Here is a 56925-nt window from a genome sequence, read left to right as displayed (position 1 = left end):
CACAAAACAAACTCCCTCTTGTCCAGGAGCCTTCAGGATTATAGAGAAATTCATTTTTATTGTATCTTAGGAAAACTAACCACTAGAGAAATGCTGTTAATGAAATTTTATTTCCAAAAAGCAACTTAGTTATTTTTAAATTTTTCTCAAAGAACCAAACGCCCACATGTGTTTGTTGCTGTTGAGTGAGGGGCATAACAAGGATTTACTAATGTTTCTCAACCTTGTGTCTCTTCTAACATTCCAATGCTAAAATAACAAGACTAGTAATTCAGGCTCCTGGGTGCAAGATTACTGATGCCTGGGGACACTGATAGAAAACAAAGAAGAAAATTTTAAAATATTTTCCCCCTCACTTTCTTGATGACATATATGCTTACAGAAATCACTGATGTTCCTTCTTTTTCCATGATTTTAGAAAATTAGAGTACTTTATATGCCTAGGACTTTTAAGTTCTTCACTTATGAATGTCCTTGTGAAAGAGGAGAAATATGAAAAAGGATAATAAAAAAGTTAATTTTCTAAGTTGTTTCAAGTGTTGAAATGAGGGAGGAGAAAGTGGAGAGACCTTGGACTCCTGAATAAGCATCCTCTAAAGTAAAGAGGAGTAGTCCAGGAAAGAATGACTGTTGAGATGTCAAGAGTAATATTAGACAATCTCACATTTGGTAAGGAGCTCAGAAACCATCCACAATTGTACTCAATTCAGAACCTCCTTTAAATATGCCCAAACAACTGTTCTTCTAGACTTTGCTTGAAGACCTCCAATGAAGAAAATCCTACCACCTCCTGGGGCCACTTTTTCTGTTGGATAGCTATTTTGGGGGAATTCTTTTCTTAAATTAATCTTAAGTTTGCGTATTGATATTCAATTCACTGCTTCTGGATGAACCTTCTAAGTAGAACAAATTAATCCCTCTTTCATAAGACAGTCTTTCAAATATTTGATAGCAACTATCATGAGCCCTCTGAGTCTCCTTTTCTTCAGGCAAACAATACCCAGTTCCTTCATATCCCATGCACTCAAGGCGCTTCACCAGAATAATTGCCCTCTTTTAGACAATCGCCAATGTCTACTAAGATATAGGGCTAGGGACTGGTGTATGACCCCGGACTTAACCCTGTTTGGCTCAGGTCCTTCTCTGTAAAAGAGCTGAAGAAGGAAGTAACAAACCACTCTAGGATCTTTTCCAAGAAAACCCCTAAAAGGGAGACACAGAGAGTCAGACATGACAGAAACAACGGAACAAAAATAGTTTACAATTCTTCTTTTGAAAATTGTATGTTCTTATTTTTTAACCACTTATCTACTGACAAATAATTTTTGGTTATTGGTGTTTCATATATAAGTATATATGTATATACATATGCATGATGTATATACATATGTATACATATATATTTTATTCCCTAATATTTCTGCAGAAGCCTTTCAACTTCATGTTGAAAATAAAAATTATCTATTTTTAATTGCTTCAATGTCTTGTTTATATATATGTATATATTCATACTATATATATACACACATGCAGATATGTATGTATATCTATATATAGCTATATATATCTCCTACTCATAATTATGTAAAGTATGTGATCTGTTTTTTTCTGCTTTTATTGTAATATCATTAAGTGATGTGTCAATTTCGAATTTATTATGGACTATGGTATAAAATGATAGTCTAAATCTACTTTCTGCCAGCCTGCTTTCCAGTTGCCCCAGCAGTTTTTTTTCAAATTGAAAATTCTTTTGTAAGTAATTTGTGTTTTCAAGCTTATCAAACATTGAGTTGTTGAAGCCCCTTATTTCTGGTTTTCTCTCCTCTAATTTGTTCTATTTATCTATCTCTATTTTTTGAAATCAACACCAAATGATTTTTAATGACTGCTGCTTTATAATATTGTTTGAGGTATGGAAGTGATATTCCCCCTTCATCTCTACCTCTTTTCATTACTTAGCTTAATAATATAGATCTTTTATTTCTCCAAAAGAATGTTGTTATCATTTTATCAAGTCCTAAAAAGTATCTAAAGAGGTAATTTGATTTGCATAACACTAATTAACTTTGATCATATTGTCATTTTTATCATACTGTCATGGCCAAATAACTGGGAATCAAACCCAGCATAGAAATGTAAATTAAAAGAACTTTACTCACTTATACTTTTGACCACCCAGACACATTCATTGAGAAGTACAGTTGTATAAGTGTTCTTATAACTAACTCCACACTTTCTGATTTCTCATGTAGAAAATTCGAGAACCATTTTTCAAGATTTTGCCCTTGTTTTGCAAAGCTATTGCCAGAAATAAGGGGCTTTGTGAGAAAAATGAGGTACATTGGTTTTGTTATCTGAAAAATGGAGGTTGAAATATATGAGCTAGGCAGATGGGGGGTGGGGGTGGGAAGGAAACAAGCCTTTATTGAGTCCCAACTGTATTGCAGTGAACAAGTGCTAAGCACTTTACAAATATTTTTTTCATCTAATTCTCTTAACACCCCTGGGAGGCAGGTATTATTATCCCCACTTTATAATTGAGGAAACTGAGGCAGATGGGGATTGAGTAACTTTCTTATGGTCACACAGCTAATGAGTGGTTTGATTTGAATGTGAGTCTTCCAAATTTCAGACCTAGAATTCTATTCACTTGCACCACCCAGCATGGTGCAGTACATAAAACCTGTGTTTGAAACTGAGATCTTTCATATCCTGCCTGTGAAACCTTGGGAAGACTCTAAGCTCTGCTTTTCTCATCTATAAAATGAGGGGATTGGATAGGATGACGTCTAATATTCCTTCCAGCTGTAACATTCCAGTGTAGTACCCTTTCTGAGGCAGGCTGCATTTCCAAAGGTTGATTACATATTACTCCCTTAGGGTTTCTATTAATACTGCTCACAGCCCAGCTGGTGTGCTCCCCATTATCAACCAGGTGAACTCCATTAATGTTTAGAAAAGGAATTTACTGAAAAGATGGTGCAAGAACAGTTGGTATAAAACATTCCCACCAAGATGAGTGTGTACTGTCCTCATGAACACTGTATAGTTATAATTAGGGACATGTGTAGAGACAATATATGACAAAGAGGTACCTCCCAACTCCAGGCCCTCGAAGCTCCTCTGTCCTTTTGTAGAGTTCCATTAAGTTCTACGCAAACACACACACACACACACACACACACACACACACTCTTGTATGTATATATATACACACACATATATATACATATATGTATCTGTGTATGTGTATATATCCATATCTATGTATATATCTGTATCTATCTCTACCTTTATGTCTATCTATCTGTGTGTATATGTATGCACACACACACACACACACACACACACACACACACACACACACACACACACACACACACATATATATATATATAACTGCTGGGCTGAATATCTGTGCCTTTCTTGATTTCCTGGAGGGCATTTCTAGTTGTCACAAGCAATCACAATCCCTGAAGCTGCCACCATTCTTGGGGATCTGTCTTTTAGTGTCCGTCCATAAGCTCTTCCTGCCATCAGCTCTTGCTAGCCAGCAGCCATTGTCATTGCCTCTGATGGATGATGGGTGCCCATGGGACCACTAATTAGACATCTTAATTTCCTGAACTTCAGGAACTAGGAGACAGAGGTGCCCATGGGCTCTTGACAATATCAGGTAGGATATAAGGCAGCTGTCTATCCCTTTAACCCTAGCAGTTCAAGAGTCTTCCTCAATTGAAGCGGCCAAGGAAAAGAGGGTGAAAGCTGAGCAGGTCATAGCTCTTGTAAGCAGTCGCCAATCAGTGATTCCTGAGTCATCAGGCCTTTGAGTTCCACAGTTAAAAGAGTCAGACAGTACTGACTGCTGAATCCTCAATGACAATATTGGCTACCTAAAGTTTCCATATGCTTGCCTGAAATGAAACCGGGCAGGAAATTATTCATTTGAAACCTAAATACTAAATGAGGGGGGAAAAGAATATTTCCATGTATACAGCAAGACATAAAGAGAGGATTGAATATGAAACCAGAAGTTTTTATTTCAGATTGTTTACCTTTTTAAAAACTAAGGAGTAAATACTACTCATTGTTTCCAAAGCTTCCCAGCTTTTCTGTGCTTTCTTCTAAGTTTTCTTTTGTTCTCTACTGTGCAGGTTTTTTTTTTTTACTTTTTCCTCTTCTCCCCACTTGGAATATTATTTTGCTGTAAAAAATGATGAACGATAACTTCAGAGAATACTGGATTGAGTGAACTATACAGAGTGATTTGACCAAACCAGGGGAATCATTTGCACAAGGACAGAGACATTATAAAGAAAAACTACTTTGAAAATATTAGCCCACATCAAAGCAATAGTCTACCATGGCTCCAGAACACGTAGGATGAAACATGTAATCTCTTTCCTGAGAGAGAGGTTATGGGTAAAAGGTGCAGAGACATACATTTTGGACATGGCCACAGAATGGATGTATTTTTCTTAAATATGTTTTTTTTAACATTGTCTCCTCTTTCTCTCAGTTAATGGGGGAAGGAAGTTGGAACAAAGGGAGTTAGAAATAGTGGTGGCCTTCAAAAGGTAACCATTGTAACATTTTTAAAAAATGCATACAAGTACAACAAACCTAAGAGAAACCACATGATTATCTCAATAGATGCAGAAAAAGCTTTTGACAAAATACAACACCCATTCCTATTGAAAACATTGGATAGCATAGGAAAAATGGAACTTTCCATAAAATAATAAGCAGTATCTACCCAAAACCATCAGCAAGCATTATATTCAATGGAGATAAGCTAGATGCATTTCCAATAAGATCAGGGGTGAAACAAGGATGTCCATTATCACCACTGTTATTCAATATGGTATTAGAAATGTTAACTGTAGCAATGAGAAGAAAAAGAAATTGAAGGAATTAGAATAGGCAAAGAAGAAACTAAATTATCACTCTTTGCAGATGATATGATGATATACTTAGAGAATCCCAGAGATTCAAGTGAAAAAACTACTTGAAATAATAAACAACTTTGGCAAAGTTGCAAGTTACAAAATAAATCCACACAAATCTGCATTTCTATATATTAGTAACAAAGCCCAACAGCAAGAGATAGAAAGGGAAAAGCCATTTAAAGCTAGGGTAGAAACTATAAAATATTTGGGAGTCTACCTGTCAAAACAAATCCAAGGACTATATGAACACAATTACAAGACACTTCACACAAATAAAGTCAGATCTAAGTAAGTGGAAAAACATCAGTTGCTCATTGGTAGGCCGAGACAATATAACAAAAATGACAATTCTACCTAAATTAGTTTAATTATTTAGTGCCATACCAATCAAACTAACTGATGATGATTTTCTAGAGCTGGAAAAAATAATATCAAAATTCATGTGGAAGAACAAAAGGTCCAGAATAGCAAGGGAAGTAATGAAAAGAAATGATAGGGAAGGTGGCCTAGCTCTACCAGATCTCAAATTGTATTATAAAGCAGCAGTTATCAAAGCCACTTGGTACTGGCTAAGAAACAGAAGGGTAGACAAGTAGAATATGTTAGGTACTCAAGACACAGTACTCAATGAATATAGCAATCTATTGTTTGGTAAACCCAAGGACCCCAGCTTCTGGGATAAGAACTCACTGTTTGACAAAAATTGCTGGGAAAACTAGATGAAAGTGTGATGGAAACTAGGCATAGACCAATGCCTGACACCATACACAAGAATAAAGTCCAAATGAGTACATGATCTAGGTATAAAGATTGATACTATAAACAAATTAGTGGAGCAAGGATTAGTATATTTACAAGATTTATGGAGAAGGGAAGAATTTTTGACTAAAGAAGAGATAGAAAGCATTATGAAGTGAAAAATGGATAATTTTGATTACATTAAACTAAAAACTTTTTGCACAACCAAATCCAATGCAACCAAGATTAGGAGGGAAGCAGAAAACTGGGAAAGAATTTTTGCAACCAGTGTCTGTGATAAAGGTCTCATTTCTAAAATATATAGAGAACTGAGTCAAATGTACAAGAATACAAGTCATTCCCCAATTGATAAATGGTCAAAAGGATATAAACAGGCAGTTTTCAGAAGAAGAAATTAAAGATATATATATATATATATATATATATATATATATATATATATATATATATATATATATATATATATATAATCATATGAGAGAATGCTCTAAATCACTCTTGATTAGAGAGATACAAATCAAAACAACTTTGAGATACTACAACACACCTATTAGATTGGCTAACATGACAGAACAGTTACATGATAAATGTTGGAGAAAATATGGGAGAGTTGGAACACTAATACATCATTGGTGGAGCTGTGAGCTGATCCCACCATTCTGGAGAGCAATTTGGAACTACGCCCAAAGGGCTACAAAAATGTGCATACCCTTTGACCCAGCAATACTGCTTCTCAGACTGTATCCCCAAGAGATCATAAAAATGGGAAAGGGTCCCACATGTACAAAAATATTTATAGCAGCCCTCTTTGTGATGGCCCAAAACTGGAAATCAAGGGGATGCCCATCAATTGGGAAATGGCTGAATAAATTATGGTATATGATTATAATGGAATACTATTGCATTATAAGAAATGATGAACAGAAAGACTTTGGAGAGGCCTGAGAAGACTTATATGATCTGAGGCTGAGCAAAAGGAGCAGAACCAGGAGAACTTTGTGCACAGCAATGACCACAGTGTGTGAGAGTTTTTTCTGGTAGACTTGGAACTTCATTGAAATGCAAGGACTTAAAAAAATTCCCAGTGGTCTTTGAAGGCAAAATGTCTTCCATACGCAGAGAAAGAACTTTAGAATTCAATCACAGAATGTAGCAGATCATTTTCTTTTGTTTTACGTTTTGGTTTGTTATATGATTTCTCCCATTCATTTTAATTCTTCTACACAACATGACTATAGTGAAAATGTATTTAACAGGAATATATGTATAGAACCTATATAAAACTGTATGCTGCCTTGGGGAGGGAGGGGAGAGGGAGGAGAAAAAACAATCTGTTATATGGGAGTGATTGTAGAACACTAAAAAAAATAAAATTAATATAAAAAAATCACTACAAAAATGCATAGAAGCAAACAGAGGGTAGTTTGGAAGGAATCATAGACAAGCAGAACAATTTTGAAAGTATAATGAAATTTATCATATACTTAAAAAAAACTTGTTGTTCAGTTGTGTCCAACTCTTTGTGACCCCATTTGGGATTTTATTGGCACAGATACTGGAGTGGCTTTTCACTTTTTTCTCCAGCTCACTTTACAGATGAGGAAGCTGAGGCACAGTTAAGAGACTTGCCCAGGGCCACACAGCTAGTAAGTGTCTAAGACCAGACTTGAACTAAGGAAGATGAGTTTCCTGACCCCAGAACCATCACTCTATCTACTGTATCACCTAGATGCCTAGTTAAGGGTATGAAATGGAGATTCATGTTTTCAAATAGAATCTTTTTTTTTTTATTTTGAGTCATGCTGTATGTATGCAAATGCTTTTTTTTAGTTTTTAAATTCAGAATAGAAAATGAAACTAAAAAGAAACAAATAGATGCAAAAGCAAACACAATACTCATAATTTTAAATGTGGATGGACTAAACAATCACTTAAAATAAAAGAGAATTTTCATATTATTTTTCAAAACTCTGCCATGTATTTGTGTAAAAGAAATACATCTAAAAATGAAGACATACCCAAAATTATAATAAGAGGCTGGAACAAAATTCACTACGGAATAAATGAAAAAAAACAAACAAACAGGTGTTGAAATCATGTCATCTGGCAAGGCAAAAAAATAAAAATTCATATTCTCCATAGAGATAAATGAGTATTATATGAAAAGTATCATAGAAAATGCATCAACAATGATGCCAAACATTTTTATACCTAACAGCATATCATCTAAATTCATACAGGAAAAGTTAACTGAACTGCAAAAAAACACAAATGGTAAAACCACCACTAAACAAAATAATAAACATTCTTTTGGTGAAATGAAACTCAGGATATTAAGGGAAATAAAGAAAAGAATAGAAATGGGGGGAATGAAATGAGGAGAAATAACATTTGAAGATATCAAACTATATAAGCTATAATCATCAAAACTCTATCTGTGGTTTAAAAAAACAGAAAGATATAGGGGAGCAGAGCCAAGATGGCAGAGTAGAAGGACAGACCTGCTTGTAGTGTCCCCTTAAAGTCCATAAAATACCTATAAAAATGACTCTAAACAGATTCTAGAGCAGCAGAAGCCACAAAATGACAGAGTGAAAGAGATTTCCAGCCCAAGGCAGCCTAGAAAGCTGACAGGAAAGGTCTATCACACTGGCTCAGACTGGAGCGCAGCCCACAGAGCACAGTCCAGCCTTGGCCTTGCCACATGACAGGGACTAGATTAGAGCAGTCTTCAGGGCCTGCATGGGCAACAGCTGGGGTTCCCAGATTCCTCAACCAACAAACTCCAGAGATAGCTTCAAAGGTCAGTAAGAAAGCTCTTTCACCTAGGTGAGAAGAGAATGTGGTCTGACCCTAGCCTCAGGGTAGCAGTGCTGGCTGAGGGAGCAACATACATTTTAGTAGCCCTCATTCTAAAGCCCCTAGGGGAATCAAGATGATCTGAATTTCAACCCGACTGGGGGCCCTGAGGAGGAGCACCGGCATGGTGGAGCTGGAGGTGATTGTGGAGAGGGAACCCTACTTGCAGATCTTGGGCAGAAAAGCTGGTAGTTGCTCCCAGACCAGAGTACAGACCAGGAGAGGAGTAAACTTCTCTTCCTTGATTGTGCCACCTTGGAGGAACTAAGAACTTACAGGTCCCTAGGGTATACTCTCCATTTGACAAAGGACTCAAAAGTCAAGTAACTGACTGGGAAAATGCCCCCAAAAAGGAAAAAAATAAAACTATAGAAGGTTACTTTCTTGGTGAACATCTATTTTTCTCCATCCTTTCAGATGAGGAAGAACAAAGTACACCATTAGAGGAAGACATCAAAGTCAAGTTTTCTTCATCCCAAACTTCTAAAATAAATTTGCAATGCTCTCAGGCCATGGAAGAGCTCAAAATTTTGAAAATCAAGTAAAAGAGGTGGAAATTGGGAAGAGAAATGAGAGTGATGCAAGAAAATCATGAAAAGTGAGTCAATGGCTTGCTAAAGGAGACCCAAAAAAATACTGAAGAAAATAACATAGACTAACTTAAATGGCAAAAGAGGTCCAAAAAGCCAATGAGGAGAAGAATGCTTTAAAAAGCAGAATTAGTCAAATGGAAAAGGAAGTTCAAAAGGTCACTGAAGAAAATAGTTCTTTAAAAATTAAAATGGAGCAGATGGAAGCTAATGACTTTGTGAGAAATGAAGAAATTACAAAACAAAACCAAAATATTGAAAAAATTGAAGACAATGTGAAATATCTCATTAGAAAAACAACTGACCTGGAAAATGGATCCAGGGGAAACAATTTAAAAATTATGGGACTATCTGAAAGCTATGATCAAAAAAAGAGTCTAGACATCATTTTTCACGAAATTATCAAGGAAAACTGTCCTGATTTTCTAGAACCAGAGAGTAAAATAAATATTGAAAGAATCAGCCAATCACCTCCTGAAAGACATCCAAAAAGAAAAACTCCTAGGAATATTGTAGTCAAATTCCAGAGTTCCCAGGTCAAGGAGAAAATATTGCAAGCAGCAGAAAGAAACAATTCAAGTATTGTAGAAATACAATCAGGATAACAAAAAATCTAGCAGCTTTTGCATTAAGGGTTCAAAGGGCTTAGAATATGATATTCCAGAAGTCAAAGGAACTAGGATTAAAACCAAGAATCATCTACCCAGCAAAACTGAGTAAAATACTTCAGGGGAAAAGTGGTCATTCAATGAAATAGAGGACTTTCCAGCATTCTTGATGAAAAGACCAGAGCTGAATAGAAAACTTGACTTTCAAACACAAGAATCAAGAGAAGCATGAAAAGGTAAACAGGAAAGAGAAATCATAGGGGACTTACTAAAGTTGAACTGTTCACATTCCTTCATGGAAAGATAATATTTGTAACTCTTGAGACTTTTCTCAGTATTTGGGTAGTTGGAGGGATTATATACATATAGACAGAGAGCACAGGATGAGTTGAATAGGAAGGGATAATATCTAAAAAAATAAAATTAGGAGGTGAGAGGAATATATTGGAAGGAGAAAGGGAGAAATGGAATGGGGCAAATTATCTCTCATAAAAGAGACAAGAAAAAGTTTTTTCAATGGAGTGGAAAAGTGGGGAAGTAAGAGGGAAAAAGTGAAACTTGCTCTCATCACATTTGACTTAAGGAGGGAATAACATGCACACTCAATTTAGTATGAAAATCTATCTTACACTACAGGGAAGTCGGGGAGAAGAAGATAAGTAGGGTGTAGGGGGATGATAGAAGGGAGGACAAATGGGAGGAGGGAGTAATTAGAGGTAAACACTTTTGGTAAGTGACAAGGATAAAAGAGAGAATAGAAAAAATGGGGGACAGGATAGGATGGATAGAAATATAGTTAATCTTTCACAACATGACTGTTATGGAAGTCTTTTGGATAACTACACATGTATAGCCTATGTTGAATTGCTTGCCTTTACAGTAGGGATGTGTGGGGAGTGAGGAAGGGAGAGAATTCAAAGATTTAGGAATGAATTTTGAGAATTGTTTTTGCCTGCAACTGGGAAATAAAAAATACAGGTATATAAAAAAAATACAGGGTATAGAAATCTATCTTGCCTACAAGAAAAGAGAGAAGATGGGGATAAGGGAAGGGAGGGCTGTGATAGAAGAGAACGCATTGGGGAGAGGGGAAATCAAAATGCGTAGTGTCTTGGGGTGAGGGGAGGGGAGAGATGGGGAGAAAATTTGAAACTCAAAATCTTGTGGAAATGAATGCTAAAAACTAAAAATAGATAAATAAAATTTTAAAAACCAGAAAAAGAGATCAGAGAAACCATTTAAACAAAAAGGAATACTGCATAGTATTAATTGATGCAGATGTTCAACAAACTAAAATTAGCATGGCAAGACTTGATAGAAAAAGTGGAAATTCTGGCAGAAATTGGGTTTAGGACTACAATTTATACTGTATGTGACAATAATCTCAAAACTGACTTGTAACCCAAATATTAGAAGTGACACCATTTTAAAGAATAGAAAAAAATAAAATCAATTATCTTATAACTAGGACCAACAGGTAAGTACTTTGCCAAATAAGGGAAAGAGACAATCAAGGAGATTTTAAAATTTCAATTATGTGAAATTGAAAAAATTCTGAACAAACAATATTAATGCAATTAGGATAAGAAATGAATCAGATGACCAGGAAAAATCTTAATAAAAGTATCTCTGAGAAGGGTGTGATATCCCAGATAATCATCTAACAGAAAATATATATGACTAAAATACTGTATAGATTGATAAGTGGCCACTTCCATTAAATCAGTTGCCAAAAGATATGGACAGTTTTTAGAAGGAGAATTGCAAACTATTAACAATTATATGAAAGACTGTTCCAAATCACAAATAAGGAAAGTCCAAATCAAAACTACTTTGAGGCTTTACCTCACACCCAATAAACTGTCAAAGAGGGCAAAAGATAGGAATAGTTAATGTGATTTTTTAAATATTATTTTGTTATATTGTTAATGTGATTATGGAAAAGCAGTCGCACTAATGCATTGTTGGTGAATTGTGAATTGGTCCAAACTTGGAAAGCAATTTGAAATTATGCTAAGATGATTTAAAATGTCCATATCCATTTACCCAAAGAGTCACTACTAAGCACATAACCAAGAAAATGCCAATGATTAAAAATAAAATGCCCAGATATGGCAAAATATTCATAGCATCACTTTTTACGGAAGCAAAAAAGTGGAAAATAGATGTGCATCAAATGGAGAATGTTGAAACGTTGTGGTACATGAATGTAATGAACTATTACTGTACTTAAGAAATAATATTAAGAATACAGACATCTATGTGTATATATGCATATTTATATATGTGCACATGTATTTATATGAAGTGAAATAAGCATGACCAAGAAAATGATAATGTAAATGGAAAAAAGACAACAAAATGATTGAAACAATGTTACAAAGTTATAATAACCAAGTTTAGCCTAAGTTTAATAAACCAAGTTTAATCCCAATAATATATAAGAAGACACCTCCCCTACTCATTTTTTTGAAGAGGTGAGGTACTATGAATATGAAACATTGCATACAATGTCAGATTCCTTTAATGCACTGGTTAGTTTGAACATTTCTCCTGTTTAAATTTTTTTTTGTTACAAAGAATGGCTTGGTGAGAGGGAGAGATTCATTTGGTAAATGTAGGTGAGGAAACCCCCAAAATACCATCTTTTTAAAAAAGAGAGCATTCTATGGGCAAGACAGATATTGGGTATAGAAAGATGAGAGGGAAAACAAGAAAAGAAAAGAAAAAAGTAGATAGTCTAACTTCAAAGCTCACAAGTGTCACAAGTGTTATATATTTGACCCTTTGTCCTGGGTTGTGTATTGGCTTTCTGACTTTTATGTTTTCATTTCAAGATGAATAATCTTGTCTTAACTGAGAATGCAGAGGGAAGATGAAACCACACAATAATGAAGACAAAAGAAATATTCTGAGCCAATTCGGAGTATAAATAATGGTTTATCACATTTTTTTTTCTAAACCTAGAAAGGGAAGAATGTGGGTCCTTCACTTTAGTCCCCCTTTGAGGTTAATCAGCCAGAGCCCCACAGTTCAAATGCAAACACCAGGCAGCTCCCCAGTTAAGTAACATCAGTGTTGTTTCCAGGGAGGTTTGTGTGTAATGCAAACACAAAACAATTGGAAGCCAAGTATTTGGAGAACTGGAGTAAGAGTTTAAGATAGGTCAGGTCATAGAATGACTGATAGCTTTACATGCTCAGCCAACAGATTCTTCTTTCCTTCGCCAGACCTCTAGTAACAGCTGCTTAAGGGATTTTACAAGGTCTCCTCCTCCACTGCTCCCTGGGTCCCTTCCCCTCCACCCACAATTAGTCATGTCTTGGTCATGTAGGCAGCCAGCTTTTTTTTCTTGAGCCCTGGAGACATATTGGATTATATAACCATTTGCCTCATCATGAGGGTGTGATACAGTAAGGGCAGGATTTGGGGACCTCCATTTGCCCTTTTGGCTTTGCATTCATTTCTTGAATCCTTAGGTGGTACTTATGAGATGAAGTCAAAATCAATCCCTAGGTAATGTATGGTGCAATGAAAGAGCTACTGGATTTGGAGTCAGGGTATCTGGGTTTGAATCCCACCTCTGACCCTTTCTACAACCTCTGTGACCTTGGGTAAGTCACTTGAGCTTTTTGCCTCAGTTTCTCCAAATGTAAAATGATGGGTTTGAAGTAGTTGACTGTGAAATCCCTTCCAGTGTTAAATCTATGTTCTGCTTGCTGATATGAGTCAGTGACCATTGTCTTGATTGGAAGCCACAGACATAATGTAGACTGTCCCAATACCTATCAGGGGGAATACAGTTAGGAGGAACGACGTTTTAAAGAGGATGAATGAGTGGAGTGAATACGTATGAGGAAGGATCTTAAAAGATGGTTCTTGGTAATATGACAAGCTAGCTGGGTACCAGCAATAATACAGAATGGAGACATATGTGGTTTATTTATCTGCTACAATGTGCTACTTTGATGTGGGCATAGGAACATGCCCCAGTATTCATTCCATAAGTACTTATTAAATAGCCCCTGCCCCCAAGGACCTCACAGTTTAATTGGGAAAACAGCATGGAAATAACTGCATGCAAGCTCTCTACAGAGTGGATGGGGTAATTTCAGAGGGAGAAATGGCACCAGCAGGTGGGGGGCCTGGAAAAGGTCTCTGGAAGGAGGAGGTTTTGACAGCTGACTTGCCAAGTGGTTTTAGACAAATTAGGATATCATCTCAGAATAAAAGAATCTCAGAATCTCAACATTATAAGGGACCTCAGAATCTTTCCAGCCTATAAGAAGCTCATCTACAGTGTTCCCTGAGAAGTGATCATCCAGATTTTGTTTTGAGACCTTCCTTGAGTCAAAAACACATGATTCTGCGATTCAGTTAACCCAGTATATTCAGGGACAACTCATTCAACTTCTGGAGATCTCAAATTGTTAATAAGTTTTTCTTACATTAAACTTAAATTTGACCTTTTGCAACTTCCATCCAGTGCTAATCATTCTACCCTCTGGAGTCAAGTGGAACAAGTCTAATTCCGCCTAACGTTGAAATCCATTCAAATACTTGAAGACAGCCATTCTATTCCCTTATTTATACCTTGCCTCTTATTCACCTTCATTATGACCATCAGGTCCTCAGTTCCTCCCTCTTTTCCCCATCAATCAATCCTCTTTTGGACTTAGCCTTTCCTCCCCTGGTCAGTTATTACCCTGTGGTTAGTTAATTCAATAATGCCTCCACTCCCATCTTTGAATCCCTTACTCCTCTTGAACTTTCATTGTCTGAATTGAAAGTACCACTCTTGGACTCATCATATATAACCTATCTCAAGTTGCTTATTGTCTTAGAGAGGGAAAAAGGGAGGGAGGGAGAAAATTTGGAACTAAAAATTTTACATTAAAAATGGATGGCAAAAATGTCTTTACATGTAATTTGAAAAAATATATACTATTTAAAAAAAAACAGAACTAGGGTTCAGGATATAAAGACATAACAAGACTCAGGCTCTGCCCTCAAGCAGAGGGGGTATAAGACAAATATAAAAATAACTGTAATTTTTAATATTACTAACTTCTTCTCTTATTCACCTTCATCATGACCATCAGATCCTCAGTTCCTCCCTGCAGCTAGGTGAGGCAGGAGATAGAGTGCCAGGTCTAAAGTCAGGAAGATTCATTTCCTTGAGTTCAAATCTGGTCTCAAACATTTAATACTCATGTGACTCTGGGCAAGTGACTTACCCCTGTTTGCCTCTGTAAAGTGAGATGAAGAAGGAAATTGCAAACCATTCCAGCAGCTTTGCCAAAAGAACTCTAAATGAGGTCAGGAGGAGTCAGAAACAACTGAAATGACTGAACAACAAAACTTCTTCAGTTCATTAAAGTCCTCAAAAGTATTCATTTTATCATAATGGTGTTATAGTGTGAATTGTTTTTCTGGTTCTATTCACTTCACTTTGCATGAGTTCTTATAAATCTTTTTCATGTTTTTGGAATCATCTATTTCCTTATTTCTTTCAGCAAAATAGTCCTCCATTTCACTCATGTACCAAACTTATTCAGTCATTCCTCGATCTTTGGACATCTTAGTTTCCAGTCTTTTGCCATCACAAGATAGCCACTAAAGTCCTTTTCAACTCTCAGATTCCAAGATTCTTTGGACATTTCTTTCCAGATACACTGGTTTACAATTTATTTCTCAGTAACAATCTGAGCTACCATCCTGAAATTAGGAGCTCTACGGAATGATTGAATTGCATTGTTCTTCATCTTTTAGATTTATTAAGAATAAAAAAATTCAGATCCTTGCCACAGATGATACTTCATTTTAGTCAAATAATCTTGCTAAATTCAGTATCTGTGACTAAAAGTATTTGTTTATAATATCCATATAGAAAAAATTAGATGAGAGTAAAAACAAAAAAAGGGAGAAACTAAAATCCAGAATACAGTGACACATCTTGTGGTATTTTTACATATGCCAGGGTATTCTAGAACCCACAGTCAGTAACCGATTATTAAATTTTCACTGTTACTTTTATCCAATCCAATAAAAATTTTTATGTGCCCACTATGAACCAAGAACTGTTCTAAGTGTCAGGGAATATAGTCAATAAAGTCAGTTCCTGTCCTCTGGGAGCTTACAATCTAATGGAGAGAGAAAACACACAAAAAGAAACAAGAAATGGGTAAGGTGATTGGGGGGGAATGACACCAGGGGATACCAGACACCAAGACATCTTGTTCCATGGAGATGAAACCAGGCAAGGCAGCAGATACAGATTGGAGTGAGGTAGAACCCAGTTCTGTCCTCTATAAAGAAGGCACTGGGAGGAGTTTGGTACTCCCCTCCAGCCTTCTAATTAGAGGGGACAATGGGCTGAGGGAGATGGTATTAATCAAGGCTTGAGTTAGCAATATGGTGGTAATCTTAGAAGGGATGAGCTTATCCTGGGAAGGGCATCTTATTCTATAAAGTTGGAAACCATGCAGAGCAGCAACTGTTGCTTACAATGCCCATCTGACGCCATTTTATACAGATCAGCTGAGATACATTTTAAACTCATTGTCTAATACAGAAACCCAATCTTCTGCCTAGAATTCAGCAGATATATAAAGGAAGTGAGTGTCAGAAAGGATAAAGGAAGTAGGTACCAGAATCAGGTATACAGTGATGGTGACATCTTCAGGAAGATTACTAGCAATTTGGGAGCTAGTGGGGGCAGATCTCTGAATCCAAGGAGTCAAGTAAGATCAAGAATTATAAAGGCGATAACGTTAAGGTCTCACTTCACAGCTAGTAAACTGGCAAAAGATGACAATGGAAAGATAGGTAAACTAATACATTGTTGGTAGAGTTGTGGCCTGGCTCAATCATTCTACAAATCAATTTGGAATCATGTTAAAAAAAAAAAAAGTAATTACCATTTGATCATATCTTTTGAATCCAGAAGTCTAATTGTTAGGCTTATTCTGTAAGGAGATAAAAGACTAAAAGAAAAATCTCGTAAAAACCAAAATATTTATAGTAGTACTATAGTAAAGAACTAGAATCAAAACATCATCTCACTGATCTGGAAATTTTTAACCAGATTGTGGTATAGGAATGTAATAGAATATAAATTATTTTTGTTTTTAAGAAACAATGAATAGGAAGAATTCAGAGAGCTATGGAAAATTTATATGAAATGATACTGAGTGAAGTAAGCAGGATTATGACTACACATATACACAATAACCACAACAATGTGAACAGAAAGAACACACAAAAATAGAACAATTAGTGTAATTACAATAACGAAGTTTGGACGTGGAAAAAAGATGAGAAAATGTACATCCCCTTATTTTTTGGAGATGAGAGTCTACGGGTGTGAAAAACTCACAAACACTGTCCGACTCAATTGATGGATTGATGAATTTTCCTTAACTGCATTTTTTCCTCCTTTTTTTATTTTTTCTTATAAAAGATTGCTCACTGGTTAGAAGAATGGGGAGAGATACACTGGGAAATTTGTGTAAAACAAGAGATATCAACAAAAACTTTTAAAAGGCAAAACAAACAAAAAAAATCAAAAAACAAATTCAAAACCCTAACGTCTTAAGGCAGCTTTGAAAAACAATTTGATACAACATAAACTTCATATTAGTAGATTTATAAAAGTATCTTCTCAAAAGAGAATGCAGCATTCTTGTCATATACTTAGTTATGCATATGTATGCATAACTACATATGTATATATTACACATGTATGTATATGTGGCATAAAATATTTTGCATCTGTATATATACATGCTATACATACATGCAAACATATGCATATCTCTCCACTAAAGAACTATTCTAATTCATGGGTTTCTGTTTTCTAGTATATAATCCTCCAAGTTCCGTAGGTAAGGGATATTTATTCCTACTAAGCCCAACTGTCCTAAGTCTAAACCATTCTGTAAAAGGGTGAAAAAAATCAGTAGGACCAAACATTTTTGGGGAAGTTGCAGTAATGGTTCAAGGAAAACAGAGGCTTAAAATCCATCATGAAAATGACTAAAAGGAAGTTTGTTTTTATCAGGATAATAAGCAGGAATCATTGCAGCCACACAGAGGAGGAAAAAAAAGTATCCCTTTGGAATCTTCTGCACAGCAGTCCCATTAAGCTGGAGTGACTCATATAAACGTGGTTGATTTTTCAGACTATCATTTTAAGTCTGTTGAAGAAAAGCAGAAAACCATTTCCCTTGACAGAGCTGAAGGAATTTAATTTAATTTAGAAATTGAAAAGTTATGAGCGGGATATGAAAATTGTATATCCCTGTAATTTAATTTATAGTTCTTTAACATTTCTTTAGCACTTCCATATATGAAAGATGCTTTACAATCCTTTTTATTAATTATACTCAGCCACAACCCTGTAAAGAAGGTCAAATATGATCATTTCCCTTATACTGATGTATATATTTTCATGCTTCTAGATACACAATAGCTCAGAGAGAAACCCAGCTCTTTACATTTGGGCTATGCCTATATATAGGTATATATAAAACACAGTTTGAATAAGTTTAATATTTCTAAAATGGTTGAATGGAGACTGCTAATTGGATTTTTTTTGTCTGTATGCCTCAGGGAAATTAGCTATGGTAATTTTAAAAGCACTGTAGCCATTGAATAATGCTGATAATTGATTTTGATGGTCATTCAACATTATTTTATTATATTTTTAAAGACTGGTTCTCCCTATCTTTCCCAGGCTAGAAATTTAGAGCTGTTCCTGGGTATCATCCCATTATCAGCATGGGAACATTTGCCTGCTCCATTTCAAACCCATGTTGGTTTGCCTCTCCTTAGGTAATCTATTCTTTTGTATCTTCTCATCTGTATCATTTCCTTCTCTCTTTTGTCCTGCTACTCTTTTCCCTCACCCTTAGCAATTCAGGGGCTCAACATATTGATGTTGAATTTAGTGCACACATGCAGTCTACATAGCCTGCTGCAGCTCAGAAGTTTTGAGCTCAAGAAATCCACCCCTTATATTCAGTCTCTGCGTAGCCGGGATTATAGACTTGTACCACCTTGATTTCCTGAGAATTGTTGGTTATCCCCCAATAGTTTTATTAAAATGTTCACTTTGTAACTGCCTGCTCTCTTACCACGATGAAAAAAGGGTTTGTATTCAACCAAGGGTTGCGATCAATGGACACTGGCCCAGAAATTTTTCCCAGGCAATGTCCCTGTCCTTTGCTTGGTACATCCTCTGTCATTCTTAAGAGCCAGAAGAGACCGTAGAGAAAATCAAGTCTACCATCTCATTCTACAAATGAGGAAACTTAGGGCCAAGATGGCTAAGAGAGTTTCCCACTGGCACACAGGCATTGGGTACCAGAGTCAGAATCCAAGCCCAAGTGCTCTCCTTCCAAAACACCACAGTTCCCAACCTCACTACCCATCCTACATATTTACTCTAAGATTCAGGGACATTACCTTTCTTACTCTTTCTCAAACAAGATACTTCTCTTGGCTCCAGGTATTTTTACTCATTTTCTCCCATGTCGAAATGCCCTCCCTCCTTATCCCAAACTCTTGGCTTCCCTGGCTTCCTTCAAATTCCAGCTAAAAGTTGCCCTTCAACATAAAGACTTTCCTGATCCCCTTTAATTCTAGTGTCATCCTTCTGTGGTGATCTCCAATTTATCCTGTATAAAACATGTTTGTACACAGCTATTTCAATGTTGTGTCTCCCATTAGAATGTGAGCTCCTTCATAATTGAGACCATCTTTAACCTTCCTTTATATTCCTAGTGCTTTGCATGGTGCCTGATATAGTAGGTGCTTAATTAATGTTTATTGACTGACTCACTCTTTAAAACTAGCCCAAACTTAAACAAAACTGGGAAATAGGCAAGATTTTTTTTGTACCTTCTCCTCATCACTTACTTCTCTCTTATGTCTTGCTACTCTTTTTCCCCACCCTTAGCAATTCAATATAATGCCTTCTGGGTATCCACAATGATACCCCACCTGTAGTCTACATATTCCACAATAAAGCAATCTACTTCCTCTCCGATTCTTGTCAGATTCACTATCTTTATTTCATTTCATTTCGACATTTATTACTGTGATATAAGACTCCATGCTAATTAAGCTTAGGAAATCCAAAGATAAAACCTTAACCCATCCTGCCTTCAAGGTGACTCCATGCTACTCATTTAAAGAAGAGAACCTCAAATAAAGCTAATTCATATGCAAATGATTGATAGTCCCTTCTCTCTAAATGTGTTAACTTAGCCTTAGCCTAGTCTCAGTATAGGCACAACTAGAGAGACCTTCATTCACAATACAACTCAGGAAATAGTTGTTGAACAGTTAATCCTCTCCCTTGAACCTTTCTGTTTGTCAGAATTGTTCCTCAATACAAAGAAACAAATCTAGATATGGCTGCCAGATACAGGGTTAAGAACTGGGTGGGACCTGAGAATTAGATCATTTCATATAACTTCTTCATATAACAAATGAAGAAATTGGGGGGCAGAGAGGTCAAGTGGATGTTCTCAATTCACTCAGCTAATAAGTGGAGGAGGCAGGATGAACCACGGTCAATCGACTCCATATCTTATTTGCGTTCTTGATCACCACACTACCTAGGATGGCATCATTTCAGCAGAGAACCTTTGTGACAAAGAAGTCTTCTAAGTGTCCTTCCAATTGTACTCAAAAGCTATTGCTAATTCTTCCCACACATAATCCATGAGCAGGGGATGTGGGGAGCGTGGATAAGAGCCTAAAGAGAGCATGGAGGGATGGAGGGATGGAGGCAGCAGGAGATGTAGCCTTTTTCTATCTCTTTATAAACAAAGGCTAGGAATGCCAAAGTGTATTTGCATGGGTTGGCTATGCAGAAGAAAGGGGTAATAGGTGGGCTTGTCTTTTCCCCCAGCTTTCTGGCATAAATAATGATTTGTCCTGAGTGAGTGAATGGTTGTCTATTGCAAGAGCTTATCTCAGAGATTGGATTCAGCACATACATATCCCTAGAGGATTCAGGGTCTTTCATGTGTCAGGATGGTCTATGAATATTCAGTACCTCTCATACACTCTAGTCCTGAGTTACAAGCTTGCAAATTACAGAGTGGTTCTGGTGCCTTGGCATAGGCTTGTAACCGCTTAAAACAAAGCAACAAGAACTGAGCACAATAGGATGATAAAGGAGTGGGGAGGGAGGGAGTGATGGGAATGAAGGAGAATTATTGTTTGTTTTTTTAAATCAAAATAGAGAATTTAAAAGTGTAAATCAAATCATCATCATCATCTGGATTCATAGTTTCTTTAAATTAATGGATATATTTCCTCAAATTGATAAGTCTGGAAATTGGGGACAAGAAATCTGATGGTCAGACACATGGCTTTTCTCCAATGCCTCCAGAATTTCGTAAGATTTTGTTTACTTAAAAGGTATTCAATCTGTCACAAACCCAGCAAGTCTATTCAATTCAACAAAGTTGTATTAAGTGACAACTGTGTGTGCAAGATGCTTTGATAGATACTAGGATTAAAAAGCAAAACCAAATAAAACAAAATAGAAACAGGGACAATATTAGTCTCTGCCCTCAAAGAGCCAAAAACTCAGAGTAAGTCTATTATGGTGTAGTAGTGATATGAGAAGGTGAAGACTTCACAGACACTTGAATCTAAATTAGATTAGGAATTCTCTCTTTTTTTAAACCTCTAGATAGGTTTTATTGTTGTTTATTCACTTGTTGTGTTCAACTCTTTTTGACCCCATTTAGAATTTTCTTGGCAAAGATATTGGAGTGGTTTGCTCAAGGTCACACAACTAGTAAGTGTTTTGAGGGTAGATTTGAACTTAGGTCTTCCTGACTTCAGGCCCAATGCTCTATCCACTGTGCCACCTAATTGTCTTTATTTCAGGTTCTTCTCCAGCTCTAAGGCAAACAGGGCTAAGTGACTTGCTAATGAGAGTTCAAGATCTTCCCCACCCATTGATGGGCTAACCCATTAAGGAAAGCTTAATTAGGGGAGACCCACACCTTTTCTTAATTTCTAATGAGGCACTGGTTCTCAAGGGTTATGATGCCCTCTGGCTCTGAAAAGTATGTGAATACTCTGAGGTAAGGTTTCACTTTGGGGCTTACTCATTGGAAGTGTTTGTTTGGCCACAGGAGACTCTGGGCAGCCTCTAAGGAGCCGCCTGGCTTTGAAAACCCAAATACTGGTGCTTCTTTCTCTGGTAACTATGTATATATAGTCAGACAGCTGTCTGTTCATCTGTAATATATGGATTGCTTACAGTTAGACAGTTGTTGGAAGCCCCGTCTGTTGGCTGATCTTTATTTCTTTGTTTGTATTTTCTCTGAAGTTCAGGGTGCTGATTTTTCCCCCTGAACTAAGTGAATGATATATGTGCTTGATTAAAATAGATTGTTGACCCCTTAAAAGTTGCTTTCCAAGCAGATCTAAGAACCTGTACAGCAGGTCCTCCTATGTATGCCAGGGTCCTTGCTGTTACACTTGCTCAGTGTCACATCGTTCACAAGTGTCTTATGCTGGATTGAAACTCATGAAGATGAGTCTTCCTGATTTCAACCCCAATTCTTGATCTGCTGTATCACCTAGCTAGACAGGTTGTTGTCTCCAAATAACAATCCTTTGAGATAATATTTGTGAAGCACTTCACAGTGCCTTAAACATAGTAGGTGCTATATAAATACTTATTCTCTTTTCTCCCCTTTCTGCTTACTTTATTTGGCATCTGTTCACATATCTTTCCATACTTGTATGTATCTATAATTTATAATTTCTTATAGCACAGTAATATTCCACAATATTCATGAATGACAACTTGCTTAGCCATTCAGTAGACATCTCTACTGCTACAAAAAGTACTGCTATAAGTATTTTGCTGCATGTGGAACCTTTTTTAATCCCTGACCTATTTGAGGTATATACTTCATACTTATCAAAAAAAAAATCCCTTACTTAATCTTTCTATTTCTGCTAACTGTCTTCCAATGTTTCTTCTGTCCCTTGTGCCCAAACTTCTTGAAAAGGCCATGAACAATGGGTTCCTTCACTTTCTCTCCTCTCACTGGCTTCTTAAACTCTAACAATCCTTCTATTGTCCTCATTGTTCCACTAAAATACTTTCTCCAAAGAGGTATGGTTAGTGATAGGAGAAAGGAACAAAGAATTTTTTAAAATAGGTGATAGTGTAGAGGTGAATTATTTCATCAAGGGCTGAAGAATGGGAAGAGAAGGAACTATACCCAGAGCAGGGATTATCACCTGGCATAGTCCTGAGAGATGGAGGGATTAGAATTCACTCTCCAGATGCAGCTCTGTCTGGTTGCCATTCTAAGGAACAAGGTGTCCTTCCTAGGATAAGCTGATCACTTCTAGTCTTATCACCATCCTGCTGTCTCAAGCCTTGGATACCACTTCCCTCAGTCTCCTCTCCTCTCTTATTAATGCTAAAGTACTCCATCAGCTTTCCTGTTAGAGGGCAAAAACTGAACTTTCAACTCAATACTGTCTCCAAACTGCAGCTTTGCCTGATTTCAACTCCATGTCACAAGTGCCCCCCTGCCCAAGTCTGGTATCTCCCGGTGTCCCCCACACACAGACACACCTTTCCTGTCATCTTTTACATATGATCTTCCCCCATTAGATTACAAACTCCTTGAGGGCAGAGACTGTCTTTTATTATTTGTATGCCCAAAGCTTAGCACAGTGCCTGACACATAGTAGGTGCTTAATACATTTATATTGGATTGAATTGGAAATCACAGAGAGATGTGAGAATGTGTGACTGAGTTGGAGTGGAGAAGTAGGTCATGAGAGTTCACTAGATTAAAGAAATGGAAGTGAGGACATTTGAGGGAACATCAATGTACATGTTGATGTTCCCCAGAATGAGGGCAGGAGTTGAAGCAAAGAGAAAGACTATGAATGAAGCACTAAAATAATTGAGCAAGGAAGGATAATGGCCTGGAAGTAATAGCAACCAGAATCTGAATTGGGTGATAAAACTGAATTAAATGAACCTCAAAGGAGGAAAGGTTGCTGAGTATCTGGAAGAGGCAATGGAGAGCGCAGAGTATTCAGATTCCCAGCATTACAACCTGTCACCTGGGGGGGAGGGGAGTTGGAGAGAATAAGTGAAAGTGCAACAAGTGAGTGGAAAGAGTGGTCAGTAAAGCACAGTCTTTGGGAAAGGGTCAAGTAGGTGAATATCAAAAGTTGAAAGGGGAAAGTCAGAAAATGGTTTGTTAGTCATTCCAGAGGGCACAGTATAAGGGGTGGGTAGAACTGGAACTAGGCACTGAAGTGGGGACAAGACAATATGGTGGAGGTGGGTGGGTATGAAGGAGGGGACATCTAGGGTAAAGCAGAAGATGTGGGTTGTTACTATTTGTTTATTTGTTGTTCTGGAAGTCAGAACAGTATCTCATTAATCTGGAGAGAACAGTAAAGGTGAGGGTATGCTAACCATTGAGGAAAATGTGTCCAGGCAGAGTAGCAATAAGGTTCTCTGATGGATTTGCTTTGGACTTTGTAGGTGCAGAGAGATTCATATCCAGTGGGATGTCCCCAATAATTCATTAAAACTTCTATTAAGACGTAGCCAGATTGCAATCTGTCTGTGTGAAGGCATGAAATGAAATCATAAATCCCTGAAGTATAGAAATAAATGCAGAAGATCAGCCAAAATAAATGACTGGCTGAAAGCTGCATCCAGGGCATTTCTGGAGGCTGAGGCTCAGAAGTCCCTGTTCATGATTTATCTGTCCTACAGTTGATAGTAAATCACTGTCTGAGCCAACAGAGCTTCTCTGTGCCTTCCACAGGTAGAGGATTAAATCAGTTAACCAATCAATCATTCAATCAATACACATTTATTAAGTTCCTTATAGGTGCCAGGCATTGTGCTAGGCACTAGAGCCACAAAAACAAGAAGAAAATAGCCCCTGACCTCTTTCAGCTTATATCCCATCAAGAAAGATACCGCATACATACATGTACAAGTATGTACAAATAAATAGGAAATATATGCAAGTTAACTTGGGGAAGAAGGAAACTGGCAGTTGAGGAATTAGGAAAAGTTTCTTATAGAAGGCGGCACTTGAGTCTAGAAGAGAGGATTCCATAAGTGGGAATGGGAAAGGGATTTATTCCAGGCACTGGGGATAATAAATATGAAGTTTGCCTTGGGAGATAGAATCTCTAAAGTTCTTTTAGCCAATATGCATTGAAAATAAGGAAAATGTTGGATTCTTTTGAGTTTTGTTTTATCACAAAATCATGACAGAAAGGATGACATTAGATGACCCATCAAGGTACTTTCCAGGCTTGTAATTTGCTAATATCACAGATCTAAGTGATTTTATCTGGTTTCTAATAGTTCTACATATGGAGAGGTGGAAATGGAATGGTTTTTCATGGGAAATATTTTATGTATTAAATTAATACTTTTTCAAGGGAAATACCTTATGCATTAAATTATGTAGTTGAAATGTCTTTTTAGGTAGAAGTTGCTGATTAAATATAACCATCACCACCCCAACACCAAAGGAGAGAAAGGGAGGAAGATAAAAATTAATATTCAGTTCTTCTGCATTGGGTTGGTTATAAGTTTTATATATATGTATATATATGCTGTACTACTATATGTCTAAGGTTTAAAACTTGTCCTGCATCGTAATGGCAGTTTATGGAATAGTATATTGAGACTTGACTTTATTATAGGACCAAGAAGATTTTAGTTAGATGAACAGGGAAAGAGAAAAAAAAAAAGACATTCTCCAATCCCTACCGGAATCCTTAGTATTTACAGTACATAAGAATAGGGTAAAACCTCCACTTTTGAGATACTGACTTCTCTACATGACAAAAGCCTGGGGCAATGTTTGATGGCAGGTCATTCCTCCACGGGGTGTCTAGGGAGCCGAGAGCTTTACCTTCTGCAATGGATAACTTCCCCTGGTCCTTCATCAAAGATTCTGTCTCCCTTAGGGGGTCTGGAAGGCATCTTCTTCCAGGCTGTTTTGTTCAGGTCTCTATTTGGTTGCCCCCAGTTCAAAATGCACCTGTTTTCCCAGAGAGCCAGCTCTCTTTATTCAGCCAGGATTCCAGAACAATGTTAAAAGCCACTGAACATGGTCAAAAGGTCACTGATTGTGGTTTGCTCCAGAAAACACTATCTGCTCCCATTCTGTTTCAGAATGCCTACTCTTTCTAAAACTCAGGTGCAGTATTTAACTTATGTAAATCACCATGACAAAATCCAGAGAACACACGGCCTTATATTAGACAAGGATGAATAAATTCTATACTGTGCTACTGAATAAGGCAACACAGATGTGCATTTGCAAAAATAAAAGAAAATAAATTAAGCTTCTGTTCTTTCTGAATGAAGCACACATTAATAACTCTTGATGCTTCTGGTTAGTTAATATCCAATTACTGCATCTTTCATCTTCTGTCCCTTTAAAGTTTTCCCAGTTGTGATCCCTTTCCACAGCTGGACAGAATTCATGAAATTTGCCCCCAGCTCTTTTTCTCATTGTTATGGATAGCTCTGAGTTCACTCCATGTATCCATACAAAGGCAATAATTAATTTCAGAGAAAAAAACAACAGACCAAAGGATTATAGATGTGGAATTGGGAGATATGTTAAAGGACCGAGTCCTCTTCTGCTCCCTTCCCTAACACACAATCATTTCATAAATGAAGAAACTGAGGCCAGAGTTATTAAAGATACTTGGCTCAAATCAAATAAATAGTAAGCATGTAGGTATTAGAAACTCTTACTTTTTTTGTATATTCATTTTATTTTTTTTTAATGTTCTACAATCACTACCATAAAACTTAGATTTTTTTCCCCCTACTTATCCCCCACCACCTCCTCCCTACCCAAAGTGGAATACAATTCTATATGGGATCTACATATACATTTCTATTGAACACATTTTCACTATAGTCATGCTGTGTGGAAGAACTAAAATAAATGGGAGAAATCACATAACAAACCAAAACATAATACACACACACACACACACACACACACACACACACACACACACACACACAAATGATCAGCTACATTCTGCGATTGAATTCCATAGTTCTTTCTGTGGATATGGAAGGCATTTTGCCTTAGAAGACCATTGAGAATTTGTTTTAATGTCCTTGCATTGCTACAAAGATCCAAGTCTGACAGAAAAAACTCTCGCACACTGTGGTCGTTGCTGTGCACAAAGTTCTCCTGGTTCTGCTCCTTTCGCTCAGCATCAGATCATAGATCTGAAGTCTTCTTGTTCATCATTTCTTATGGCACAATAGTATTCCATTACATTCATATACCATAATTTATTCAGCCATTCCCCAATTGATAGGCATCCCCTTGATTTCCAGTTTTTGGCCACTACAAAGAGTAGCAGCTCTTTCTTAACATTAAATTATATTATCCCAGAAGTGTATCCTTGGAAAAATTTACAATTTTTGAACTGGAATGTCAGTCCAAGAAACAGAATTTCTCTGTTGAAAACCATCATTTTTGGATGCCTAGGCAAGTGTGATCTTCTAGATCTTCAGCAGCAGGACATTTTGAAATAATAATGTTTATAAAATGACATTTTGTGGTATAGACAAATATTTGACGTGTTTTTTAAGGCAGATATTACTTCATTTGCATCCTATTTAAGCCAATGCAAACTCCTCTGACATTTGAAGCCCTTCTCAATCTAGATCCAACCTGTCTTTCAGGTTGATTTCACAAATTTGTCTTCATATATTCTATAGTCCAGTCACACTTGCCTACTTGTAATTCACAGTACACAAAATAGTACAGAGAACAAACAGTGCACTTCTCCTGCCTTTGCCTTTGCCTATGCTGTTCCCCATGAATGTAATGCTTTCCCTTCTCCCTTAGGCATCCTCAGCTGCTTCTAGGTCTACCTCAAGTACCACTTTCTTTATCAGGAAGGACCCTGGCATACACAGGAGGGCCCACTGTACAGGTTCTTAGATCTGCTTTTCTAAAAGGAAAGCAACTTTTGAGGGGTCACCAATCACTTTAATCAAGCACCTCAATCACTCACTTAGTTCAGGGGGAAAAGTCAGCACCTTGAACTTCAGAGAAAACACAGACAGAGAAATAAAGACCAATGGACAGGGCTTCCAACTGTCTGCTCATAAGCAATACATACACAGTTACTAGAGTGAGAAGCACCAGCATCCAGGTTTTCAAAGTGGAATGGGAAGGGGGCTCCTTACTGGCTACACAGAGTCTCGTTTGGCCAAACAAAACACTTCCAATGAGTAAGCCCCAAAGTAAAACCTCTTCTCAGATTATTTATATACTTTTCAGAGTAGAAGGGCAGGACACTGACTCAGTGCCTCAATACAAATGAACAAAAGGTATTGAGGTCTATTAAGAGGCAGGGAAAATTTTTAACTCTTCCCCCACCTACCATTAACTTTACATTACCATTACACTTCCTAAAGAGGCTCTTCCTAATTCTACAAGTTATTACAAAGATGTACAGTCCTCCCTTTCTAGTATGTATTTTACATTTACTTTTATCTTTGCCTATTGGTTCCCCCTAATTAAATCTAAGTTCCCTGAGGGTAAAGATTATTTTGTTTTGTGTCACCCATACCCAGTAGAGTACCTGGTACAAAGTAGGTATTTGATTAGTGCTTATTGTCTTGACTTAAATGCTTCTGATTCCAGTGGTGGTGTTTTCCAGTTTTGGTGGCAAGTGGGAGTAGATCCTGTTGGTGGTTCACTTATTTGGTCTTCTACCTCAGCCACGTGGTCTAGTATGAAAGCTAAGGACTTACATGATAGACACAACACAAGTGGCAAATTCCACAGGTTCCTTCTTGAAGGGAAAGGTCAACTTTGGCTCTCAGATAGGGCTGATTCTGAAAGCTTATTTTCCTAAAAAAAGAAAATAGAAGAGATTGAGGTGGGAGCAAAGGAAGAATACCTTCTATTTGGATGAGTGCTTTTGAATCTTAACTTTATTTTTGTCTTTTGTTTTTACACTACAGTTGTTTCTCTTATCTTGCCTTCCAACATTGAACCCTTCCTTGCAATAAAGACAAACATTTCTGAAAAGTCACCCCGATCACATCTAACTGTATATACTACAATCTATATCTGTAGTTACCACTGAATTGTTTTCCTTAGCAATTCTTTAAGCCCAAGATTGTTGATTATAATCTAGTAGAGTTCAGTGGCTTTTTTGTTGTTTAGATTATTATAATCTCTGTTTATATTAGTAATAATTAGAAAAGTTTGGGAAAGAAGTATTAGACTGACTACCAAACTGAAGGTCTACAGAGCCATTGTGCTGACCTCATTGTTATATGTTTGTGAAACATGGACAGTCTACCAGTATATGCCAGGAAACTGAATCGCTTTCATTTGAACTGTCTTAAGAAGATTCTGAGGATCACCTGGCAGGATAAAGTACCACACACTGAAATCCTTGCTCAAGCTGAACTGCCAAGTATTCAAACTATGCTTTAGAGAGCACAACTCCCATGGGCTGCCCACATTGATCGAAGGCACAATATACACTTGCCAAAAAGACTATTTTATGGAGAACTGGCATGGGGCAGGCAATCACGTGGTGGTCAGAAGAAGTGATACAAGGACACTCTGAAGGTCTCTCTTGAGAACTCTGGATCTGACTGTGCAACATGGGAGACACTGGCATAACACTGCTCAGCATGGCATGCCCACATCAGAAAAGGTGCTGGGCTCTATGAGCAAAGCAGAATTGAAACAGCACAAAGGAAATGTAGGATGTGCAAATTTGAAGTAACCACCCCAAATATTCATACGGACTATCTGTGCCCAACCTGTGGTAGAACATTCCGAGCTTGTGTTGATCTGATCAGCCACAGTCGGACACACTGAAATGTTACTTTACAATGGTGATGTCATTTTAGTCCTTTCCGAAAACGAAGCACAACAGCCATAGTCACCATTTATATTAGTAATAATGACACAATAACAGCACCAACAATAATCATGATAACAGTGCTTATTAGAAATAACTGAAGGTGGGAGTACCAGGCAGAACCTTTGGCATAGAATCAGAGTTGTCATTTTTCCATCATTTCAATCACATCCAACTCTTCCAAGATTCCATTTGGGGTTATCTTGGCAGAGATACTGGAGTGGTTTGCCATTCCCTTTGCAAACTCATTTTACAGATGTGTTAACGGATAGGGTGAAGAGACTTGCCCAGGGCCCACTTACTGGCTGTAAGTGTCTGAGGCTAGATTTGAACTCAAGAAGATGAGATTTCCTGACTCTAGGCCTGGCACTCTGTCCATTGTGCCACCTAGCTGCCCGGAATCAGAAATACCTAAGTACAAATCTAACCTCACATCGTTACTAGTTGTGCAATATTAGGCAAGTCACTTTAACCTCTGTTTGCCTCAGTTTCCTCAACTGTAAAATGAGGATAGTAATAGCACCTATCTTTCAGGGTTGTTGTGAGGATCAAATGAGATAATATTTGTAAAAGCTTTGAGCATAGTGCTTGACACATAATAGGCACAATATAAATGCTTATTTCCTTCCCTTTCCAATAATAATAATTAATAACAATAGTAATAATAATTAGCATTTATATAGCACTTAAAAGTTTACAAAGCACTTTACAGATATTATCTCATTTGGGTTCTGTTCTTTCCTCCCTCTCCATCTCTTCGGAAATCTTCCCCACCTTTCTCTCAATTCCTTATTCATGACTCCTTATAGACTTTTAAGGTGCTGCTCATCCTACAACAGGTAATGGTTTAGTTTCCAAATCTTTGTTGCCCCAAGGAATTACTTTACTTTTGGCATCTTGACTGATCCTGACAGAAATGCTTTGGTGGAGTCTGAGCCTCTATCATCTTATCTTTTCTGATTATAGATGAGGAACCTGGGATTCATAGTTTAATGATTTCCAGGTCAGTTTAGGACTTGCCCTGATTCACTCACTGACATGAGAACCCTGGGTTTAGTTCATATACTTTCCAGGATACTGATTTGCCTCCATAATATAACAGAAAGTTAAGAAGAATTAGGGTAGAAAGAGAGGGGCAGGGAAGGACATAGGAGATACTAGGGAATGTATAACCAATATAGATCAGATCTACATTGTTCACTTTCAGTCATCCTTTTTCCTAACACCTGTAAATATCTTTGAATGTATTTGTGGGGAAAAGCCCTTCCTTTAGATTCAAAGTCTGACTCTGCTTGTTACCACTTTTGACCTTAGATAAGTGACTTCACCTTTCTAGGCTTCCATTTCTTAATTTTAAATATTAAGGGGGTGGCAAAATGCTCACAGCAATCCAATTTAGTAGAACTAAGGAATGAGAAGCAAAGTTAAATGTTCATGGATTAGTGGATGATAGAACAAATTGCAGTTACCTGAATTTAATGGATTATTTTTGAAACACATGAGATGACAATGAATCAGGAGTTCAGAAAAGCATGGGGAGATTTATATGAAGCAAGGAAAGAAAACGGGATCAAAAAAGTTACATATGTGGCCATAGCAATATGAACATTCAATACAATGGAGTTGAATGTTGTATAATTATAATAACTAATGCTGATCCTGAAGACTAGGAGAGTGAAATGCACTTCCCTTCTCTTCCCTCCTTCCACTTGGGAGGTGGGGTACTATGGGTGTGAAATACTGCACACACTGTCAGATATAGTCCTTATATTTTCAGTTTTACTTAATTCATTTTCTGTGTTAAGAGGGAAGAGGAGGAGGAGGGGTATATTCAGAGATGAATGTGATATAAAAACAAAAATTATCAGCAAAGACATTTTTAAAAAAATGATTAGGTTGGAGTAGATGATTGTTAAGATCCCTTTCAGTTCTAAATTTGATCTTACAATTGGTCATCCTGCTCTGTATGAATCTTAGAACCCTTTTTTTTTTTTGTCCCTCCTCCATGATCCTCACCATTACCCTCCCCTTCCCTCTCCCATTCGATTTTAAAGTCATTGACCTAGAGTTGATGTTGCTAGGGTACTCCTTCCTCTTGAAAGATCTGGCCTTTTGAGCAGGAAGCAAATGAACCTAGTTGAGTCTTACTGGCTTCTGTAAGTCCAGTTTGGCAAAGGTCACATAGAAAATCAAAGCGGTGGGAAGTGGATATCCTGTGACAAATGATAACTTAGCTTGTGAAGACGTGACCTCTGTGAGTACACACATATTACATTTTCCTTAAAGGCGAAATTACCCATACGCCTCATTGGAGCACACTTGATCAGCTGCGAACAATAGGGACAGATAAATGGTCAGAACTATAAATCAGCCCAAAGCTGTTGGCCATGAAGGGATTATTCAGAGCTCAAAGTGCCAGGAATCTCCACAGAATCCCAGGGAAACAGCTTGCTGGTCCAATTGTCTCTTAATTCATCTGCAGTGAACACGTAAGCTTTCACAGGGCCCGAGAAGACAGAATTAGGACCAACGCCTAGAAGAAGCTCCAGGGAAGCAGATTTGGGCTCAATATAAGTGAAAATTTCCTAAAAATTTGATATGCCCTAAAGTAGAGTGACCTCCCTCAGGAGTTCTCTTGCCTTTCTGGGATTCTCTGATTCTCTGAGATCTGCATACACCTAAACACATAATTTTGGATTTTAGAGCATTTTTATAGCAATAAGAGAATAATTAGAGACTGGCGCTGATTTTCAGCCAAAGTATGTCTTTTAGTATTAGCTTGCTGAAGCATTGCAATTAAGCAATTACATTAAAAAATAAAGAGGAACATGTGTTCCAGTCCTCTGTGAACTCTTAGAGACTGAGTTGGAACACACAAAGAAAGGCCATTATGAGATAGTGAATTAGACATTATTCTCTTCACTAACTTTATATTATATTATTCTTTAAGGAGTTCAAAGTGTCTTAGAGTCTTTTTTGTTCAGTCCTTAACAAATTCTACAAAGTAAACAAATGGGAAATCCCAGAAAATCATGGGTGCATCATCAAAATATACAGAAATGGTGTCGAAGAGCAGGTTGGCCTACAAACTGAGAACTCCACAGAGTTCAGTTGCATAACCTCCTCATTAACTGATAAAACATTACCAAGGAGACCTCAATATGTCTTTAGTTTAGTCAGTGTTCCCCTTAAATATGTCTCATGACCACATTAAGGAAATCAGGGAAGATGAGCTATGGATGCTGGTGACTACCATGTCTTCTATTTTGGAACTTCCTCTTGGTAGACTGGTGTATGGTATAGGCTCATCTATGGGATGGATGGTGCCCTAAATGTCGCATCAGGAGGACATTAGTTCAAGTACCATCTCTGACACAAGTAAGCCAAACCTCAGTTACCTCATCTATAGAATGGGGATGATAATAGTTCTGGTAACTAACTCACAAAGTGGTTATGAAATTCAATCAAAATACTATATTAAAAGCACTTTATAAACTTTAATGTGCTATATAAATATTAGTTATTGTTATTGTCACAAAAGGTGAGTGAGAGACTTTTTTATGACAAAGTAATATGACTCTAGGGGTCTGGTATCCCCAGATGGCTTTCCCTCTGTGTCTTTGTGTTGTTACTTTAAATGGTCTTTGTCCCTGGAAAGACCTCATATTCTATTCTGCGTCATGTATCACAGAATTTGACTGACAGAATTTCAGAGCTGGGAGGGACCTCAGAGGTCAAGTTCAACCCTTATCTGATCAACACTCCTTTCTAAAATTCCTCCCCAAAGTGGCCATGCATCCCTTGCTTTAAGACTTTCAGTGGTGGAGTGGTTGGTGATGGGGGAGCCCACGACTCCCCAACACAGACTATTCTTATATTTCAGAATAGTTCTAATTGTTAAGAAGGTGGTTTGTTTGTTTGTCTGTTTTTAGCCTAAATCTTCTTTTCTTTAGCTTTTAACCATTTCTCCTATACTTCTGCTTTTCTACAAGTAAAGAATAAATCTAGACTCATTTCCACATAACTATCCTTTGAATACTTCAGGAGACAATCATATACTCTCTAAATCTTCTCTAGACTAAATACCTCAAGTTCTGTCAAGCAATCCTTACATTACATGGTCTCTACTCAGGGGTATGCTGTTAAATATTTAACAACCAGCTCCTGGTGAGAACAGGGGGAGATATATTCATGACATATTTTTATGTTTAATCTTCACTGATAATAATTTATCCACCACTCCCTTAGGTCTAGAAAAGCAACAACAACAACAAATAATAATAAATCAGGCCTTGATTCAGGCATCTGCCAATTTCCAAGGTATAAATGCACACACTGAAAATTTAACAATCAGAAGGCTGGTTCAAACTGGCTCCAGCATAGCCTCATCATTATCCCTCCCAATCTTGATCAACTTGTTTGTCTTTCCTTTTCCTCACCTAGAAGTGAACATAATTCCATTCGTGACCTGACCAAGATCGATTGTAGTGGAATGATTGATTACCTTCACCTTCCTGGATGCTATGATTTGTTATTTTTTTTTATTCACTGTCACACTTTTGACTCATATGGAGCTTTCAACCCAAAAAAACCTTCGTTATTTCCAGATCTTTTTCAGAATAGTTGCTGTCTACACATGCCTCCCTTATCTTATATTTCTAAAGCTGACTGTTTTTAGTTAAAATATAAAATTTTACATTTATCATATCATCTTTTTCAACTTGGTCTATTATTCTAGCCTGTCAATATCTATTCATATCCTGATTTAATCATACAATCTCTTATCTATCCTTGAGCTTCTATCTAAATATAATTTAGTTTGATATATTATTTATACTTTCATTCAAGTCAATAATAATAATGTTGAAAAGCAAACGACTAATAAGAGATCACTAGAGACATTCCTACAAGTGTACATGAACTCTTTCATGACAATTTTGGATCTGGTCATTCAACTGGTACCAAATACACCTACCTGTACTGTCATCTAGTCTATCTCTTCATCTTATCCAAAAATGACATAGATCATTTTGTCAAATACTTTGATGTAACTTAAGCATATTACTTCCATGTTGTCTCCATTCATGTACTAGTGTCATTGCTCCTGTTTGAAAAAAAAGGCAAGAAAGTTAGTCTGGCAATTATTGTTCTTGATGAAGTTATACTGGTTCCTAGGGATCACTGTTTCCCTTTCTAAGTATTCATACATTATCAGTCAATATCAGGATGCTGTTTATATTTTCCTGATCTACTTCCAGAGAGACAAAAAAGAATTGAAAATGCACATAAATTCTAAAGGTTAATGATCCCTATACTCTCCACATGTGCAGCACAAGTTGGTCTATTGTACTTGTGAAAAACTGCTCCAGTACAATGCTAACCTGCTTGGGGTCGCTTGATTGATACTTATTGGCTAACTGTGGACTCAGAACTAATACTCATTAACTTTAGGGATGACTTTAATCAAGTCTTCAGAATCACAGAATCTTGGAGTTGAAAATGACCTTAAAGACTACTTGTTCAATCAACTCATCAATTCAACAAGTAATTCTTTAGTAATTACTAATGTTGCAGTGTGAGGCAAGTAATAAAAATAAATAAAATATAAAGTAAATATTAGAATGACAGAAATGCATAGTAGAGGTTAAAAAAAGGAGAGAAAGGCATGAAAGGCTGGGGAAGGGAGAAATTTTTTGTGGGGAGGATTATAAAAGACAGTGACTTGATGAACCTTGACCATCAAGGTTTTTGAAGCGATGGAGAGGGCATTTTCTGAGATGGGAGCTGGTCAATGTCAATCCATGTCAACAGGAGAGAGAGGGATATATTGAAAGAATGGTTAATAGTGTAGTTTGACTAAAATCTAGAGTTCTACCTATTGTCCTCTGAAGAATCTGATTGTACAACTTTATCTGGACATTTTTTCTCTTTTCCCATCATTTTTTGTGTCAATTCCATGTTTAGCATAAATCACACCATCAAGTCAATGGTCAAACATATTCTTCCCAAACCTTTTGGAATTTCTTGTATCACAGCCTGAAAGCTGTTGAAAGTTGGAAGAGACCTTAGATATGATTTAATTTAATATCCTCTTTTTACAGATGAGGAAACTGACCTGGCTTGCCCAAATTCATGCAGGTTAAGAAAGCTAAATACACTTCCCAAAATCTTAGAGTTGGAAGTAACCTTGGATACCATCCAGTCCAATTTGCAGCCAAACAAGAATCCTCTCAAAAGTATATTCAACAAGGGGTCAACCAGTCTTTAACTAAGACTTCCAGTGAAGGGGGATCCTGAAGAAGCACATTCTATTTATGTCTCTATTTGTGAAGTTTCCTTGACACCATTAGCATAGCATGTTTAATTTTCCTTTCTTACTTTCTTTTCCAAAGTTTTTACTTTCAGTTGAAAGAAACAATGTAAAAAAGAAATATTCAATGCTTCAGTTCACTGCCAAGGGCTTCATAGTAGATGAATCTCCCCTCTCAGGATTAGATTTATTCTTGCCATATGTTTACTGAAGTAGATAGAAGTTAGCAGCATTGATAAGACCAAGATACATACTCCAGGAAGATCACATGGAACACAATATTTGGATCCAGTAGAAGCATGTAATAGCCACAAGGCTCAAACACAGAGGTCAAGTACTAGAAGTAGTATGTTAGAAAACCTTTTCCCTACATCTGCTTCTTTTAGCTAAGTTATCACTCTTTCTTACACTGTTTTCTAACATCCTACCAAATATGGTATATGATAGAAATTATTTTTTACACAAAAATATACATATTTTATTTTTAATACCACGAATAAACAACATTTTCCAATAATGAAAACTGTTTCAGCTATGGCTTCTTCTTTAATGGGATCAAGCATTTGATAGTCCTTCATGTCAAAAATCTACCAACTAAGACACAGTTGAACCTTGAATATCCTTTTAGTTGAATGAAGCTAGTCCAGCTTTCTTATTTTACAAAAGCAAAAATTGAAGTTGAGAGAGGGGACGTGGCTATCCCAAGATCCAGTGGAAAAGCCGGGGTTAAGTTTGCTTGAATAACTCAAGCCTTTACAATGAGAAAAAGGGATTGCAGAAATGTTCCCTCATGGCAAAAATGGTCAATTAAAATCATGTCCTGCAATGGATCATAGATTTAAACTTGGAAGGGACTACAGAGGTCAACTAGCCCAATCTTCTCTTTTCACAAATAAGAAAACTGATATCCAGAGAAATTAAATGGCTTACTTAAAATCAGAGAAGTAATAATTGAAGCAACTGGATATTAATTCAGGTCCTCTGTCCCTAAATCTAGCTATATTTCTTCTATATCACAGTGACTGGATAAACTCTCCCTCCTTTCCCTTCCAATATGCTTATGTATGTCTTCAAGCTTTTTCTCTTATTAAGTCCTCTTCTATCCAAATCCTACTAATTCTTTAATGCCTGACTTTTCCGTGCAGTCTCCCCTGACAACCACAATGAATTTCTCCCTTTTCTAATTCTCATGGTGTGTATCAGCTTTGCTTTATCAGTCAGACATTTAAATATATTTAATTTAATTTTTTCAACTAACAATTGTTTATTTTCTCTGTCTTCCATTTCACCCTACCTCACCCTGTCAACTAAAAAAGAAAAAGTCCGTAAAAATATGCATCATCAAGCAAAACAAATTCTCAACATTGACCATGACCAAAATATGTCTCATTCTTCTGCTTAAGCTCATCAGCTGTCATTAGGAGGTGGGGAGCATGATTCATCATCAGTATTCTTGAGTCACAGTTGGTCATCGCATTGATTAAAGTTCTCAGATCTTTCTAAGTTTTTTTTTTCCTCTTTATAATGTTATTGTATAAATTGTCCTCTTGGTTCTTTTTACTCTGTTTTGCATCAGTTCATATGCTTTCTCTGGTTTCTCTGAAAACTTCCTTTTCATCATTTTGAATGACACAAACTATTACATTCCATCCATATACCATAACTGGTTTCTTTGTAGGAGCCATGTATTGTTATCTAACATTTAACATAACATGGCATAGCAGATAGAGTTCTGGACTTGGAATGCCTGGCTTAGTACTTGACACTTCTTGTTACCCCCTAAAATGGTTCATTTTACAAATGTTTACCTCTTCTTCTAACTCTTGTAAGGTTCTTTAAAGTTCATTTGGATCCAAAGAGGCACGGAAATGAAAGTTATTGAATAACCTACCCCAGAGCTGATGGGATGAAGCCCTCAAGATAGAGATCAAGAATACAACTGAATGAATGGACCAGTGACCTCCAAGGTAGGAATCCGGTATAATTAGGCTTACTAGGTGGCACAGTAGATAAAATGCTGGGTCTCGAGTCAGAAAGACCCATCTTCCTGAGGCCAAATTTGGTCTCATACGCTTACCAGCTATGTGACCCCATTTGCCTCAGTTTCCTCATCTGTAAAATGAGCCAGAGAAGGAAATGGCAAATCACTCCAGTATCTTTGTCAAGAAAGCCCCAAATAGGATCACAAAAAGTTGGACATGACTGAAACAAACAACTGAACTACAGCAACAACCTCTAGGGCCTGAAGGGTGAGTGAGTTTTCTCACCAATCAGAATATGCCTTTGACACTTTCAATGAAGTACTCTGTCTTATTCACTTTCCTGCACCAGTGATAAAGCCTAGGAACTAATTAGAACCTAAAACTAATCACCTTCCAGTAACCTGAAGCAAGATTTAAAGGATTTGCTCAAGGCCGACTGAATTTGCTTCAGGGTTGAGACTGGAATTAAAGGTCAGGAGTCCTGATTCTCATTACCTCAGCCGGGGCTTCCTCTTTCTTTATCTGTAGAAGAAAATATTTCTACTGATAACTTTGGATTAATTCTAAACCCAAATCCCTTCATACATTTCCTCCCTTTTGCAGCTGGGCATCCCTCATTGTTTTTTGTTTTTTGTTTTTTTCTCTAATCTACCTCTGAATATAGCCAGACTGTATACATTCGGATCTGCCAGATCAAGCCGCCGAGGCATCATTTTTTACATCAACAAAAGCTTTCTGCTGCTAATTGTAAAAGCAGAAGAGACCCCTGCTGAGAGCCGCTCAGCTGCTGACTGATGGCTTTGACAGCTTCCCCACTTCCCCACGATGAACCTTTCCTGATGAAAAAACAGCACCATGCATTTCATTTAAAACCCAAGCCTTGTCATTAAGTAGCAACCAGCCATGGATTTGGGAAACTTGGTCATCGTCTTTGAGCTGACATTGGTCAACAGCAGAAAATGGAGCTCTCTCAGGGAGAGTATATGGGGAAGGAACAAAAACATGTAAGCAACTTAAAGAAATGAGGATTGGTTTATGTAAACAGTGGGTCTGAAATCACTCAGGCTCTGGTTGAAGACCAAGTCTAATTACATTTGCCTTCCTTTCCTGAATAATTAGAAGGGAGTAGTAATATTTGCAGCAGTCTTTGATTTAGAATTGAAAGAGCTAGCTAATCTACCTCATAGATGCCTTAGCCCCCTCCTCTATACCTACATACTGGCCCTGGTTCCCTTATTGAGTTTACCACCTTGTGTTTTCCTTCCAGTCTTCCCTTCCTGTTGTGTATAGTGGAAGATTATTGACTCTGAAATCAGAGGACCTGGATTCAAACCTTGCCTCTGATATTTACCTGTGTGATCTAAGACAAGTCATTTAATTTCACCAGATCTCAGTGTTCTCATCTGTAAAATGAAGCGGGGTGGGTTGGTGGACTAAGGTCTTTTCTGGCAGTAGAGCTTTGATTCTATGACTTCCTCCCTTCTCCCAGATGTGTACATGGCTTATGCTCTCCTTACCAGCATGGAGTTCTTTTCAGCTTTCAAGGAATAATTTTTGACAGTTATAACCCTATTTCCTTGTCAACTAGTATGTCAGCGGGTACATCCTACATGCCAAGATAACACATTGCAATATCATATATTCTATATACAATCACCTAACACAGATAAATGCGATTCCCCCTACTCATCACAAGGAAAAATGATTCCTTTACACTTCCAACATACCTACTTCCCCCACAAGATTATTACTTGAGAGTCACAAAAACAAAGATAATTTTGACAATCTGTTGGCTATTAATATCAAGTGAGGCATTAAAAAGTGAGATACATGCTTGCCAAATGTGTTGGCCACTGTAACAGAAAACATTTAGCTCAGAGACCAAGTAAAAGATGAATTCTCTATCTATGGTGAGGAGGCAAATAGACCCCAAAGACTGCAAAACCACCTAAACTAGATGTATCATCACTCAAAACAGTTTGATCTCACTATCCAGTGTGGTGCAGCAATAAAGGAATTAGATTTAAAATTAGGGGATTTCTGGATTACCTTAACGACTTCTATTTTTTGTGCTTCTGCCATCAGTAAATTAGGAAGGGGCAAGGCAGGATGGGCACTTCTCAAATTAGGCACAATTACAAGTGTAAGAAGTAACAAATAATAACCAGGTGGTAAGGGAAATGATGGCAAAGGGCAGCTAGTTGGCACAGCAGAGAGAGTGCTGGTGACCCTGGACAAGTCCCTTAATGCTGTTTACCTCAGTTTCCTCATCTATAAAATGAACTGGAGAAGGACATGGCAAACCACTCCATTATCTTTGCTAAGAAAACCCCAAAGTGGATCACAAAAAGTCAGATATGACTGAAACAAATGATCAACAAGAGAGGAAACAGAAAAAATGTTTGCAAATAGATAAGAGCATCTAGAAGTACAGCCACTGGACCACTCAATTTATAGAAAAACAACCCTATAGAGCCACCGTGGGGTCTACTGTATGACAGCACAGAATCATAGTGGAATAAATATGTATTCTGATGACCTTGAGTCAGTAACAAAAGGATAATAGGTCTAGAGTTGGAAGGAACCTTAGAGATAATCTAGTCCAAAGATTCTTTGTGTGTGTGTCTGTGTGTGTGTGTGTGTGTGTGTGTGTGTGTGTGTGTGTTGGGGACCTTGTTGTCAATCTAGTGAAGCCTATGCACCCCTATGTGTTGCTGCCAACATTCATTTATAGTCAAGTCAAGTTAACAAGCATTAATTAAGCACTTACTAGATGCCAGGCAATAGTTTAGGTGCTGGGAATACAAATCAAGCATAGAAGAAAAGCAGAGCCTGCCTACAAGGAGGTTATATTCTAAAAGGAAGCTGAAGAGCAGGAGGAGAAAGAGAAGGAGGAGGAGCTCATCTTTCAAAGGAAGGGGACACAGAAGCAAAGGGATCTTTCTGGGTGAAAAGGCTACTGGAGCACTATGTCAAAGGAATCTTCCAGGTTGAGGAGGCTACTGTGGCATGACAGAGAAAAACGTCCAGAGAGTCAGGAGTGGAGTGCAGGGAGGAACTGAAGGAAATACTATAAATTTCAGTTAGAAGTTAGTGAAAATAAATATGATTTTTTCCCCTAAGTGTATAAATCCCCTAAAATCTATCCACTGACCTCTTAAATCTATGAACTGCAGGTTAAGAATCCCTGATCTAATTCAACCCTTCCTTTTACAGTTGAAAATCTGGGACCTAGAGATGAAAGTGATTTGTCATACAGAGTCAAGATTTGCATTCTGGTCCTCTACCTGCAAGTTCTACACTCCTTCTCTTAGATTATGACCAAAGTTAAAAACATTCTATTTAAAAGAAGGCTGAGGATGTGAGATATATTTCTAAAAGATTTCCATCATCAATTATTGATATTCTATTAAAACATCAAGGTCTAAAGGGGTAAAACTTCAGTTATCTGCACCAGTCATTTATGGGATATAATATACTCACTGCCTGTCTTGGATATGTTGAGTGTTACTGCTGCTGTTTTCTCCCTGATTGGCTGGTCTCTGGGTAATTTAAAAGGAGCCCTGGTTCCCCTCACTTGCACACCAACCAAGAAGACATTTGCCAAACAAAGGGAGCCAAATATAAGAGAGAAAGGAAGAAAACTGATGTGGGGTCTGAGGTCCTTGGAGAGTCTCTGTCCTTGGTGCTCTACTCTTTCAAGCTCTGGGTAGCTCCTTAGCATCTAGTTTTCTTATTCCTATAACGTAATTGAAACAAAGTAGATTTCCTCCAAAAGTGCCAATTATTACCGACTCTCTTTACTGGTGAGAGATGGGGAAAGTGCAGGGGTTTGTTTTTTTTTTCTTTTTTCACATGTGAGAGACTTGCATTTGAAAAGAAGCATGTTTAAGTCCACTGAATTCCTGGTTTTGTACATTCTTTGACCATATGCTGCCTTTTGTCTAAGAGGAACATGGAACATATTCTGTCTGGAAGAAGAGATAGTCAGCTCTTTGAAGTTTACAGTGCCATAGGTTTTCTTTTCTTTTTTTTTCTTTTCCCATGGGTGATTTTATTGGGACATTGCCAAATGTTATGTTCATGTTAGTTATTACAGCCTATTTGGATCCATTGTCTACTCAAATTCAAAATTGTGATTTTCTTTTGGCTTCTTTTCTAAATTCCTTCAGATGAGCCAGAAATGAATCATTGAATATCACAGAATGCAAAGGAATCTTTAATTTAAACTAAGATATCAGGTAAGTAATGAGGAATAAAACTCAGGGTCACATACCCTAACACTATTCATTTCCCAAAATTAACCCCTTGCCTATGATGTCTGGGAGAGATAAATCCATGTGTCCCTAATTCCTCAAGCTAATTCCTGTTTTAGAGTCCCAAGGGAAGGATTAGAAAGGTCAGAATGGCTTGACTACTACACAAATGCCAGAAATCTGACGCATGGGAAGGATGTTTCTCATGACATTGGACCCTGAGAGCCCTGAACTGAAAGGGTATGAATGATGTATAGAGGGAAGCCTCATCAGTGTTCAGAAGTCCAACCCAAGCTCAAAGGAGCAAAAGCACAAGAACAGGATGTAGCCGGCAAATCCCTTGCCCACTCTACCCCATTTCCCCAGTTACATGTAAAAACAATTTTTAACATTCATTTTTGTTGCTGTTATTGTTGTTTTGAGTTCCAAATTCTATCCCTCCACCTTCCCTGACACAGTAAGCAATCTGATATAGATCACACGGAACCATCAGTTACAACAAATGGAGAAGTTTTGAATGCTGTGGATAAGTTCACCTTGGTAGAGTGTACTTTCCAGGGATGTACACATTGACAATGAAGTTGATATACACATTGCCAGAGCCTGCTCAGTGTTTTGGAGGCACCGAAGAAAAGTTTGGGACAGAGCAGTTATTAGACTGACTACTAAACTGAAGGTCTACAGAACCTTTGTGCTGACCTTATTGTTATATGCTTATGAAACACGGACAGTCTACCAGCGCCATGCCAGGAAACTGAATCACTTCCATTTGAACTGTCTTAGGAAGATTCTGAGGATCACCTGGCAGGATAAGGTACCAGACACTGAAGTCCTTGCTCCAGCTGAATTGCCAAGTATTCAAACTATGCTTCAGAGAGTGCAACTCCCATGGGCTGGCCACCTTGTTCAAAAGCACAATGTACGCTTGCCAAAAAAGACTATTTTATGAAGAACTCACATGGGGCAGGTGATCCCATGGTGGCCAGAGGAAGCGATACAAGGACACTCTGAAGGTCTCTCTCAAGAACTGTGGATTTGACTGTGCAACATGGGAGACACTGGCACAGGACCACTCAGCATGATGTGCCCACATCAGAAAGGGTGCTGTGCTCTATGAGCAAAGCATAATTGAAACAGCACAAAGGAAATGTAGGATATGAAAATTTGGAGTATCCACCCCAAATATTCACATGGACTTTCTGTGCCCAACCTGTAGTAGAGCATTCCAAACTCATATTGGTCTGATCAACCAATCAGACACACTGAAACTTCATTTTATTATGGTGATAACATTTTGGTCCTCTTCAAAAACTAAGGACAACAACCAATCAAGCAATCTGATATAGATTACACATGTGCAATCATGTAAAATATTTCCATATTGGTAATTTTGTGGAAGAAAACTAGGAGAGAGAGAGACAGAGAGAGACAGAGGGAGAGATGGAGAGGGGGAGAGAGGGAGAGGGAGAGAGAGAGAGAGAATGTTTTGGTTTGTATTCAGATGTCTTCAGTTCTTTCTCTGGAGGTGAATAGCATTTTCATCAGGAGTCCTTTGAAACTGTCTTGAATCATTGCATCACTGAGAATACCTAAGTCATTTACTGTTGATCATTGTACAGTATTGTCATTACAGTGTACAATGTTCTCCTGGTTCTTCTTACTTCACTCTGTATCAGTTCAAGTAAGTCTTTCCAGGTTTTTCTGAAATCATCCTACTGGTCATTTCTTACAGCACAATAATATTCCTTTACAATCATATGCCACAACTTGTTCAGTCATTCCCTAATTGATGGGCTTCCCCTCAATTTCCAATTGCTATCTGCGTAAGAGCTGCTATGAATATTTTTGTACAAATAGGTTCTTCCTCTCCTCCCCACTTTTTTATCTCTTTGGAATATAGACCTAGTAGTAGCATTTATGTTACCTATTCTAATACTGAAAACAACTAAGCTCCTTTAAAATGTTGCTTACTCTATTTCTCCATATTGAACATCTATATTCTGAGCACCAGGAGAAATATACAGATACATAAATGCAATATTTCTTTGCTTTGTGCAGCAGTATTCTCAATGTTTGGAAAACCTCATGAAGTAAATTTCATTATATAGAAGTTCTTTAGATACATTTAAGAAATTAAGATCTTTCATTTGCCCTTCAATCAGGGGTTTAACTTTTTTGAGGAAAGGACTCCTTCTGATAATCTGGTGAAACCTGTGGGTCCCCTTTCAGAATAATATTCTTAAATGCATGCAATAAAATGTACTGTATTACTAAAGAAACCAATTCTATTGAAATACAGTTATAAAAGGATTTTTACAAAATAAGTTACTATTCCTAACCTAAAAACCTCTGCCTTTTCTTCTCTCCTTAGATATGTAACCACAAGCAAATCACTTAGACTCTTAAATTGTTAGAACTGAAGTGTCTTTAGAAAACTAGTCTAAACCCTTCATTTTACAAATGAGGAAACTGAGGCCTAAAGAGAGGTAGCAACTTGTTCAATATCCCATAGGTAATAATAGAGGTTGAATTCAAACCCAGGTCCTCTGACTCCAGAACTAGCATTCTCTCAACTATACTTACAATCGTGATTTTATATTTCTGTGCCTTACCATCTACCACCTAGGAGACAAGTGAAGCACTTGTTTTGGTGCTTGGGTAGTACCCCTTCTGGGGCTTCTTCCCCAGTGTCTACGAAATTGGTGTTCCCTGAAACTGAAATTCACTTCCCCAAAGCAAACACATAGTGTCTCAGAGTTCTAGACATATCCCTGAGGGGGATGAGCTTTTAGCGCTACTGCTCACAAGCCCCTACTGGTTTTTCTTGAAGCACATACCAGCTGAGGACAAGCTCTGGCAAGTCCTTCCAAGCCAGAGAAGCTTGGATGTTGAACTGGGAGTCTATTGTCTGAGAATCAGGCCAGCTAAGCTTGGAGAGGCTCATCACCATAAGGTAGCTCACCAGCTGGTGAAGGTTTTGGCCACAACAATTCACAAAACCTCCTCCTAAGGCATTCTGGGGTCCCAATCTGCATAAATACGAGGAGTACCATGACCAGTTAAACCTTGGATCATCTGAAGCATTGTTAGCACCAGGTTCATCATCATTATTTTTGTTAGACAGTCAAAAAACATTTATACTGTGTTAAGTCCTGGGGGATACAAAAGAAAAGAAAAGGCAAAACCCGTCCTGCCTTTGACAAGTTCACTTTCTGAAAGGGAATGAAAATATGAGGTATAATAATAACAATTACTCACATTTATACAGCCCTTACTTTGTGCCAGACACTGTGTTAAGTTTTTACAAAGGTTACTTCATTTGGTTCTCACAAGTGCCCTGAGAGGTAGCCTGCCTCCTTCCCTCCACCTCTCTCTCTCTCTCTCTCTCTCTCTCTCTCTCTCTCTCTCTCTCTCTCTCTCTCTCCTCTCTCTCTCTTTTTCTCTCTCTCTTTCTCTCCATATATACATATGCACATATACACATATACACTAATACAAACTATATACATACATATGTAGATATATATGTATAAATACACACATGATATGGCCCAGAATATTTACCTATTCAGTCCAAATCCAAGGTACTGTTATTCATTTTCCTGCTTCTCTATGGAGTTGACCTCAAAACAAATCTTTAAGGTTTGAATATAATAATATTTAGCCACCTGGAACCTCACACCAGCCAGTCTTTTCAATGGTGAAAAATACAACATGTACCACCATCAAAACGAAGGAATTTCATAAAATTTGGAAATAATTTTTATTTTACTAGAATTATGGGCTCATTTTGAGGCTAAATAAAGTTAAGAAATCAAACCAATATCCTACAGGGGAAATTCTTTATTAAATAAACTAATATAATAGAATAAATGGTAGAGAATCCTGGATTTGGAATAAGAAGACTTGAATTCAATTTCTGGTTCCCTTCCTAATTGTAGCATTACCTTAACTTCTCTGGGCCTCTCTTTCTTTATTATAAAATAAGGGGATTGTACTATATGACCTCTAAAGTCTCTTAAAGCTCTAAATCTGTGATCACATGAATACAAAGCCTTTAGCACTAAGACGGTATACAAACTACCTGATTCAAAAAAAAAAATTCTGTAAATGTACCTATTACAAAGGTATTTGAAAAAACCAATCAGAGATGTATTATTTGGCAGAGAATATATTGTAAAATGCCCTGCAATGTGAGTGTTATGTCTCCTTCCTTTAACTGGCTCAGGAGAAAGGTCAAAAAGTGCTCATACAGTATTTAAAATATCACTGGGAATAAGCCAATTAGTGAAAGGATTTTTTTCAGCCAACAGAGCAAATAAACTTGGAGGAGGAAGTGAAGCATAATTCAACTATGGCCATAACTTAATTCTTCTTATTTTATTTTAGCTGATTAATTGGGGTAGAGAACAGATGGGCCTTTATAGCAAATATTTCTAAATTGGTATAAAACAGTACCATAATGAAAATGGGGCTTTGAAGTTTCCAGCTACAAGGTAGCTTATACCCATCTTAGCATCATCCTTTCATCATCCTTTTCAGCACTCTTTGTTCACCCAGTTCTGGTTCTGGTCCTCACCTCATGATCTCCCTGGGACCTGGAACTCCCTTGCAGATTGCTGGGAGCAGCATTCATTTCCTGTTGTATTTCTGAACTCCAACCAGAAAGTGGAGAGAAGTGAATGAACTCTTCAGGGAATTGTAGATGGGACTTTGAAGCTGCTCTCGGCCAATTTCAACACAACTGGAGCCCACTGCCACCTAATGTCATCACCATCTTGGCATTTGGATTCGCTCATAAATGTACAGATAGCTTTCTTTCTCTAGTAGACAGATGTCCCCATCACAATTAACACCCTTGTCAGTCTCTGAAGAAAAGACTGTGGTTAAAGAGCAGATGGAGAATGAAGCCCCTTTCCTGCCTTCTTTGAGCCCTTGTAAGCAAAGGTGGAGGAGGTTCACTGATTCAACCTCAGCCTGAAGGCAATTAGGCTGTATCAGTATCTGTGTAAACATTCAAAGAAAGATGGAAAAAAAGAGCTCCTAAAATAACAGAAGGCATTACAAGGGATAGTCCAAGGCAACTGAAGAAACTTGCAGTATAATTAAGATAAGAGTAATGGGAAACACAGTTTTTAAAATGAGAATCTAAAGAATGTTCCATTATATTTGAAAATATTGTTTTTACCCTTTAGCATACATATATGTGTGTATGTATGTGTGTATGTGTGTATGTCTATATGTGTATATATACATATACACACGTGTATGTCTTGCACACATATGTGTGTGCACATATGTGCATGTGTGTACATATATGTGTATATTGTGTATATGTATGCATATAGGCATATATATTATTTCATGAGATCCCCTACAACAACTCTGTGAAGGTGGGTAGATATTATCCTTCTTTGAATTTCCCACTACAGTGAGACTCCAATCCAAATGGAAAAGACACACCAGAGGGACTACGTTCAAGTTAGGAAGATCTAGATTTAAATTCTGATTCCGTTTTTTTTTTTTTTTTTGACTAATGGTGTGACCTTGTACAAGTCATTTCCTTCCTTTTTATCTCTGTTTTCTTATCTCTTAAAAAGTGAAAGGAGAAGTAATAGTAATTGTAGTGTCTGCTCACCGGGTCATTGTGAGACTCAAAAGAGGTAATCTAATGCATAGACCTTTGCCAGTTATCACCCATGGAAAATCAAAATTGATCTTTAGAAGTAGTGTTTGCCCTTGGCTTCCACGGATATTTTGTGGAGTGTTGCCATGGAGATGTGTGAGATAAAGGGCTAAGGATCTTTATTCTTGCCTACTGAACTAAGACTCTAGGTTGTTAGTGCTATCGGCTAGCTGTGTGATTTGTCACACAGCTCAGAGCCTCAGTTTCCTCATCTGTAAAATGAAGGGATTGAATCAAAAGGGTTCAAAGGCTGTTTTGTAATGTGAGCCAGGTTTGTAGCACTTTATAGCTGCAAGGAGTGTGGATTAGTTACTTAGAGAGTGAAAGATGCCTGAGGATAGACTTTTAGGCCCTTGAAATAATTAACTAACAAAAGGCAACTTTATTAAGGAGCTTAGAAAACACATTCTCACTTAAAAAAAAAAAAAAGGAAGTGGTTAATTAGAGAAACCAACAATCAAGAGATCAGAGAACCAGGAAATGCCATAGATAGGACTTTAATGAAATATTTATGACTATGGTAATATTAGATTACAAATGAGACCTCCACCTGAGAAAGCTTGATTTTTGTATTGATTACAAAAAGGGCCTATAATTATCCCTTTCCTGGTTTCTAACTCTCTCTCTCTCTCTCTCTCTCTCTCTCTCTCTCTCTCTCTCTCTCCCCTTCTCTCTCTCTCCTTCTCTCTCTCTCCTTCTCTCTCTCCCCCCCTCTCCAAATAGATCTACATATATATATATATATATGCCCACATACATGAACATATACATATATAATATTGTATTACACATTATACAATGCGTCAATGCATCACAGTGAAAAGGCAGCCTGTTCTGGTGGATAGAATTCAGCACTAGGAATCAAAAATGCTTGGTTTTAAATTCTGCAAGACATTTAATAGCAATGTGACCCTGGGCAAATCACCTACCTTCTAGGTATACTATAAACTACTCCCTAAGACCAGACTTATCTACATAGGTTTTTTGCCCGATTGAAGGGTCTTTCTCATGCTAGGGGAATCACAGAAACTTGGTAATCCAATATATGTCACAGAACCGGAGTTGGACAGGACTTCAGAGGGCATGAAACTCAATACGGATCTGAACTATGCCCTAAAACACTCTCAGCAAATGGCCATCCAGTCATTGCTGGAAGACAATGTGAAGGGGAGCATTCTTTCTCTCTTGAGGCAGGTTATTTCATTTAAGCACAGCCCTTATTTTAGGAAGTATTATCTTGTATCAAATAAAAATCTATATATGTATATTATACACATGTGATGTGATATTTATACACATTTATACACATGCACATGTATAGCCTGAAATGTAAGCTGTTGAATCATTTCAGTCATGTCCAACTCTTCATGACCCCATTTTGGGGATTTTCTAGGCAAAAATACTGAAGTGGTTTACCAATTCATTTTCCAGTTCATTTTATAGATAGGGAACTAGAAAGTATCTCAGGTTAGATTTGAACTCACAACAATAAGTCTTCTTGATTCCAACCTTCATGCTCTATTCACTGTGCCACCTAGTACCTCAATGTTTTGGTTGACTTGATAGCATAGATTGAAATGGTTACTTTCTCTTATTTTAGACACTATTCTTTTCTATGCATTGTAAGTTCCCACTGGACTTTTGTTGACTACCATATAACAAATGGTGTTGGGATTTATTCGTATTGAGCTATCATCTTTTTCACTGGACCTATAGTCTAGTTAAGTAAAGTCAAGCCAAGAAGCATTTATTAAGGTCTCACTATGTGGTGCTGTACTAAGCACTTGAAATACAAATACAAGCAGAAAAAAAGATAGCCCTTTCCCTCAAGGAGGAAGACAACATATAAAATGAAGATGGAAATACAGGAGAGAGAAAGCTACCCAGTATAAGGCATTATAGGGAATGTCTGGGAGGAGAGTGAGGAGTAAAATCTAGAAATGAGTAAAGATATGAGTAGCCTGGATGACCTTAAATGAAGAATCTGGGAGGAACTAGCCAATTGGAGAGACCATAGGGGTGGAAGGTACTTCAAATGGGTGAAGTGAGGGGCTGGAATGAGCTGCCAAGGTATGCAGGTGTCTGAGGCATTGTAGAGATTCATTACACCACTAATTTTCACTGGGCTCACCTTAGGATTCAGTCTAAGAGAAACTTGTTCACATTTCATAAAAAGATAACCAGATGTCAAAATGGGTACATGATTTGCACATAAAAGATGATACCATAAGCAAATCAGGAGAGCATGGAATAGTTTATCCATCAGGTCTATGGATAAGGGAAGAATTTAGGACCAAAGAAAATAGAGAGAGCAATATAAAATGTAAAATAGATAATTTTGATTATATAAAATTAATAAGTTTTTGCACAAAGTCAATGCAACCAAAATCAGAAGAAAAGCATAAAACTAGGGGGTAAATTGTAACAAGTATCTCTGATAAAGGCCTCATTTCTCAGATATGTATGTATATGTATATAAATATACATATACATATATACGTATATATATATATAGAGAGAGAGAGAGAGAGAGAGAGAGAGACATAAAACTGAGTCAAATTTATAAAAGTATAAGTCTTTCCTCAGTTGATAAATGGTCAAAAGATATGAACAGTTTTCAGACAAAGAAATCAAAGCTATTTATAGTTTAATGAAAAACTGCTCTAAATCACTTTTGATTAGAGAAATGCAAGTTAAAACAATTCTGAGGTACCATCTCACAACTATCAGATTAGATTGGTTAGTATGAGAAAAAGGGAAAATGATGGATGTTGGCAGGGATATGGGAAAACTAGGACATTAATGCATTGTTGGTGGAGTTGTGAACTGATCCAACCATTCTGGAGAGCAGTTTGGAGCTATGCCCAAAGTGCATACCTTTGACCCAGCAATACAACTAGATATCAAAAAGACATAAAAAATGTGAAAACTTATTTGTACAAAAACATTTATAGCAGCTCTTTTTGAGGTGGTTAAATATTGAAAATTGAAGGGATGCCCATCAATTGGGGAATGCCTAAACAAGCTGTGGTAGATGACTGCAATGGAATATACTTGTGCTGTAAGAAATGACAAGCAGAATGATTTGTAAAAACTTGAAAAGACCTACCTGAACTGATGCATAATGAAGAGAACAGAATCAGGGGAACTTTATAGACAGTAACACAGCCACGTTGCTCGATGAAGAACTGTTAGTGACTCAGCTCTTCTCAGCAATACAATGATCCAACACATTCCCTAAGGACTAACAATGAAACATACTATCTGCCTCCAGAGAAAGAACTGATATTACTGAAGCATGCTATTTTTCACTTTCTTTCTTTTTCTTTATTCTAGTCTCCTTGTGCAAAACAACTAATATGGAAATGTTCTACATGATTTTACATGCATAACCATATCTGATTTCTTACCAACTCAAGGATGGGAGGGAGGAAGGGATAGAATTTGGAACTCAAGACCTTAAAAAGTCCACAAACGTTAAAAATTGTTTTAACATGCTATTTGGGGTATATATGTATATACATATACATATACACTTATATATACATATATACACATATATGTGGGTATATTTATATATACACATATATGTAAATATATACATATATACGTAAATATAATATATATATAATATACACACATATGTGTGTATGAGGATAAGATACAGCTGAATCTCCACGGTAACTGACATTTCACTGTCTGCCTCTTATTTTCGGTGAGTTCAGCAAGCTTTAGAGAAAGAGGGGATGAATCATTTGGTCAGGAACCACCTATTTACCTTACAATAGGAAGATCAAAAGACTCAAACTTTTGTTGTGACTGAACAAGGTAGAAAGGTTGAATTTCAGCATATTTCAGTTACTGGGACTAGAAGTTTCGAGTTAGTTTTTGTCCCATTCCTTAGGGAAGGTAGGGTTCCCTATTGCTTCCCCACCTTTATCATTATGCAAGTTTCTGAACTCCAACCCTCTGATTCTTTTGTTTTTTTCTACCACCAAATTGCAGCCCTAAGAGAACAAGTCAGTGGGAATGTGTCGTGCTTTGTTTTGGTTTTTTCTGTTTAGTTTAGTTCTGAACAGGAAAGCGGGGGTAGATTACATTTTTTTTTCTTTCTTCATACAGAGACCTAAATGTTACCCAGTAGGCTCATGGTTGGGATGATGAATTACAATGGAGAAGGGGAGGAGGAAGATTGGAAGGAGACACAAAAAGAGGGAGGAAAATTTGCTAATGTATAATTAACAAAAGGCAAAAAGAGGTACCTTCTGAAATCCTAGCTTGAGGGCCCCCAATGAAACTTACATCACCAATTGTACCAGTTCCAGTTCTGAACTCCTGTCTGGCTTAAAGCCTGACTGAGGTTAAGATTTGTTAAGTTATAAAAGAAATTAATGGGCATTTAGCAGGGCAGGGCTTGCATGTTAAAAATTAAGCTAGGGTGAAGAGGGAAACGGTATGATAAAAAGGGGTCTCACCTCCTCCTCAGATCTTTCCTAACTGTATCTTGTATATGGTCTGATTTCCAACATGTATACTTCCTTATGTACTCTGTAGTCCCTTGCTAAACAAATTCATGTTCCCTATGCATTTCCATTTAAATTGAGAAGACAAGGCCTTCAGAAGTAATAGCTTCATTGTGGTCTGTGTACCATCTACTGTCTGTATGCATTTGTTCCCAAGGGGTTTGTTTCAACACTTTTTTTTTTCCTCTCTTTGTATGGTATCCTTGTTGCCAGCCAACCCACAATAGGAGGTGGGGAGCTCTACCCTGTGCGCTGGGACAAAGGGCTCATTGCTTCTAAAAAGGTCATTGTAAAATGACTAAAGGAGAACATGGCCATTAAAACTATAAGAAGAATGCCCCCAGGAGGATCCATTGGAGACTTTATAGAGACAAGCAGATTTGGGGAGGGGAGAAATTTAATGAGTCTTTGAATAACAACAGGAAGTTAATTCTATGATCAAACTCTGATCATTGCAATTGCTTGAACCCAGTGCCCAGGATTAGGAGATTGATTCAAGACTGTTAGTCATCTGAGATATATTTCATTTTACCCTTCTCCAAATTAACTCTGCTTGGTCCTACTGAGTTCTAAGACTCACAGTAAGTACATGTGCTAGGGAAGGGATATATTGATAAAGCAGCTGAAATGGAGAAATGAAAGTGGAAATCCCAACAAAGGGAAGGTCTGGGACCCAGTCACCTACCTTTAGATATTTGAAATTTTCTTAAGGGGATGAAAAGAAGTGTGGAAGTAGGTAGTCAGCCATTATTACCTAGGTGTGGGACCTTGGCCAAGTCACTTAATTTCTCTGGTTCTCAGTTTGCTCATCTGTAAAATGAACACATAGGGCAGAAAGTGTGGTATGGATACAAGTCGTAGAACTATATGGTTTCTGAAGAATTAAAAATAAATAACAGAGGTCAATGGAGAGGTTCATGGCGAGAGCTGTCTGCAACATATAACATTTAAGAAACGTTGAAGAACTAAAAGATGTCAACAAGTAAATACATGAATTAAAAAAAAAAGACAATGGGCTAGTCACAGCAAGAGCAAGGAACTGGAGATGGAAAGCCCAGGTATTCCACTGATACCTTCCTTGTGTCCAGAGAAAACAAGCAGACCTCCATCACTCAGAGTACCTCCCCACCTTTTGATGAATTTAAAGGCAAGCACAGAAAAGCACTGTACATGAAGAGCAAGCTGAATGCAGTGGTCAGTGTTGGTACCTTCACTGCAAAGTTAAAGGACAGTATCCTCCTTTCTGTTAACTATGGATAAGCAAGCTGTCTTCCTTCCATGTACTTTGTAAAGAGTTTGCTAGAAAGTGCCTATTGTATCAAAACAAGATATATCCACAAATTAAATTTTTAAAAATTGGAAAAAGTATTTAAACAACCAGTGAGCTATTCTTCTGAATTTTTTCACAGCAAATAATTGGGATATTTATGAAACTTTTCTTTTAAAAATGAGAACAAATGAAAGAAAATATAGTATAAATTATAATACCTTAATACATTAGCAACCCAAGAAATCGAATGGGTCCCAGTTTTAGGAATGTATGAATTATGAAAATAAGGGTCTTCACTATAAAATCCCCTTCCCCTCAAATGCTACTCTGCAGAATCCTTGGTGACTTGCAAATGTCTAGTCCTTCACTAACAGTTTTAGTATGGTGCCATTGAAAGTAAAATAATGCAGAATAAAAAAATAGTTTGTGAATGCTCTTTGAAGAATCCTAGAGGAAATTTGGGAAATATGTGATGATAAGCCCAGTGGCCTCATTGTATTCCAGTTTGATTCGCTTAGTTCTTTATCACTCTACATTTTCATCTTTAATATTTTTCTATTCTGCATGTAATATTTTTAAATTAGTTTTCTATGTAGCAGATATATACATATATACTATACATACGGAGGCAGTATTGCCAAGTGGACAGAGCACTGAATTTAAGAATTTGAGAGTCTCACCTCAGACAATTATTGTGTGATCCTGGGCAACTCACCAAACCTCCCTGAGACTCAGTTTTCTGATCTGTAAAATTGAGTTTAATACAAAACACCTACCTCACAGGGTTGTTGTGAGAATCAAATGAGATAATATATATATAAAGCACTTTGTAAACACTATATAAAGATTATTATTACAGATAGATGTATATAGTTGTGTATAGCATCTGGACTCAAAGCACAAAAGTCACTTCTTATTTTGTATAAATTTTAACGTAGATGGGAAGTAATCATACTTTACATCTCTAAACAGATCACATTTTAAATATGTTCTACTCTCTCTTCACAAGGCTATTTTGTGGTAGCGATGTAGCTGCTAGAGAGTTCATTTTTGTTTTATTCCAGAAGCTTCTGAATTTCAGCAGTAAGTTAACTGATCCATTTGTTGTTTTAGCCCAGCTGTTTCAATAGGAAGGAGCAGAGCTGAATAAGCTCCTCTCTGTGGCACTCAGGTCAAAGTATAGGTGTCAAATGAATTAGAATGGCCAAGAAGTAATAGATGAGGCCAGTGCTTGGCAAAACTTTCTGACAAACTGAATTTCAAGCTTCTAAGAAACAGGGGAGCTTTTCAAGCTTTTCAGTAATAGTTTAGCATGACCATATGGCCTCCTCTGCCTTTTTATCCCCCTCTTCCAGCATACCTTTGTGTTATTTTCTTCTATTTTTATATAGACTCCTTAAATGTAGAGACTTTCTAGTGTTTGCATTCATAGCATTTAGCACAGAGCCTGATACAATAGTTAAACAGTAAGTTCTCTCTCTCTCTGTGTCTCTTTCTCTCTGTGGATGTATGTCTCTCCCTCCCCCTCTCTATCTCTCTGTGTCTCTCTCTTTCTCTCTGTGGATGTATGTCTCTCCCTCCCCCTCTCTATCTCTCTGTCTCTGTTTCTCTCTCTTTCTTTCTCTGTCTCTGTCTCTCATCACCACCAATCACTCCCTACCTCCCTTCTCTTTTCTTTCCCATCTCACATGTGACGTTTATCTGACTGAGGTTATCACAGTAGTAAAGTAGGCTTTCATTTGATAGCATTTTAATCACAGAAGCACAAATCTGAGAAAAGGAAGGGACTTCAGCAGTCATCTAGTTTTACCCATAATCTTCTTGTTCTTCAGTCGTTTTTTAGTCCTCTCCAACACTTTGTGACCCCATTTGGGGTTTTCTTGACAATGATATTGGGGTAGTTTGCCATTTCCTTCTCCAAACCCATAATCTAATAACCACTATAATATTTTTGACAAGTGAATTAAACTTAATTCTTCTCACAGTAACATGGTAAATTATCACATTATATAATACTCAGATCGTCATATTTGATATGATATGTAATGCATATGTATATGTACATGTATGTGTATACATGTAACACTGACTACCTTGGCCCCCACTGCCTAATGGCCAAGTATGTTATATCTCACCTCTCTCCCAAGTTCTCTACTATCGCTTGAGGTGGGGGAGGACAGTAGGCTCTGTGCAAATAGCTCCAGCCCCTACTGATGGTATTCCCCCAAGTGCAAGGGGTGGTTCCCTGCATCTCAGGTCCATTTAATCACTAACAGTCAGATTAGATTTTACAAAGAAATATTTATTTCAAAGTTATAATAACAAATATACAAACTGCTAAGCTCAATTCCTATAGAGCACAGTCCCAGTTCTAAGTCTAAAACCAACCTTCTGTCTCAGTTCCAGGCACCGTGGTTTTTCAGGACCCCTCTGCCAGGCTGGATGACTGCAACATCCCATCTATAATCCTGGATCCAAAGTTTCTGTGGTTCAAACTCCCCACTTCAGTGGGGATCACCACCTAAAACAGAGGACAAAAGAAACAGAACAGAAACAAACACCCTTAGGTGTAAAAGGTCAGGTGGAACAGAGAAGATCTGCTTCCTGCCAGTTCAGTTTATTGAGCCTACCCTGTGGCAGAACTGTGTTTACCCATTGGACACAAGAAAGAGCTCATGGGAAAGACAGAGATGGTCCAATATAGGCCAGTTTTAAAGACACAACTTGTTTCAGGTTCGCAGCCCATTTTGGTTTTGTTACTCAGAGAAAGTTACTCCCACTCTGTTAATAAAAAATCATCCATTCCCATTAATAGGACTCAGGTGGAGCCCATTAAGGGAAGTTTGATTATGGGAGGCTTGTTTTATAGGAAGACCCACACCTTTTGCTAATTACTAATGAGGCACTGGGTCATGAGGGTCGTGATGCCCTCTGGATCTGAAAAGTGTATATATACTCTGAGGTGAGCTTTTGCTTTGGGGCTTACTCTTTGGAAGAAGGTTTGTGTGTCAGATGAGATTCTTGGTAGCCATTAAGGAGGACCCCCCTCCCACATATGGCTTTGAAAACCCAGTTTCTCTCTCTGGTAACTATGTATGTAATGGTCAGACAGTTGGATCTGTCAGTTGATCTGTGATGTATATATTGCTTATGGTC

At 37.4% G+C, this 56925-nt stretch overlaps 1 long non-coding RNA gene across 1 annotated transcript; it reads right to left on the bottom strand.

Annotated features, from left to right (window-relative positions):
- Positions 1-26578: 26578 nt before the first annotated feature.
- LOC140527182 (uncharacterized) lies at positions 26579-56570 on the bottom strand. Its single transcript, XR_011974713.1, has 4 exons — positions 56158-56570; positions 53185-53309; positions 34718-34846; positions 26579-28712 (listed from the first exon to the last, which is right to left on the bottom strand). It is a non-coding gene; the product is annotated as an uncharacterized lncRNA (long non-coding RNA).
- Positions 56571-56925: the final 355 nt, after the last annotated feature.

This window comes from Notamacropus eugenii, chromosome 2, assembly GCF_028372415.1.
Source record: "Notamacropus eugenii isolate mMacEug1 chromosome 2, mMacEug1.pri_v2, whole genome shotgun sequence".
Taxonomy (NCBI): domain Eukaryota; kingdom Metazoa; phylum Chordata; class Mammalia; order Diprotodontia; family Macropodidae; genus Notamacropus; species Notamacropus eugenii.
Note: the sequence above shows the minus strand (reverse complement) of the source record. Positions and strands in the feature narration are given on the sequence as shown.